The sequence below is a fragment of the Ursus arctos genome, unplaced genomic scaffold (assembly GCF_023065955.2).
Source record: "Ursus arctos isolate Adak ecotype North America unplaced genomic scaffold, UrsArc2.0 scaffold_28, whole genome shotgun sequence".
Classification (NCBI taxonomy): domain Eukaryota; kingdom Metazoa; phylum Chordata; class Mammalia; order Carnivora; family Ursidae; genus Ursus; species Ursus arctos.
Window position 1 is genome coordinate 23,591,594 of NW_026622963.1, and position 72,089 is coordinate 23,663,682.

Consider the following 72,089-nt stretch of genomic DNA (forward strand, 5'->3'; position numbering starts at 1 on the left):
TTCTGTGTGTAGTTCATGATCTTTGTAGAAGATCAGCAAATTTTTACCTTACCCTAATGCTAGAGCACGATTTGGAAGGATCTCTCATTTTGAATAGGAATATTCCAGAAGAACCTGAAGAATCACAGAAAATAAGATTCACAGTGTCTCATACAAGTGCCTAGTCCCATTAACCCCCTTACAGGAACTCCTGAGGACTCTCATCAGCTTGGATCAGCTCTCTTGGGGTGGTCTGGAGTATTTTTTTTCAATTCAATTTTTTCAATATTCTCTCCAAAGCAGAATCTCTAAGTCTGGGACCAAGAAACTAAAATTAAAATAAAAATTCAGATTTAAAAGGCATAGCTAGCCCATATATATGTATATACACTGTTGATCATTGGTGAGCTTAGAAAGATCATCATTTTCAAATTGATATACAAATGACTAAGGTTTAATCAGAAGGATTTTGACTGATTAACCCTGAGAGTAGTAGCACTCAAATTTTACTGCATATCCGGGATCATGTTAAAAGTCTAACTGTTAAACCCCATACCTAAACATTTAGTTGGTCTCGGTAAAAGCCCAATAATCCATTTTTATAATTTTTAACCTTCATGAATGTAGAAGCTGGTGGTCTGGGGACACCACTTTGCACCATTCCCTAAGTCTATCCTGGACACATGTACTTACTTCAACTGTAAATGCAATGCTAAGAGAGCCTGCTCCTTGCAAAAAGGGTCTTTCCATTCTCCTTTTGGTGTCTGTCTATGCAAGAATCGAATGAGGATAGTATCACACGGGCCGAAGGATGGGGAAGCCAGTTTGGCTGAGGAGAGAATTCATTTCACGATTAAGAAACTGAATCAACTAATGGATACCCAAAGCCTTTGTTTTTTTTTTAAGATTTTTTATTTTATTTATTTGACAGAGACAGCCAGCGAGAGAGGGAACACAAGCAGGGGGAGTGGGAGAGGAAGAAGCAGGCTCCTAGCACGGGAGCACGATGTGGGGCTCGATCCCAGAATGCCAGGATCATGCCCTGAGCCGAAGGCAGACGCTCAACGACTGCACCAACCAGGCGCCCCACCCAAAGCCTTTTTTGAACATATCTTGTCTGTTTACATTCCTGACTGGAAGGAAAGGACGTACAGTAGAACAATGAACACAATTTCCTGTTTCTGCTTTTCTCTTTTGCTAAATGAGAGCTTTACTGAAGTTATGTCCGTTTTTCCTTCACCATTGTATCTCAAATGTTCTGGGCTTATGAATTTAAAATTTAAGACCATACATTTCAGATGCATAAGAGGCTCTCTGTAGATCGACTAAGATTAAACTGTGCGAGGAATAGGAACACCTCTGAGAGGCAAGAGTGGGCTTAAGAAATAGCCTGTGGATGAACTAGCTATTTTGCATTTAGATCATTCCTATTCGGAAGGGCTGGAGATAAATGCATTTGTGGTAGTACATGATATTAAGAAAAATTATCCAATATTTGAAAAAAGGAGAAAATACTCTTGAATATCATGTGGAAGGCAGACCAGGGCAGCACAGGACGTTGTAAAAAATATCACGTCTATGAGAAGAAGAATATGTGTCTAGTGGGAACCCAAGTGCTGGACTGTAGTAGAAACCTTTAACTTAATTTAATTAACTGATTAATCAGCGGATTTATTGATGGTCTCATCTTCTTCAGGTACATTATTCCTTCCTTCTGGGAGGGAGGGACTGCATGTCCCTCAATTCTAATGATGGGGTTCTTGGTGTAGATGTAAGCGACAGAGCTCTTTGGCTTCAGTCAACCGAGCCAGGGAAAAGCACTCACTTACAGCGGCACGAAGAAGTCACTAAATAGAGTCTTCTTCGGGATTTTTTAAAAATAAAATTTAAGAGGAAATCAGGCAATCCCTTGTAGAGTTGGAAGTTGTCAGATGTCAAACGCAGTGTATGTCAGTTTTCCAGTATTCATTTGTGACAGAAAAAAAAAATTATTAGAGAGATCGTATTCCATTACCTATTCTTTGGAATTGAGACTATGCTTTATTGAGAAAATGACTCTGAGAATGTAGTTAATTCTTTGAGTCTAAAGGGAGTTAAAAGAGGGAACATGTGCCATGATAACAAGGTCAGGTTTGGGTCAGAAGAACTGGGTGTGTACCATGCATCAGGACCTACTATTTAAGAGAACGTGGACAGATACCTTTAGAGCCCTGCCTCTGTGTCCTCATCTATATAATAAGGAAAATCACTTTACTTAGGGTTTGTTATGAGGTTCAAATAGTGGAAGAGCTCCATGAAATGAAATGCTTGCTATAAATATGATGAATGAGAATATGGAATGAATAGAGTGAGGGAAGATATTCTTTGGCATGTTCTGTCCCAGAATAATTCTTTTGACACAGTTACCATTGACTCGGAGCATATAATGTGACAGGCACCCAACCATCCATTTTATGTGTAATTATTTACTTCATTTAATGTCACTCTCATCCTGTACCCTGGATCTTGTTATCCAAAATCTAAAGGTAAAAATCAGTGTGTCCGGTATAATTAGCCCCAAATATTTTCAAACCATGCATCATGGGGAGGTGATGGAGCCAAGTATCCTAAACAGGGAATGGAGGGCCAGGCCACTGGCTCACTGTGTGGCCAGGGTATATCTCTGGACTCCTCAGAGGCTCAGTTAATTCACCTGTAAAATGGGAAGTTAACAGCTCAGTGTTTCCCAACGTGATTTCCAGCAAAGTTTAGTTCTTTAGAATATTAGTGGGTATTTTTTTTCACTAATAGTGATAAGTTGTCATACTAGGGCAGCACTGCCTTTAAACCACCCAAACAGGACTTTTCAGAGCCTTTAGTGGGTTGGGCCTTGTGAGTCTCTAAGAAGCAAGATACAGCATACATGTACTTATTCATCTGACCTACATTACTGAGCAGGGAGCTTACACCAGGCACTATTCTAGGTACTGGAGACATACTAGTAAGCACAGGATGTGAGTCCCTCTGTCAAAAGTTTTCATTCTAGTGAGGAAACACACATAGACAGTAAAAAAAAAAAAAAAAAAAAAAAAAAAAAGAATCTGAAGCCTAAAGAATTTGAGTAATCTGAGCAAAGTCACCCCCTAATATTTGCACCTAGCATCGATACCAAATGCATGATCCATAAAAGATGTTGATAAAATTGGACTCATCGACATTAAAAATTTCTGCTCTACGAGAAGCCCTGTGAAATGGCTGAAAAGATACAGACTGAGAGAAAATATTTTCAAATCACACATGCAATGAAAGACTTACATTGAGATACATGAAAGAAGCCTCAAAACTCAACAATCAATAAAACAAACAATCCAATTAGAAAAACGCACAAAAACAAAAACAAACAAACAAAAAGAAAAATGCACAAAAGACTTGAACGGAGAATTCATTGAAGGGGAGATGCAGGTGGCAAATAAGCCCAGCAAAGCTGCTGAACATCGTTAACCATTAGGGAGATGCAAAGTCAAACCACAGGAGACTATATGATGCACTTATTGGAAAGACTAAAATAAAAAAAAATAATAACACCAAATGCTGGTGAAAATGTGGACAAACTGCATCCCTTGTACATTGCTGATGGGAATGTAAAACGGTACAGCCGTTCTGGAAAAAGGCTTGTCAGTTTCTTAAAAAAGGAAGCATGTGTTCACCATACAACTCAGCCCAAGTGCAATTTATTGCACTTTGCGCATTTACCCCAGAGAAGTGAGAATTTATGCCACGTAAAACCTGTGTGTGTATATTCATAGCAGCTTTCTTCATAATAGCCCAAACCTGGAAACAACTCAAATGTTCTTCAGCACGGGTCAAACACACTGACACATGCAGACCGCAGAACGAGAAACATGAACAAGTTCTTGATACAGGCACCAACATGAGTGAATCACAAGGGAATTACGGAGTGAACACAGCCGGTCCCAAAAGGTTCCTTACTGCATAATTCTGTTTGTATCACATTTTTGAAATGAAAAACTTTAGAGATGTGAAGAAGGGATTAGTGGTTGCGGTTGTCAGGGTGTAGAGAGCAGGGAGGGAAAACGAGGGGACTCCCTACAAAAGGCAGCATAGACGATGTTTGTGCTTGAACTGTTCCAGACTTTGACTGTGGTCTTATGTATGCACACGTTAGCAGATGTTGCATCAGACGGACACATACACACAAATGAGTATATATAAAAATGGTGAAATCTGAATATGGTCAGTGGGTTGTATTGGTATCAACTTGTTGTATCAGTTTCTTGGCTATGATATTTTACCATAATGTGTAAGATCTTACCAGTGGGGGAAACTGAGTGAAGGGTACAGAGGATCTCTATTATTTCTGCGTAACTACAGGCCAACATCCAATTCTCTGAAAAGAGAAAGTTTTAAAAAATGAGTTTACACTGTGGCATGAACACTGTGTCCACATCGGGGACCCCTGGTCATTTGGTGAGTGATAGTGGGCATTTTACTTAACCATTCATGATGACAGTTTCGTCGTCTGGAAAATGGGAGTAACCCCAGTATGTGGCCCACAGAGGTGTTGATTCAGTAGTGACAATACATGTAAAGCACTGAGTATAGAGCCTAGCACAGACTCAGCAACCAATAAATGTTCTCTATTGTGTGGAACTACTATTAATAATAAAAGTGAATTTAAACAGACCTAATACAAAATTGTTATTTTATTAAAGTTCAAATAATGGACAAACTGATTATTCTTCCCTCCAATTTCCTTTAAAGAGCTCTTAAACAGGGGCACCTGGGTGGTTCAGTTGGTTAAGTGTCTGCCTTTGGCTCAGGCCATGATTCCAGGGTTCTGGGATCAAGTCCCTCATCGGGCTCCCTGCTCAGCAGGGAGCCTGTTTCTCCCTCTGCTTGCTGCTCCCCTTGCTTGTGCTCTCTCTCTCTCTAACAAATAAATAAATAAAATCTTAAAAAAAAAAAAAAAGAGCTCTTGAGCATTATCAATACTGAGTTCCTTCCCCCCACCCCCGAGAGATTCTAGTTTAATTGGTCTGGGTTGGGACACCACCAATCGGCTTTTTTTTTTTTTAAGGGCTTCCCAGGTGCATTCTAATGTTCGGCCTTGGATAAGTGGAGAAGTCACTACTTTACGCAGTGGTTACCTTTGATTCTGTCTGTTTAAAAGTTTCAAGTTGAATGAGTCCAGAGCCTGATGACATTACGCGTCTTGCTATCCCTGCTGGCGAAGGGCACTGTTTCTCAGAAGAATGCCCACCTAAATTATTGCAAGCCCCCTGAATATATGCAGCTTTGATGCATGTGCGGTCATTCCTAATCCATTGCCTACCCCACAGTCAGAAGGAGGGAGCATTTTCCCAGGAGAGCGTGGGCATACCTCAAGGAAGAGGTGGCCACCAGAGCATTGATAGGGACACGCAGCTCTGCTAACACTGGGCAGACAGGAATTGAGAACATGGAGAGGAGAATTTCTTCCTCTAGTCACCTGTGAATGACAATCGCGGGCCTCTCTTCTAGAGCAAATTATGCTTTTCAATTCAGACCATTCAAAGGCAGACAAAAGACATGGGAAATATTCTAATCAATACTGCTTGGCGGTTTTCAGCAGAAAGATTTAAAAAGAAGAAAACCTCTGTTTTTCAGTTTTTCAATACTTTATGTGTTCTAACAAAACAGGGGATAATACTATAAATTCAAAGAGGTTCCTTTTTTTTTTTTTGGTTTGTTTTGCTTTCTTTTGGCAAAAAATTGCATGAAATTAATATAAGGACAATCTAACTTATTTACTTGTTTCAAATAGGCTCTCTTCTGAGCAGCCACCACAATCCACCCCGCACCCCCACCCCCATCCCCACGCACCCTCGCTCTAGCTGCAAGCCAGAAGCCATCGTCCTCGGAAGAGCTGGAGAATGTCCTCCTCACGCCTTGAACCTGGCCTGGCCCTCAGACTTGCTGTGACCCCATGGCTGGTGACAGCCCCTGGCCTAGTAGCTGAGGAGTTGAGAAGATTCTGACTTTGCTGGACTTGAAATCCAGCTGTCCGCAAGGATTGCTGGAGGGAGGCCACATGGAAAGGACCTAAAGAGGCGCTAACACCTAGAGGGAGAGGCCACGTGGTCTGGAGAACCCGTTCTGGCTGATGGTCATTGCCAAGGCCCAGGTGGGTGCTGGAGGCCTGTTTGGAGAACTTAGAGCTCAGTCCAGCGCCAGCTGGATGCCCCCCCCCTCTTTTTTAAAAAAAAGATTATTTATTTGAGAAAGAGAGAGAGCACATGAGCGGAGGTGGGGGATTGGCTGAGGGAGAGGGAGAAGCAGACTCCCCGCTGCACAGGGAGCCTGATGTGGGACTTAACCCCAGGACCCTGAGATCGTGACGTGAGCCAAAGGCAGACGCTTAACCCACTGAGCCACCCAGGTGCCCCTCAATGCTGATGAGGGAGCAGAAGGCAAGCTGAGGACAAAGCATTAGCAGACACCCTGCAACCTTCCCCTACCCCACGCTCCTGGGTGGGACAGGTGTGACATTCTTCCAGGAAGCCCCCAACCATCTTAATGTGAATGCCTTGCTAGGGGGAAAAACAACCTTCACTTGACATTGGCAAGGCCTCTGGTATCCTGTGAGTCTTCTTTAACATATGAAAGTGCTTTCTCAACCTTTTTCCTTACCTCCCCTAACCCCATAGCGTATAATCAGCCACCCCTCACAACCCGGGGCAGCAGCTCTTCCTGCCCATGGGTCCTGTCCCCGTGCTTTAATACGCCACCTTTTTGCACCAAAGACGTCTCAAGAATTCCTTCTTGGTCACCGGCTCTGGACCTCACCTCATTCATATCCCACAACCGCATCAAATGTTCCCTTCTGAGGGGTCCCTGTGAATGGTGTGGGGGCGCAGAGCAGCCCAGGCCAATCACAGAAGCATGAGAAATAAGTAGTCATACTGGTATCATGGCACCTAATTTTGAGGTGAAAAACAGGCCATCTTCCGGATTTTAGGAAGAGCTGATACAATTTGGCTGGAACCACGGTCACACATATTTTAGTCAATGCTGTCTCCAAGAATTCTGTTGCTTTTTCTCTTAAGAAACATGGTTCTTGAAAATTATCAACTTAAAACATAGAAACAGACTACCACCACCACCACGAACAGTAACAAAGTCGTCTACTGGGGACTTTGAGCGTCCAGCCTGAGAAGGGAATCAGTCATTGTGTTACAGAATCAAGGGGACGCAGCTCACAGATACGACCTGGGCAGAACGGCCTGAGTGTTTAAATTGTGGTTTCAACTCCGGTTTGCTGTGCCTGAGACAAGCGGTTCCCAGTCTCCGTGCCCCCGCTTCTCCAGCCCAGCTCCTAAACCCCGATGACACATCTAATCCTTCAATACAGTTTTTGCTAAATTGCATTAATGTCTATTTATCAGGAGATCAATTTGAAAAAATGCTGAGCTCTATTCATTAGGCTGAAGACCTATGGTAAAAAGGTGTTTTTGGAGAGAAGCAGCACGAAGGAAGGGACCACACCAGTTCCTCAAACAGATTAGATGCCAATAATATAAAGCTGAGAGGAAGCAAACTTATCTTGAGCTCCAAAATGGTTAGGATATGAACAGTGAAGTTAATACTCATATTTCTGATGCCGGGGCTCAAACTGAGCCCCGTGGATTATTCTAGGCCATTAATAACCACAAACTGCTTGGGATAACCATGGCAACAACCAGTAGCTAGGTACAGTACAATCACCCTGATTACCATAGAATTAGCACAAAACAAATGTTTATTCTTTTCCTAAATAGATGTATTATTATGATGATAACAGCTTTCTATTTATCCCACGTTTTCCCCTCAACCACTCCTGCTCCGAACAATGGGAAGACACATCTTCGCCTGACATTTGTTTCTGATTTCTTTTCCCAAGAACCAAGGAGAGTGTAGGGGGAATGGGTGGTAGCTGACCTTTCCTTTCCCCTCCCTCAATCTGATACACCAGAAAACAGAACACACACATTGATTCATTGATCAGTCTCTGGGTGCCAGGAGGGGGAGGCTAACCTTTAAAATTGTGCTTTGAAGCTTCAGATTGAAATGACCAACCCGAATTGCTTATTAATTGAAATCCCGTACTTTTGATTTCTCTGGTATCCACGGAGCAGAGCCCCGCATGCCATTTGTTCCTGGCATCTCTGGTCTACGGGGAAGGAGACGCACCAAAGCCCAGGACGTGGTACCTGCCTCTCTGCTCTGCTGCGGTTATGCATCTGCCAAAGATACAGTCAGCCAGCCCGGGCGCGGTGTGGGCCACTCAGTGGAGACTGAAGTCTAGCTGCAGCCACTCTGCTTGCTAGCCTTGTGAGCCCCGCGACAGCTAACACTCAGCTGTCCCCCAGCCCCCTTTCATAGTACCCAGCACCAGGCTTCCACGGCGATTGAAGCAATTAGCTGCCGTGTGGCTGATGTACCCCGCAGAGGACTGGTGGCTCGTCTGACACATCTGGGCACTGAAAGTAATTGAAACAGCTGCTTCCGCCCATATGGCAGCAAAAGCTGGTCGTGCAGAGTCTGCTGCCTGGGCTGCACCAACCTCGGGCAAATTAGCCGTCATTAATGCCCAGATCTGACCAGCATACTCAGAGCCGCTAATCAAGACAGCTGGGTGGGGAGGGGGGAGAGACGAGGAGGAGAGATTCCTTTTAAGATTTCTAAATGGCATCCTGGGTTTAAAAAAAAAAAAAAAATCCAAAGCATAAACCCAAATCACAGTCTTCCTCTTCCTGAGCCCCTTTCATGACCCCCGCCACCCCCCATCCACCCCCCATCCACCAGACCAGGAAGGCCTGCCTGTTGGTGCTCTTCGTCAGGATATTGCTAAAATAGCTGTGCGACTTTCTGGAAGTGTCGCACCGCTCTATGCAAGCCTGGCATCCTGCAGCTATAAATAGCTCGGCTCCTGGAGAGCAGGAATGGGCATACTGTGCCGTCTTGATGCTCTGGCTCTGAGACAGAGAGAATCAACGGTGAGCAAGGCTCTGCTCCCCCAAGGGGAGCTGCTCCGATCCAGAAGGAAGAGCACAGGCAGCTTTCCTTCCCCTATGGAAGGTGAGACACGGGTTCTTCGGAGGGATGGAGTTTCTGTTATCTGGACCTCCAAGGGATGGGTCTTCCTCCATAGGGAATTTTTCGGCTAGGAGTTAGTTCTTGCAAATGAGCCTCGGTGACAGGGGAGAGGTCAGGGGCCACGTGACAGGTAGAGGGGAGCTCGTCACTGAAGCGGAGATTTATATGACAGCACCAGTCTGCGGCTTCAAAGCAGTGTGTTGACTCAACTTCCACAACGTGGGAGAGGGGCAGGCAGCTGTCTCATTTACACCCTACAACTGATGTCATTATTCAGATGGCTTGTCATTATGCCTGACAACACCCCCGCGCGATAAATAGGTGGTTCGCGGTGCATCTGGGGGCGGCAGTGGGGGGTGAGCCCAGCCGAGCGGATGTGTAATCCCAGAGGTCTGAGAGCAGGACGGGTGTCTGCCTGGGGTGTGTCACTAACCCCTGAGGCCGGAGAGAACGGTGCAGACGCGCGCGATTTCAGTTCTTTGAGAAATGGAAATTTCTATAATGAAGTATATTTGAATAAGGAAATAGAGCTGCTATTAGATTCATCCTCAGGTACCCTGGTTCCTGATTTCATCGCCAGTTCTGTAGGGAAATACCTTCCCGGTGACAGCGACTCTCGTCTCTGCCTTACAGGTCACCCATTTGCCTTCCCGGTGTCAGATGGCCCCCAGTCCCTACATTACAGAACGTTTGCACTTCCTCCCCATGGTTCACCTGTGCTAAGCTGGCCTGGGTGAGGACTGGCATGAAAGGAGGACTAAATAAGCCCTGCGATGTGGGGGCGGTGACTTAGTTCATTGCAGAAATGACCCGAATGAGTTGACAGAATTACTTTTACCAATCTTGATGTCGCTGTGATGACCACTGTCTTCTGGGATTTTTATTTAGGGGCTGAAGGAGGGAGGAAAATCACCTCTTGTAAATGTAGCAAGATAGCAGTTTGTCAGAATAGCTACTTAAAAAACATGGTTAGATGGTAGGAAAAAGCTCTCTGACAGAGCGTGGCGGAACCTGTCCCATCCTAGTTACTATTACGTGGGGCTAATATTTTCTTAATGCAGAGATCAGTTGTGCAAGGAATGGTCTCCTTTAGTACTTTTTCCTCCCTCAGATGTTCCTTTAAGTGGATTCAAGAGCACAACATGTCCTCTCTGTTAGTACGTTTTTTAGGTTTTGCCCTCACTTCGAATTTATTCCTTTCTGGCTGAGTTGCTTTACTGGCCAGTTGCGGAACTTACTACTATTTAACAATAGCACTTACAGTAAATAACAGTTGGGGACACTGATTAACTTATTTATCTGACCAACACTTACCAAGGGCCTGTTGTGTGCTGGGCACTCTTGTGCTGTGCGGGGCGAATCTTTGTGAACAAATCCTGGGCTTCACGGAGGCTGCAATCTAGTGAAGGGAGATAGATTAGCAATAAATAAGTAAAATCCACAGTGTGCCCAGAGGTGGTCAGTGTTAGGTCAGAAAAAGAATAAAGCAAGGAGGAGAAAAAGCAGTTGTGGGCACGTCAGCCATGGCTCCTTGAGACGTAGACATCTTAGCAAAAAGCTGAGGGAACAGAGGGCGGAAATCATGTGACTCCGGCGAGGACGCTTCTTCCGGTGGGAGGAGCAGGTAGAAAGGCCTGTTTAGTGGGTTGGCGATTCCTAGCCAGGGGCCCAGGGTGCGCAGAGGGCAGGGGGTGTCAAAGAAAAAGTCAGACAGTAGCTAAAGTGGTAAGGACAGATTTTAATCTGTGAGATAGTATGGTGATAGGGAAGAAAGCCCACCATAAACAGAACCCAACTTCGTTTTGTACCGAGGGCATGGGCGTTTTAAAGGGAAAATAGGGACTAGAAGGGGGTGCATGGGGGTCTCAGATTAATGAAGTAAAGAATTACAGAAAGGGAGAAGTGGGGTTGGTCCCTGTGAAACCCACCTGAGATTTATTTATGGGCGCTTATCAAAGTTAGCCTCCCCATCCCCCACTGCCCCCCAAGAGATGCTGGAAGACAGGGGACCTATCCCGGGGTGCTGACTGGAACACACAGTTTTTTCCCCTGACAGTCTTGAGTTTTCTCAGGCAGGTACTTTAAGGGGACTAGGGTCATCCTAGGCATGTGGCCTTGAGCTGGTAGAAGCTGTTAGCATTTGTTCAAATCTTTATAATAGGCCAAGGTTGAGGCCAAGTTGAGAGCTCCCAGGGAGCTGGCTAGGGTTTGGTCAATGATAGAATCTTGCTTGGGGGTGGGGGGAGGGTGGGGAGAGTTGTAAGAATTGAAGCCAGCAAGAAAGAGGTGATGATGGTGGGGTCTCCACGTTTTTGTAGATGGAAAAACCACTGGAGTTTTGACCAGGAGTGCTATGTTCTAGTACTTCAATGGAAGGTGGTGACTGCTTTCAGAATTGTCTGCAAGAGACAAGGGAAGAAGCAGGAGACCAGACAGGAGGTGACTGCAATGATCCAGGCAAGGGGCATATGCCTGGGACCAGGTGGTCATGGGGCAGGAGATGACAGGAGCTGGATCTGTGTCCATGCTGAGGGTAGCACCAAAGGATCAGCTGACGATTCTGATGTAAGATGTGAAGAGAAGAGTCAGGAATCATTTGAAGACGTTTGGCTGCATTTTACTGAATCCTTGCTCTCGCCAGACTCCATGTGAAGCATTTTGCATGCGTTACCTCACTCATGGAATCATCCAACATCAGCCTGCATTAGGTGTAAAGATCTTCCCTTCGACAGCGTTGAAGTAACTTGCCGAGGTCATATCAGGGAATCAGCCAAGGTGGGAACCTGGGACCGGGTGACCTGAGTGCCAAAGAACTTCATCCCTGCTCTGCTTTGAAGAGCCAAGGAGAGCACAGAACTGAGAACTAATTCTCAGTCTCGCGTGACTCCTCAGTCCTTATCTGCTGTTAGCCATCACCTCCCCTGTTTCAACAGCAGCTTCCCAATGAGTGAGAACAGGGATGGAACAATCTTTATGCTACGCTTTAGTCTGCAGACCTTTTATTGCAGTGATGCTTCTAGTTACAAACAACAGAACATAACTTGCTTCAGTGGTTCTTTTTCTTTTTAAAAATGATTTTATTTGTTTATTTGAGAAAGAGAAAGACAGAGACAGAGCATAAGCACGGGGAGGGGCAGAGGGAGAGGGAGAAGCAGATTCTCCACTAAGCAGGGAACCTGACCTGGGGCTCGATCTTAGGACCCTGAAATCATGATGTGAGCCAAAGGTAGATGCTTAACCCACTGAGCCACCCAGACGCCCCTCAGTGGTTCTTTATTTATTCGTAACAGTGAGATCCCAATCCCCTAGTATGTTCTTAATTTTTCTCCATTTCCCCCATTCATCGTGCCATCTTCCATTTCCTTAAATATTCTTCATGGGATAAAATTCCTGATCTAATCATGATAGCATGACTTCATCATGGAACAGATGTTTCTTCACATTATCTGGCTAGGCACTGGGAAGACTCAGCTCTTTGAAATTCATTTTCTAGTATATCCCCATGGATCTTAGGTGATATCATTTGGAGTTATATTCTAGAATTCCTCAGATGTTTTTATTATTATTTTACTGTTATTTTTTATTATGTTATGTTAGTCACCATACAGTACATCATTAGTTTTTTATGTAGTGTTCCATGATTCATCGTTTGTTTATAACACTCAGTGTTTTTTACAACATGTGTCCTCCTCAATACCCATCACCGGCTAACCCATCCCCCCACTCCCCTCCCCTCTGAAACCCTCAGTTTGTTTGCTGGAGTCCAAATGGTGGATTTATCTCCTCAGGGAGTTACCTCACTGTACACTAAGAGCCCATGTTCCGGAGTTAAATTGCCCGCAGTTGAATCCTAGCTTTGCACTTCTTGGCTGTGTGCTCTTGGGTAAGTTACTTCACCTCTCTGTGCTTATGTCTCCTCTTTTCTGAAATGGCGATAAATAGTATCGATATTAGGGAGTCGTTGTGAGGACTAAATGAATTAACATGTGTAAGGTTTGCAGAACGAGATATTGGCAAATGCTTAATAGATATTAGCCACTTAAAAAATAGATAAATATTAGTCCTTTAAAATCATAGTAATTTGTTATAATATGATAATTATGACCATTATCATCATCACCGTCATTATCATGTAACAATCCTGGATAGAAAGCACTCACCAAGTTGGGATTGCATTGAAGACACTCAACCGGAGATCAGTAATATTGAGGTTACCTGCCTCAACAGTTTAGATGTATTTTCTACCCAGATACAGGAACACCATTTACATCTATATCTTAAGCAATTACTAAAAGAATATGCTTTTCAATTACGGACTTACAAACAACTCAGAGACCATGACTCATTGTGACTTAGAGTTAATTACTGTCGGTTCTAACCAAGAATCATGAAGCACAATCCACTGCTAACATTTATGGGCCTAGGGAAGGAGCACAAGCTGGAGACCCACACACCATATATGTAAATATTTAAGGCTATCACACCCTGGACAGTGTAGCCCATCTCAGAGAATGAGTGCTGCCTTCCAGTCTCTGGGTGGCATATAGGATCATTGGAATTGCAATTTAAACTTTCTTTCTGCTCTGCAAACTAATAGTCTATTTGCCTTCTGTCCCTGAAACCTTGGATGGCAGATCCATGGAATATGTACCTCATGGAAGGGAAGAAACAGGGTAATGGTTTCTGACCGCTCTTCTGGTAGGAGCCTTTGTATTAACAGGTCCACAAAGCCCAACATCATATCCTGAGACACAGATCTCAAAAAGAGAGCGTTTTTATGCACACCCCAGAAGAGTCTTATCTAGTTGACCTTTCTAGAAATGCACTGCAGATGGCCTTTGGGAAAAACAGCAAAGGGCTCTCTTCAACCCACCCACTGGGCCTTATCCTCCCCTTATCTCTACTATTAGGCTCCTAGTATGGCTCTGTTTAAGAATGAGGGCCAGAAAGACATAGAGGGCAGAACATATCATAGCTGGGGAAAAAGGCAGACCTGAAAACCCCCCTCAACTTTCAGAGGTCTTCTACTTTCCCTGCTCTTCTGCCTACCTCCATCTTAACGATGGGCAACATTCTAACTAAACAACATGCTTGGGGCACCTGGGTGGCTCAGTAGTTTAAGCGTCTGCCTTCGGCTTAGGTCATGATCCCAGAGTCTTGGGATAGAGCCCCTCAATGGGCTCCCTGCTCAGCAGGAGGCCTGCTTCTCCCTCTCCTCCTGGCTCATGCTCCCTCTTGCTACCTCTGTCTCTCTCTCTCAAATAAATTAATAAAATCTTTAAAAAAATAAAACAAAACAATGTGCTTCCCTATTCCTTCTCCAAGGTAGACTTTTGTTTTCCTCCCTTGGTAATGTTGATTCAGAGTTTTAATTAAGTTATCTTTATAGCAGAGGCAGGCACTAACTGTCCCTTCACACAGAACACACTACAGAGTCCAAGAGTGAAGAAAGACCTAATATTGTATGTGAGAAAATGACTTGCAATCAGTTACCAAACCCCATCCCATTGGCTAAGAACAGCTTCAGCTCACCTGCTCCTTTACGGTCTTTGTGGATAAAACCTCTTCACCAGCCAGCTTTGGGAGGCAGGGAATCACCCTTCAGTGCGACATAATTTTCTGTGTGTGTGTGTGTGTGTGTGTGTGTAATGATGGAGCTTCTCTGTTCATCAGCTTTTCTGGTGCGGTGCAATATGGGGGTGGAGTGAGTTACAAGCAATGATATTCTCTCCTTTTTAGTTTAATACTTGAGAAAAATGAATAAGCACCTCAACATTGTTAAAGAGGCTGACAAATTAGTTTTTCTCTCTGTGTTTCTGCTGCTATCTCTGGCTCCTAGTCTTTCATGGCATTGTGATAAGCCCGAGGAGGAAATCAATTCATAGCGTAAAAAGACATAGTTCAGTTATTTCCTTTCCAGCCCTATGCATCTCTCCCGTCTGTTGTGGTGACTATGGAAGATGCTCTTTATGGACACTTAGAAGGCGAGAGTCAGCGTCTCAATCACAAAGAACCTGACGTGCAGCCCTGTATTCAGTATTATTCTGCAAATTTCCTCCACGAGAGCTGATAAGTAAGCAGTAGAGTTTGAAAATGAAATCCACTCTTCTCTTCAGATGCAAACTTTGTCTTAGTCGCTGACAAAACAGAATCGATCTTTTAATTATTCTGAGATGAAATGCTAATAAAGATTGTATGTTTTGGTAAATTTCTTCACTTCTTTCCTGGTGTATTTTTATAGCCTAAGAGGACAAGAGCTTACAGATATTTTTACTTAACAGAAAATACTCACTTTTTCATTGACTAAAAGATTTTAAACTCACATGTAGGAAACAGTGTTAAAAAAAAATGCAGTGAGGAAACCCTGGACTGGGAGTCTCTGAAGTATGATGTATCCTTACGTATTCTGTTTTCTCAGGTGTCAGGACAGAACTGTACTGCTTCTGTCCAAAGGCTGGCATGAGACATACAGGGCAGAAGATAGATCCACTGTGATCTTTTTCTGTTTATTTTTTTAGTGACTTATAAATTAATATCATACATATCAGAAATGACTAAATGATATTTCTGAGTTAATGAAGAGATAATTTAGACTGACTATATAAAAGTAATCATAGATCAATACTTTTTTGTATCTTAAAATGTTGTCTGTATTAATTTTTCTTCCCTTCTTCCCTCCCTCCCTCTCTCTCCCTTTCCCTTCCTTCTTCCTTCTTTCCTTCCTTCCTTCCTTCCTTCCTTCCTTCCTTCCTTCCTTCCTTCCTTCTCTTTCTTTCATTCTTTCATTCTTTCTTTCATCAGTGCTACATACCCCAAGGGCAGGTAGCATATAACTTAATATATTTCTTGAGTGAATTTGGACTAGAATAATGCTTGCTGAGAAATATTATTGGATGTGAGGGGAAGGAGACTAAAGCAATGCCAGCCATTTGCATATTGTCTCTCTGCTTCAACCCAGCCTTCTGTGATATTGAGAGGGAGACTAAAACCACATTTCTCCTTTGCCAGCTGCCCATGTTATAGGCTCTGCCAATAGGGGGCGATAGAAAGACATGGCCGGGCTAGAGGAGCAAGGATGGGCTGGATCTTGCTGGTTTGCCTCTTGTCCCTTTCGGTGCTGCTCCAACGACGTAGTTGCTTCTTAGCTTCACTTGCCACGGACAGAACCAGCCTCATTATGCCATGTTAAAGGTCGAGCCCCTCAGTTTATTTTCCAGAGTCCACTGAGGGCTTCAGAGGGAAGGGGGGTGGGGGATTGGGATAGACTGGTGATGGGTATTAAGGAGGGCACATATTGCATGGAGCACTGGGTGTTATAAGCAAATAATGAATCATGGAACTTTACATCAAAAACTAAGGATGTACTGTGTGGTGACTAACATAACATAATAAAAATTATTATTAAAAAAATGAATAAATTAAGAGCTCCCATTGGCATGATGAAATTTTCAGATGTGAAAATCAATCATTGATTTTGATTGTAAAAAGTATTTTTGAAGGTAAAGTGTCTGTATTGTTTCTACTGGTCAATTTAGGCTAGGCTGTGGGGCAGTGATAAGTAAACTCAAAATCTTAACGTCTAAAAACATAGGAGTTATTTTTTGGTCATTCAAAATTCACTCAGATCTAATGGTTGTCCAAGGCAGCTCCCTTCCAAGTGGTGACTCAGGGATCCAATATGCTTGCATCTTATAACTATGCCACTTGGGACATAGGGTTTCCAGGAAAGATAATACAGAGGGCCATGTGCTAACTGTTAAATACTTCATCTGGGAAATGACACGCAGAGCTTACAGCTCGCTATGTGTACCATGTGTTTCTGTGCATGTACCCATGCGTGCAACAGCAATTTTGTAAGAGCTCAAAACTGGAAACAAACTGTCAAAATAGTAAAATGGATGAGTTAATTTTGGGATTTATGTTATACTACTCAGTCAAGAAAACGAATCAACTGCAGAGAAATACAGCACTAACGAATCTCACTAACATAATGAGGAGTGAAAGAAGCCAGATACAAAAAAGCATAAACTATCTGATTTGATGTATATAAAGTTTAGAAATGAGAAAAACTAAACGGCATTAGATGTCAGAGTAATTGAAGATAATTGTTACATTTGGGAAGGAGAGGGGCTATAGGGGGCTTCTGATGTTCAGTTATATTCTGAGTGGTGGTTACACAGGTGTTCACTTTATACTAATTAATTATTATACCATATATTTGTTTTATTCACTTTAATGCATTTCATTATCTTTCAAAATTATAATGATTAAAAATATTCAAACCTACAAATTGTATTAAAAAACAAATAAATAAAGGTTGAACCCCTCAAGCAGTATTCTCTCAGTGGAGTTGTGAGCCTGAGCCCCATGGAGCTCCTCCTCTGGCTGATTTGGGGGAATGATAAAATGGTCTTGTAGGGTACTAATGAAATAGTTGCCTCTAACCTTTCTGTTGTAGTCTCCGCTTACAGCACTGTTTGAAGGGCCATGCCAACTTCACTGAAGGCAGGAGTCACTTTGAGCAGGACAACAGGTCTACCCCCAGGTCCTCCCAAACTAATTATATTCTGGATTGGTGCGGGGTTCTGTGCAGAAGAGAAGAAAGGACCACTCTACAAGCTTGCAATACTGTATATTTAATCATGTGGCAAAATACAACCTAATGAAACTGAGGAACTCAGGAAATTGCTTTTCTACAGACCTGTCTGTGCCAGGCTGGCTGCCTAAAATTTACCAGGGGATCTTTAAAAAATGCAGGTTATTATGGACATTTTTGGTCGCTGATCCAACTGATACTTCCCCACGGCACCTCTCGGTAATAAGGCAGCCAGATATGTCAGATGAGACTGGATGCTGCCCAAATCCAGGACGGAGAATCTTAATTGGTTACAAATTATGTTAATTCTATTTCCATAACCAGGTAATTCAGGGGTGATTTAGGAATGGAGTTGTGATGGGATTCTGGCCAAAGGGGAGTCAGGGTAAATCAAATGGGGAAACTAAGAACCAAGGAACGTGGCCCAGTTATGGTCATGTAGTGTAAAGATAGGAGCTGCGGTAACCATTGTGCAACTGTGAGGGGACAGCCTGAGGTTGTCCCATTGAGAAAAAGGCAACACACTGAAAATGGTAGTGAGGAAAGTGCTGGGGTCTTTCACCATGCTGCTGAGCTCCTTTGTTAATTGACATGGAATTGCTCTCCTGAGTTACTTGTGTGAGATAATAACCCATCTTAAACTATTTTATTTTAATTTAATTTTATTTTTGAAGATTTTTATTTATTTGAGAGAGAGAGAAAGAGAGAGAGGGAGCGCATGTGCCCGAGCACAGGTGGGGGGAGGGGCAACGGGAGAGGGAGAAGCAGACTCCCCACTGATCGGGAAGCCCAATGACTCAGGGCTCAGTCCCAAGACCCAGAGGTCATGACCTGAGCTGAAGGCCAATACTTAACTGACTGAGCCACACAGGCGCCCCTTCTTTAAACCATTTTAAGATGGGTCATCTTTCACTTTCATTAATAGCCCCTTAACTGAGTCACAGATTTCTTTGTGCAAATCCAGATTCAATAGGTGTGGGGTATTGTGGTCTCAGGAGCGTGTGGTTTCAGAAGGTTTCCCTGGGTTTCTGGTGGGCAGTTGGGGGCCAGTTCCCATGATAAGTTTTGTTAATTTGGATGAAATCCAGGAAGAGTGACTTCTGTATCCTTGGCTTGAGGAATCTCACTTGAATCACAGATTGGCATGGTTCCTTCTCTTCTTTAACCTAAATCTGTCCCTGGCATTATGGTTAAATTCACAGCAGTGTCAGATGTGGGCAGTTTACAAGGGGCTCCAAACCCAACAGCCTTAGTCCAACCAAGAGAACACATAGAGGGTGTGCTTTGTTCTGCCCTTCTCATCCCATCCTACTTCTCTGTGCTTCTACTCCAGCATTTTGAGGGTTGGACCCCTGAGGACCATGCCCCTTACTCAGAAACTACGCCTATCTCCTTTTTTGAAATTTGTATATCTTCCTAATGCAACTCATTCTTACACAGATACAGATACCCTTATATAAATGGTACTCTTGAGAACTTAAATGCATACTGTACATCCTGATGGAACAGACATAATTATACCATAGATCTCATGGCCTGAGATTCAGCTGGGTCACAATTTGCAAATGGGCCTCAACTGCCCATGTAAGTCTTTGGTAGAATTGTGTAAAAAGTCAGCCATTCTTGAACTGGGCCACCTCCCATGGCATCTTCTATAATCTGCTTCTCTGCCCTAAATAGTTCCCTCTTGCTCAAACCTCTGGCTCTATGTCTTTGTTCTAATTATCTCAACAACTACCTTTGGCTTTGGCCATCCTACCAGCCACTCTGGCACTCTTCTTGTCCCTGATTCTGATATTCCGCAATTGACTTCAGCAGCACTTTTTTTTTTGTCATGCTGGAAATTAGGTGATATTACATTTTATTTTTTCTTAGAGGATGTATTTAGTTGGAGGACAAATTGCAAGAGTTGAAACTCTGTCCTAGAGCTTAGGACATTTCCAAATGCATACTGCTTTTAGACTTTTGCATGAGTCCAACAATTCTTAGGTAAGGATTTATGCTTCTCGGACCATTGATTAAAAATGTGGGTTATATTTAGAGTTTTGGAGCATTTTTATAGCAGTTTCAAATTAAACTTTTAGAGAGAGATGGGATTTTGATAAAAACCAGTGGTGTTTTTCCCCATTCATCAAAGCATAAGCAGGGTATCAGAGATGGCCTGAGAGTCGCCCAAGGTCACACAGCTTGACGAGGGCAGAGTGAGCATGAGAGCTCAAGTCTTCTCATTCCTGCAATCTCTCCTGTTTCCAGCTCACCTCCTGGGATCGCCAGCATCTAGAACGCCATATTGAGGCTCCACCAGACCATTCCTCTGGTAATGAGACAACCCAGGGCTAATCAGGCCAAACAAATGTCAAGTTTCCAAATCTAGTTTGCCTGACAGTGATCTGGGGCATTGCTGCTTTAGGTGGGAGGAAATGAGTTGTAAGTTAGAAGAGAGACAAGAATAATTCAAACTTGAAGAAACTATGCTTAGGTTTAATAGTAAAGTGAATCTTCATGCACTTGGGTGGTGTCTTAAGTAAATTCTCATTTGTAGGTTCATTTTTCAGTTTAAAATTTTTCAAAAAATTAAAGTAAATCATTCTTTGATGCTGATAACATGTTGCCCCGCACCCCCATTTCTTGTCCCTTGTTAATTTGTTTGCTAAGACCGCACATTTCCCCTTCACTTAATAATTTTGCTTTGCTTTTCTGGCTATATATTTTGGATCGAATAGTAGACAAGCAACTATATCTTGGTAGGCCAAATAGTGATGTAAATACTATTTTAACATCTTTTTTTTTCTAAGCTAATATTATATGTAAAAAATGTCTAATAACATTCCGTAACGAAAGAGAGGGGCTTGCCTATTGAGGTAGCTTGTATACACGTGTGTATACAACATGTAGCCAATGGAGAAAAATGTGTTTGTTTTTTTTTTTTAAGATTTTACTTATTTATTTGACAGAGAGAGAGAGACAGAGAGAGAGAGCACAAGCAGGGGGAGTGGCAGGCAGAGGGAAAGGGATAAGCAGGTTCCACATTGAGCGGAGAGCCCAAACATGGGGCTTGATCCCAGGACTCTGGGATCATGCCCTGAACCAAAGGCAGACACTTAACCAACTGAGCCGCCCAGGCACCCCAATGCTGTTTTTTTAAAAATCCATCCATCCATCTACCTACACAACTTTTTTTCTTTTTTTTAAAGAGAGAGCCGGGGGTGGAGGGGGGGTTAGGAAGGAGCAGAGGGAGAGGGAGAGAGAGAATCTTAAGCAGCCTCCATGACCACATGCCCAGTATGGAGCTGGACCCAGGGCTTGATCTCACAGCCCTGAGATCATGACCTGAGCCGAAATCAAGAATCAGAGGGTAACTGACTGAGCCCCCAGGAGCCCCCTCACACAGCTCCTTTAACCCTCTTTTTGTCTTTCTGCTCTGCTATTCTTGGCAAGTTGGCTTTCATCTCTGGGTGTACAGCCCAATGGTTACAGCAGGAATGCTGCTACAACTTAGGTATTGCATCTGCATTCCAGACATAAGAAGATAAAGTCTTTTCCTTAAGCTTCACTTATGACACATTGCTTATATCTCATTGATCAGATGTAGGCCCCACGGCTATCACTAGACTCATCACTGGCCAACGGGAAAGAGATTCTAGTCTAGATTCCAGTCTAGATCACAGTAGGCATTGAAGAAGAGATCTGCTCTCCTTGAGTTCAAGAGGTTTCCATGACTACATGAACAAAATAATTCCCTCTCCCTCTTTCTCTCTCTCTCTTTTTTTTTTTTTTTTACAAAGAATTGGAGGAATAGTATGGGTCATGCAAACTGCAAAGTTACAGGAACCAGTCTACACAACAGCACTCTTACTTCTGATCCCAATTTCAAGTTTGGGGGTGTCCCCAAACCACTCTCAAGCTCACTAATTCACTAGAAAAAGCCATAAAACTTAGTGGGAACCTTATACTCATGGTTATGATTTATTTCAAGGGAAAAATACAGATTGAAAATAGCCAAGGAAAGAAGCGAATAAGTCAGAGTCCAGGGAAATACCAGATGTGTAGCTTCCATTATCTTCCGTCTATGGAGACAGGACGTAGGATTGATGTCTCCTGGGATTGATGTACACCAATGGGCATAAGTACTGTCAGTCAGGGAATCTCACCTGAATCCTGGAGTCCAGAGTTTAATCAGGCCTCCATGATGTAGGCATGAATGGCTGCCCATGTAGCTGATTTCAGTCCCCAGACTCCAGTCCCTCTGGGTATGACCCAAAGCCTCCTCTCTAAATCACATTGTTTTGTCTTTCTAGTGCAGTTAGCCCCACCGTGAGTCACATTGTTAGACTATCCTGTGTGAAGCAAGGTCTCTAAGAAAACAACTCCCATCAGGCATGACATTCCAGGGTCAGAGAGATTACTTCTCAGAAGCCAAGGGCAAAGGCCAGACCTCTCTTTGGGCAAGGCTAAATTCTTGACTACACAAGTAGACAAAAGACAGTATTGGTCACAAACTCTATTTTGGCTAAAACATGCAGGAACTCTGGGCGAAATGATGAAACTAAATGAGGAATTTTTTTCAAAGACATCTGGGTTTTGAAGATTTAGGGATTTAAAAATCACAGGGTTATGTCCATTTTCTATGCAAAAATTTTAAGACTGTCTTACCGAATACACATTGCTAGAGGTAAAGATATAATTTGAAAGAAAATTTAGGGTCAGACATGTTTGGAAAACACTGGACTCTAACAAAGTTAAGCAAGTTTTTATATCACTGGATTCTTCATGGTCTTTAATATGCTAATATTATAGTTACAAAACTTTTGGTCTTAGGACACCGTACATTCTTAAAAATTATCGACAGCTTCAAAGGGCTTTCCTTTGAGTGGACTTTATCTGTTGATATTTACTATGATAGAAATCAATCTGAACATTTTAATATTAACTATTAACTCATTTAAAAACAGAATAATAATAAACTCCTTAATGTTAACATAAATAATTAATTTTTATGAAAGTAACTGTTTTCCAAAATTTAAAAAAAATTAAACAAGAACATTCACATTGCTTTACCCTTAAAAACTTAGTGTTTGGCCTTACAAAAGTCAGCCAGATTCTCAGTACTAATTCTGCATTTAGTTAGTTTGATATATGGTTTCAGTTGAAATACATAAAGAAAATCTGGCCCTACATTTATCTGTAAGTTAGAAAAGAGTAGACTATTTTAATAGGCTTCAGACATAATTTTGGATATGGTACTGTGATAATATATCAGTGAAATTTTCAAATTCTGCTATATTAACATCTAGTCTTCTATCTTGTACTTCAAATGGTTCTTCCGCTCATGCGTGATTTTGTAACACCATGCATTGATTATTTGGAAAACACTGGATCACTAAGTTATGCAGATTGTCCCAATATTAACACATTTCAGTATACGATATCCAAAGTTTATACTTTTTATATCAACACCAATTTTATTGGAAGTCTTTAAATATTTGGAAGCTGTCAAGATCAAGATACAAGTTTTTCAAACTTCTCAGTTTTTCTAGAACACCTACATTTTATCACAAGCATCAAAATTAGAAAGAACACAATAGTAGTACGTAGTCAACAATTGTATATGTTATTGATAGTGATTATGACTGTGGAAGAGCAATGGTATTTGTATTAGCAGGTGTAAGTTATTTCTTTGCTTATGAATTGAAGTAGAAGAAATTATTCAGTATTACCTCTTTTTGGTTTTTGGGCTTCCCATCAGCAGTGTCCTCAAAGTCCATAATTCTAGGCATAGCATGACCAAGGCACTTGAAGCTTTTAGGAACCCTCTCCTCAAAGCTCGCTGCATGGTTTTCAAACCTATTCCCTATTTTAAGTTTTTCATTATAATAGCATTCCTCTTTCCCAAACCCAAATCTGTATTGTTTACCTATTGCTGTGTAATAAATCAGATCAAAATTTAGTATTTAGAACAACAAACATTTCCTCTCTCACAGTTTCTGTAAATCCAGGCACAGCTTTGTGAGGTCCTGACTCAAGTTCTCTCCTGAAACTTCAGTCAAACTCTTAGGACTGCAGTTACCTCAAGGTCTGGGGAGTGGGGAGGATTTACTTCCAGAAGTACTTATGTGGTCATTAGCAGGATTCGGATGTTAGAAGTCTCTCTCAGTTTCTTGCCGTGTGGTCCACATGGAAGGAGAACTCACAACATGGCATCTGGCTTCCTTCAGAGTGAGTGAGTGAGAGAGAGTGAGTGCCCAAGACAGAAGGTAGTCTGATTGTAACCTAACCTTAGAAGAGCCATTCTATCATTTTCCCATAATATATTTATTAGAAGGGGATTCCAAAAGAGGAGTTCTAGAAGCTGTGCTCACAGGGAGGAGCCTACAGAAAGGCATGAATCCCAGAAGGTGGGGTCATTGAAGGCCATCTTCAAATCTGTCCATCAGAAACATGAATGGAAAACATAAAGCACACTTGTTAATAACACATGAGTTGCAGGAGAAATCAAAATGAAAAAAAAACTGAAGGATTTAGAAATAAGAAACTAAGCAACAAGAATAGTTTTATAAAACAAAATCTGTAAATGTAACTATAGGAGTATTTTAGAGTGAAATATGAACATTAAATGCTTATTTTAGGAGACAAAAAAAGGCTAAAAATGAATAAGTCAACACAAGTCAGAGTTTCTTACATCAACAATAGACTTTTTGAAAAAATGGGAGGGGAAAATTAAAACTAAAATTCAAAAGATAAGATGAAATAGAAAACAAAGAAATGAATCACTAAAGGCATCAGGCTCAGATGGTTTTACAGGTAAGTTTACCAAAGCTTCAAGGAAAGATTTAATCTTTATATTTACAATAATTCAAAAACTAAATAAGAAGGAAACCTGTTCTATTCAACCCATTTTAAGAAGCCAGCATAATCTTACTATTAAGTATAGCCAAGTGTAATATATTCACTAATAGGTATAGAAGTATAAGTACTATATAAAATATTAACAAAAACAATTATTAATTAATATTAATTAATTATATAGCAAAAATAATATATCAAAAAACAGTAGAGTTTAACCCAGGGTTGAAAGGATGTTATAATAGTGGGATATTTATTAATGTAATTACTAAATTGTCAGATTAAGGAAAAACATATTAAAATCTCAATAGATTAAAAAACTAGATAAAATTCAACACTATGATAAAGTTTTTAGTCCACTATAAATGTAAAGGCACTTCTTTACTTGGTTAAATGGTTTCTACTGAGCTGAAAGGGGTTCAAGATGGTATTGTAGAAAGTTTCTGAACTTACGTCCTCCCACAGATGCATCAAATCTGTAGCTACATATGAATAATTCCCCACTGAAAAAGGTCCGAAAACTAGATGAACTTCTCTGCACAACAGAAGATAAAAGAAACGCTTTGAGGTGGGTAGGAGAGGCAGAGTCATAGTTTTGAGAAAATCCCCACCTCTAACGTGGCAACACAAAATAGGGAGGGATCTCAACAAACAGGCACTGCTCCTGGAGGAGCACAAGGTTGGTGCCTCACATTCAGCACCCAACCCCTAGGGTCTGGACCGGAGAGCTGAGCCCCCAGAACATCTGGCTTGGAAAACGCAATGGACCTGACATCTGGGGATTCCAAGGTATTATAGGACACTGAGATTCCCCTCTTGGAGGACTCACATGTGGTCTTGCTCTGGCCAAGACCCAGTGGAAAAAACAACAACAGTCTGAGCACCTAGGCTCTATCAGTCGCTGATGTGGGGGCATTGGCCAGAGTTGGGTGGGGGGACAGCCGAGACAGTCCCCAGAGATGGAGGTGCTAAAGACACCACTGTTGCTCTCCCGGTATAACCTGCTAGCACAAATCAGCAAGCTTGAACAAGGCACTCTCCCGCCACCTTGCTGAGATGGGTGGTGACAAGTGGTCATGGCGCTTGCTGACACCAGTAATTTGCTGCATTCCCAAGGTCTCTGGCTGGGGCCAGCAAGCATGAGCAATCGCAGACTTCCCCCACTCCTTAGCTAAAGTCTATGAGCACATTCCACCCAGGGGACACTGCCCTTGATCACTTTGTTCTGGTGGCCAGGAGGGCTAGTTTCCAGAGCTCCATGGGACTATAACAATCAGAAAGACAGTTCTTGGCAGGCTACTATCCCCCAGGCACTGCAGAGATAGCAGATTGAAACACAACTCTGCTGTTCCTGGAAAAGGGCCTATTTACTGAGTCTGGACCTCCAGCCTCAGGGAAAGGCTTCAGGTTTTCTACCTATCTAAAAGCTAAGGAGGTGCTCCCAGGAACCAAGCATAATCCTTGTGCATCCTCTTGGCCTTGGGACAGCTCAGGAAGACTTCCCAGAAAGGGGCTTATACATTCCTCTGGAGCCTTGAGTTTTGCAGTTGTCAGCCAGGGGACACCTCCTGTTCTGGTCTGGAGGCTCACAGGGATTATGAGTACGGCCCCACAATCTGCATATATTTGCATACTCTGAAAGCTCCTGCCTGAGGGTCTGGCTTCCAATCAGCCTGAAAGTAGGTGTTAAATGAGATTCCTCGGCTTGGATCCCCTTCTACCTGTTAGAATGGCTATTATCAAAAAGACAGGAAATAATAAGTGTTGATGAGGATGTGGAGAAAAGAGAACTCTTGTGCCTTCTGGGTGGGAATGTAAACTGGTGCAGCCAGTGTGGAAAACAGGATGGTGATTTTTGAAGAAAATTAAAAATAAAGCTACCCTATGATCCAGCAATTCTGTTACTGGGTAACTATTTGAAGAAAACAAAACACTAATTTGAAAAGATATACGCACCCCTATGTTTATGGTGTCATTACTTATAATAGTCAAGATGTGGAAACAACTTAGTGTCCATCAGCGAATGAATGGATAAAGAAGTAATGGGGTGTGTGTGTGTGTGTGTGTGTGTGTGTGTGTGTGTCTGTGATGGAATATTATTCAGCCATAGAAAAGAACGAAATCTTGTCACTTGCAACAACATGGATGGACCTTAAGGGTATTATGCTAAGATTATGCTAAGTGAAATAAGTTAGAGAAGGATAAATGTCACATGATTTCACTTATATGTGGAATCTAAGAAACAAAACAGACATAGCAAAACAAAACCCAGACTCATAGACACCAAGAAGAGATTAGTGGTTCGCCGAGGGGAGGAGGGTTAAGACGGGGGGAGGGAGTGAGGTAGGTGAAGGGTATTAAGGAGTACAAAATTCTAGCTATAAAATAAGTAAGTCATGGAGATGTAATGTACAGCATAGGGAATATAATCAGTAATATCATATGAGCTTTGTAAGATGACAGATTCCATAACTGGACTTATTGTCATGACCATTTTCAGCATGTATACAAATACCAAATTACTATGTTGTATATCTAAGCTAATATAATATTGTACATCAATCATACCTCAATTTAAAAAAAAGGATTCCAACAAAAAATAGTTTCTGTTAATACTACAAAATAAATAAAATATTTAAGACATCTATTTAAGGTTAAGAACAAGACAAGTTTATCTGCCATTAATGCGACTATTCAACATGTGTTGGGTATTCTAAATAATACAATAATACCAGAAAACATAAATTTTAATATTAGAAAGGAAGAATCAACACTCATAGACAATAAAATTTTTCTTTTTAAAAAAATGTTTTTAAAAGATTGTATTTATTTTTTTGAGAGAGAGACAGAGAGAAAGAGAGAGAGAATGAATGGGGGAAAGGCAGAGAGAGGGAGAAACGGACTCCCTGCTGAGCAAGGAGCCCAGTGTGGGGCTCGATCCCAGAACACCAGATCATGACCTGAGCTGAAGGCAGATGCTTAACTGACTGAGCCACCCAGGCACCCTGACAATAAAATTTTCTATATAAAAATACAAAACAATCTACATAAACTATTGGGATGAATGAGGAAGTCCAAGAAGTTTGTTAGCTGTAAAATCATCATAAAAATAGTAACACAAAATCAGACGTGTGCAATATCCCTAGAAAAACTAGTGAACTAGCACCATATGTAACAAAAGAAAATTCCAAATTTAAGAGAAATTATGTTCTTCTATGGTATGGTTTAGCTGTAGACATATTTGAATTCTACTGAACTAAGTTTATATAATAAAGTACATATCAGCTAAAATCCTACAAGGATATTTTTTGTTGTTAAATTGGACAGATTCTAAAATATTGCAGCAAATATACGAACAAGAGGTATCCCAGCAGCAGGCCCATGAATATATGAGAACACCGTCTACGACAGAAGTAGCATTGCAGATTAGCCGAAATGATGTAGCACTGGGACCACTGGATGTCCACGTGGCAACAGTAATTTGACATGATGACACTTTCAAATGGATTACAGATATAACTTTGAAAAAGAAAACTCCTGAACCTTCAGAAAATAAAGAACAATCTGTTCATGGGGTGCCTGAGTGGTGCAGTTGGTTAAGTGTCTGACTCTTGGTTTCAGCTCAGGTCATGATCTCAGGATGGTGGGATCGAGCCCCGTGTCGGGCTCTGTGTTCAGTGCAGAGTCTGTTCAAGATTCTCTCTCTGCTCTTTCTCTCCCCGCAACCCCCCTTGCTCTCTCCCTCTCTTTCTCTCTAAAATAAATAAATAAAAATTAAAAAAAGAATAATCTGTTCATAATGTTTGTATAGAAAAAAAATTCTTAGGCAAGATAAAAAATCACAAATAATAAGAATTAGGATAGTCTAACTCCCTGAAATTATAAACTTCAGTATAACAAAACCACTAATAAAAGTCAAAAGACAAAGATACAGACATAGTGAAGAAAAGGGCCATATGCACCCCAATGTTCATAGCAACCAAATTGTGGAAGGAGCCGAGATGCCCTTCAACAGATGACTGGATTAAGAAGATGTGGTCCATATATACAATGGAATATTACTCAGCCATGGGAAAGAATGATTTCTCAACATTTGCTGCAACATGGACGGGACTGGAGGAGTTAATGCTAAGGGAAATAAGTCAAGCAGAGAAAGACAATTATCATATGGTTTCACTCATTTATGGAACATAAGAAGTAGGAAGATTGGTAGGAGAAGAAAGGGAAGAATGAAGGGGGGGTAAACAGAAGGGGGAATGAACCATGAGAGACTATGGACTCTGGGAAACAAACTGAGGGCTTCAGAGGGGAGGGGGTAGGGGAATGGGATAGACTGGTGATGGGTAGTAAGGAGGGCACGTATTGCATGGTGCACTGGGTGTTATACGCAAGTAATGAATCATGGAACTTTACATCAAAAACTAAGGGTTACTGTATGGTGACCAACATAATATAATAAAAAATTATTATTAAAAAAAACAAAAAACAAGACAAAAAAAAAGGCAAGCCTCAGGTTGACGAAAAATGCAACATAAACACTAGTCAATGATTAATGTTCAGTTTATATGTGAAATATCTAGTATTAAGCAGGAACAAAAAACAAGTAATGAATATGAACAGATTGATCGCTGAGGAAGGAATCTGAATGGCTGATGATGGATGATATGATAAAATGCTCAAACTCCATTGAAAACAGGGTTGAAAGCTGTATATACTTCAGGAAAACTACTACCCATGGCACATGGGTAGGACGACAAAGATGTCCACGGAGCAGCGTTTATAGTGTTTATAGTTGTGGAAAATTACTTGAACATTTCTCCTAATGGATGGAATAATTTGCAGCAATCAAAACAAATAGACCACACATATATGTATGAACATCAGCTTCTTAAAAAAAAACACAACACAAAATAGTACATTAACACCTTAAATAAAACAATGTGGAAATTTCAAGATGTAGAAGGAAACATACAAGGAAGTAAATTTATTTCAATTAAAATACAAAACCAGTATTGTTTGTGGACTCAGATGTATTAAGTATGAAACAATACATGGGCATGATAAATGCCATGTTATCTGGGGGGCAGGGAAGGAGGAGTGGGGACAGGGCAGGGGCCTCTGCTGTGTTTTGACTTTGATGGAGGTGATAATGGTGTGGAGATGGTTGGAAGGTCAGTTGATATCAGTGGTTGAGCCGGGCATAGATCTGCCCATCACTAGGCGTCATCCATCTCAGAGGAGAGAGGGTGGGCCGTCCTAAGTCATCAGCCCCCATGGAGGGCTCAGATGCTGCTGCTGACTTGTTGACTGCCTCTTTCCTGGGACCTTCATCTAGATGTCCGGATGGGAGTCTATCTTGAAACAGCTCTTCCTACCCTCGCACGCATCATGAATCTAGGGTGAAACAACTTTGAATTCTCTGAGCTTCCATGGTGAGTCCCTCATTTCTTCTGGATCCCCCAAGACCAGACTTCTTCCCACACCAGTTTTCCATTGCCAAGGTATTGATTGATGTCTTAAGACTGTTTCCATGGTCAAAAAATATATTTTAGTATTCTTTTAGGGATTTTTTTTCTACACAATTCCTATTGTTAGCCTTAACAGGAGATTCCAGGAGACCTTTTCTGAGAGATCATCTATATGTTAGAACATGTCGATATCTAGATAAAAATTTAACTTCCACTGAGGTCTGATGGAGAGGTAAAGATTGAATGGGTGGGTAAGTGGGTTGGAGAGAATTGTTCCCATGCTCTTTCCTTGAGTGTCATTAAGGTGCTAATAGAAGAACAAAATCCCAAGGTTAGCTGGTATAGGGGTTGCCTCCCCATAACACACTTTTCTGTATCAATAATATACATGATAAAGAGATATGGCCAACCCCATATGACTTAGTTTTTCTGTTAGGCTCCTGGTATGCCTCCTCCATTCTAAGAGAATGTTCATGATTTAGTGTTATGGAGGAGAGCATGAGAAGGTGATAGTGTAGGTCAGGTATGGGCAAATTACTTCTTCGCAGAGTCAGATAGCAGATGCTTTATGTTTGTGGGCATGCTGTCCCACTCCCAACTATTTTCTGCCATTATTACATGAAAGAAGCTAAGGACAGTATGTAAAGAAATGGATGAGGCTGTACCCTAGTAAAACCTTATTTACAAAAACAAATTTGGCCTGTGAGCTGTCATCAGATAGAAACTAGTGAGAAGGTGAATCTAAAATCTTAACTTCCTTGAGTCCAGAGCTTGGGCCTTCTAATGAAGTATAGAAGATGGGAAGAAGCAAAGCCAAGCAAGGAACTTCAGGAGGGAAAATTTTTCAGAGTTGAAGAATGTAAAGAGCAAATGTAGGAATTAGCTTTTATTAGAAAAAAAAATAAAGAATATTAAAGAGAGAGAGAGAGAGAAAGAGCGAGCCCATCCCCAGCTGGCCGAAGGCTCAGGAAGAAAATTTTCTTTTCTTTTTTTTTTTTTAAGATTTTTATTTATTTATTTGACAGAGATAGAGACAGCCAGCGAGAGAGGGAACACAAGCAGGGGGAGTAGGAGAGGAAGAAGCAGGCTCAAAGCAGAGGAGCCTGATGTGGGGCTCGATCCCATAACGCCGGGATCACGCCCTGAGCCGAAGGCAGACGCTTAACCGCTGTGCCACCCAGGCGCCCCAGGAAGAAAATTTTCTGACAATTTTCTTTGGGTACTGTAGGGCATATGGTTTCTAGAGAGTCTCATTGAACTTTTGCAGGAAGAGACCCATGTAGTAATCAATCCAAAATTGTAAATGGAGTGGAGTAAAAGACAAAACTATACTTTTTGGTTAGGCAGTGTGGTCCCATCTGAAATGAAGCTCCAAATCATTCCTTTTCCCACTCAGACCAGGTTCTATTTTCTCAATGTGGTCTCTTCAGAAAGCAAAATCAATAATATATCTGTCTCAAAACCCCCAGCTGTGATACGTTCAAGGCCTATCTTGACTTTTAGGACAACAGCAATAGATGTCCAGATAAATGAGCAGTTCTGAATAAATGTGAGTATTAAACGGGCTGAGGGCAATTTCCAAAATGGTAAATCACCCCCGTGGATCAGAGAAGCCATGACGAGTGTCTACTCTAAGATTTGGTTTGCCAAAAAAACAACTTCAGAAGAGCAGCCAATTAGCTATGAAGCACAATTAAAATAAGAATTACAACTTGCTGAGTTTCTTCTCGTATGTGAGTAAGTTCAGCCAATACAGCATTTCAGTCCCAGGGTGACTTCAGAATTGCGAACTATGTAACAAACCCTAAAGTCATTGTGGGAAATTTCTTATGGCTATGTGTAGCAATGTGACCCAAAATAAGGCCTGGCAGAGGCAAGAAGAAGCAAGCAAAAGGGAAGGTTTTGAGGGAAGAGGGAGAGAGAGGGAGAGAGAAGGAGGGAGAAGGAGGGAAAGGAATGGAGAGGAAAAGAGGGGGAGGAGGACAGTAGAAGACAGAGAGGGAGGGAGAGGGAGAGAGCAGGCTGATGACCCTGCCTGAACTCTGGGATTCAGACATTCCTGAAACCAATTAATCTCCTGGAATTCTAGTTACATAAACTAATAAAAATTATTGAGGTATAGTTTACATGGCAATTTAAAAGAGATATTAAAAGTACAGTTTGCTATGTTTTAACACATGTATATATTCGTGTAACCCACCACCCCTTTCAAGATGTAAAACATTTCCATCACCCTATAAAGTTCTTTTGTGACCTCTTCGTGTCAGTTCCCATGCTTTACTAACCTAGAAGCAGCCATTAATCTGATTTCTATCTCTATAGATTAGTTTCGATGGTTCATGAATGTGGTATAATAGAATCATTGAATGGTTACTCTTTTGTGTTTTCTTCTTTCATTCAACATGGTTTTGAGGTCCATCTATATTATTGCATATAACAGGAGCTCTTTTTATTGCTGAGTTTCAGTTTATTGCATGAATATGCTGTAAATTGTTTATACATTCACTTGTTGATTGACATTGGGTTATTTCTGGATTTGGGCCATAGTGACCAAAGCTGATGTGAACATTCTAACATATGTGTACAATTTTTTTTAATAGACATGTATTTTAACATGGGGGGAAGGTAGTATAATAACGAGTAGTATAATTATTGTTTCCTGGGGTAAGTATAAATTAGATTTATTAGAAACTAACAGTTTTCAAAGGGGTTGTACCATTTTACACTCCTACTAGCAACGCATTTTTGTCCACGTGATCTAAATGCTTGCTAACATTTGGTTTTCTCAGGTATTTTAATTTTAGCCATTCTGTCTATAAACGCCCTTTGCCCTCCTCCCTCAATTTTTGTATTATGGTGAAATACACAGACCATGAAAGTTATCATCTTAACCGTTTTCAAGTGTACAGTTCAGTGGTATTCAATCCTAACACTGTGCAACTATCATCGCCATCCATTTCTATAACTCTTTCATCTGGTAAAACTGAAATTCTATACCCATGAAACAGCAACTGCCCATTCTCCCCTCCCCCCAGCCCTTGGCAACTACTGCTCTGCTTTCTATCTCTATCAATTTTACTACCCTAAGTACCGCATACAAGTGTGATCAGACAGTATCTATCTTTTTGTGACGAACTTACTTTACTTAGAATAATGTCCTTAGAATAATGTCCTTAACATGTATCCAAGTTGTAGCACATTGCAGAATGTCTTTCCTTTCTAAGCCTAAATAATATTCTGATCAATGTAAAAAGCACATTTAGCTTATCCATTCATCTGACAATAGACGTTGTTTTGCTTCCATGTTTTAGTTGCTGCAAGTAATGTCACTATGAACGTGTGCGTACAAATGCCTCTTCGAGGCTCTGCTTTCAGTTGTGAAGTGCAGTTGCTGGGTGGGCTGGTGATTCCATTCTATTCTTAATTCCATTCTTAATTTTTTTGAGGTACTGTCATACTGTTTTCCACAGTGGCTGCACCATTTTGTATTCCCACCAACAATGCACAAGGGTTCCAATTGCTCCACATTCTTGCAATACTTACTACTTTCGGTTTTTTGTTTTGTTTTGTTTTTAATAGTAGCCATCCTCATGGGTATGAGGTGGCACTTCACTGTAGTTGTGACCTGCATTTCCCTAAAGATCACTGATGTTGAGCATCTTTTCATGTACTTATTGGCCATTTGTACATCTTGTTTGAACAAATATCTGTTAAAGTACTTTGCCTGGTTTTGAATTGGGTTGTATGGTTTTGTTTTGTTGTTGTTGTCGTTGAGTTGTATGTGTTTTCTATATAGTCTACATATTAACCCTTTATCAGATATATGATTTGCAAATATTTTTTTCTCATTCTGTGGGTTACCTTTTTGCTCTGTTGATACTGTATTCTTTTTTTTTTTTAATTTTTAATTTATTTGACAGAGAGAGAGAGCACAAGCAGGGGGAGCGGCAGAGGGAGAGGGAGAAGCAGGCTCCCCATTGAGCAGGGACCTGATGAGGCTCGATCCCAGGACCCTAGGATCATGACCTGAGCTGAAGGCAGCCGCTTAACCGACTGAGCCACCCAGGCACCCCGATACTGTATTCTGATACACAAAATTTTTTAATTTTTACAGAGTCTAATTTATCTGTTTTTTCCTTTGTTGCCTCTGCCTTTGGTGTCAAATCCAAGAAATCATTGACAAATTCCATGTTGTAAAGTTTATGCCTTATTTATTTCTAAGAGTTTTACATTTTACAGTTAAGTCTTTGATTAATTTTGAGTTAATTTTTGTATATGGTGTTAGGTAAAGGTCCAAAATCTTTCTGTTTTGTTTTGTTTTGTATGTGGATATCCAGTTTTCTTAACATCATTTGTTGAAAAGATTCTCTTTCCTCCTCTCAATGGTCTTGGCACCCTTGCCAAAAATCATTTGACAATATATGCAAGGGCTTATTTTTGGGATCTCTAATCTATACCATTGATCTATATGTCTTTATTTATACCAGTACCACACTGTTTTGATTACAGCAGCTTTAAAGCAAGTTTTCAGGTGAGGAAGTGTGAGTCCTTTAGCTCTGTTCTTTTTCAAGATTGTTTTGACTGTCTGGGTTCTTTTGAGATCCCATATGAATTTAGGATGGGGTTTTCTATATTTGCAAAAATATCATTGGGATTTCGGTAGAGGCTGCATTGAATTTGTAGGCTGCTTTGGTTAGTATTGGCATCTTAACAATATTGAGTCTTTCAATCCATGAACATGGGATGTGTTCCTATTTATTTATGTCGTCTTCCATTTCTTTCAGCAGTGGAAGTTGCAGAAGTTTCAGTTTTGTAGCTTTTGTTGTACAAGTCTTTCACCTCTTTGGTTAAGTCAATCCCTAAGTATTTTATTCTTTTTGCACTATTGTAAATGGAATTATTTTTGTAATTTCTTTTTCAGATTGTTCACTGTTAGTGTATAGAAATGCAGCTGATTTTTGTGTGTTGGCTTTGTATTTTGCTACTTTGCTGAAGTCACTTATTAATTATAATAGCTTTTGTGTTGCATCATTAGGGTTTTCTGCATATAAGATCTTTTCCCATTTTTAAAACTTGGATTGTTTGCTTGGGTTTGCAGAAATTCTTTATCTATTCTGGATATGAGACTTTTGTAAGACACAAGAGTTGCAAATACTTTCTTTCAATATGTGACTTGACTAATCATTTTTTAAATAACACCTTTTGATCATTGGAAATTTTTAACTTTGATGTTGTCCCATGGTAATAGACTCATTCCTACCTATTATAAATGTAGGCTGCAAAAGGCTTATAATGAGAGCTTTCTCAGAAGAATCGTCAGCCAGGGGAAATCATTTAACTTAGAAATAACTTGAGTACCATGTTTTCTTCTGAAATGGCTTCTACAAAGGATTGCTTGTTATGGTGGTACAAAAGGCTTATACCCTGACCTCCATATGGGATAGAACCGAAGTGTCATTTCTGTCTGTGCCTCCACGTGGGATCAGGCAGAGTCTGGACTCCAGCTGACCCTGGTTCTTTGCTATGCGTCCTCTTCTGTCCTATCCTGCTTCCCTTACTTCCTTACGGATGTCTCTTATAGGCATTCACTCAATTAATGACTCACACAAGAGTCCAGCTCAGGCTCTGTCTTTAGGGAACTTAATCCAAGACACCAATTTATCAATTTTTCTTTTATACTTAGTTCTTCCTTTGTATCCTAAGAAATCTCTGCCTACCTCATGCTGTGCAGATATCCTTGTATTTTTGTCTTTAGGTGCTTTATACGTTTAGCATTTGCATTTAGCTATGTCATCTATTTCATATTAATTATTGGGCATAATATAATATAAGGGTTGATTTTTGTTTTATTTTTCACAAAAATATCTAGGCATTCCAGCACCTTTTTCTTGTCCAAATGAATTGTATTTGCATTATTATAAAAAAATCAGTTGACCATATGTCTGCACAACATTTATTCTTAGTTTTGCTTTAAATAGTTTGTCATGGTTTTCATTCAAATAAACTCAACATGGATTAAAGACCTAAATGTGAGACCTAAAACCATTAAGATCCTTAAAGACAGCACAGGCTGCTGTCTCTGACATTGGCCATAGCAACATTTTTTCTAGATAATGTCTCGTGAGACAAGGAAAATAAAGGCAAAAATAAGCTATTGGGACTACATCAAAATAAAAAGTTGCTACGCAGTGAAGGGCACAATCATCAAAACTAAAACTCAACCTACTGAATGGGAGAAGGTATTTGCAAATGAAATATCTGATAAAGGACTAGTGTTCAAAATATACAAAAAATTGATACAATTCAATATCCCCAAACCAAACAATCCAATTAAAAAATGGGCAGAAGATGTGAACAGACATTTCTCTACAGAAGATGTCCGGATGGCCAACAGACACATGAAAAGATGCTCAACATCACTCATCATCAGGGACATGCAAATCAAAACTACAATGAGATACCACCTCACCTGTCAGAATGTTTAAAATCAAAAACACAAGAAACAACAAATGTTAGTAAGGATGTGGAGAAAAAGGAACCCTCTTGCACTATTGGTGGGAATCCCATTTGGTGCAACCATCATGGAAAACACTATGGAATTTCCTCAAAAAGTTAAAAATAGAACCACCGTATGATCCAGTAATCACACTACTGGGTATTAACCCCCAAAATACAAAAACACGAATTCAAAGAGATACATGCACCCTTATGTTTATTGTATTATTTATAATAGCCGAACTGTGGAAGCAGCCCGACTGTCTGTCGACAGATGAATGGATAAAGAAGAAATAGTACATACATACATACAATGGAATGTTATTCAGCCATAAAAAATAATGAAATCTTTCTATTTGCAACAACATGGATACAGCTAGAGAGTCTAATGCTAAGCGAAATAAGTCAGCCAAATACCATAGACCAAATACCATAGATCAAATACCAAGAAAGACAGGTTCCATATGATCTCACTCATATGTGGAATTTTAGAAACAAAACAAATGAGCAAAGAAAAAAAAGAAGGAGAGAGACAAACCAAGAAACAGACTCTCAACTACAGAGAACAAACTGATAGCTACCAAAAGCAGGTGGGTGGGGGCGGATGGGAGAAATAGCGGATGGAGATTAAAGAGTACATTATCATGATGAAAAAAAATAAAATAAAATGCCAAAAAATAGAGATGCTTAAAGTGGTGAACAAGGAAAGACTGTAAGCCCTAGGGAAAAAAATCAACTGACCATATATTTGCACATTTATTTTTATTTTTGTTTCAAGTAGTTTCTCATCTTCTTCTACTTCTTAGAACTGAATGATCCTGGTTAATTTAGGGTCTTTTAGGTGGCTTTCCACCTAGGGTCGCCAGACTTAGCAAACAAAAAATAAAGGATTCAAGTTAAATTTAAATTTCAGATACACTAGAAATCATTTTTTAAATATAAATATATCCCATGCAATTTGGGCACATACATATATTGAAAAATTTCCTAATGTATATCTGAATTTAGAAATTGAATGTCCTGTATTTTATCTGACAACCCTATTTCCACCTGACTCCTTAGATTTTGATGCTACGCATCCCATCACCACCTTCTGTCTGGCCTTCTCCCACCTACCTGCAAGGTGAGACTTTCTGAACCTCCCACTCTGATGTATTCCATTCTTCCCATCTGGGAGGCTGGAATGGACAGTTCACACTCTTATCATATTCTTCAACTCTCTTGGCTGTCAGGTGCTGAAACAATTTGATTATTTTTTAAATAGTGTTCCACTTCTGAGGTGCAAATTCAATGTCATTGACCTGTCAGAACAGACAGAAAGGTGTTGTGACTTCCTAACTCAACCAGGTTGTAGGTTTAGGCCAATCCACTCCTATCTTCATACCTGAAACATCATGACTGGGCCTAGAGCTGCCACCTGTGACTGCTGCTGAACGGTGCCTAACTGGCTGGATTTGGGGACACTTAGTCTGTGATATGGGCAGCATGAGAACTAAATTGTGAGCCACTGGGAACACGCCTTCCCTACCATGCACATGAGCTCTGCGACTGTAGAGCCATGGAGTGGAAAAGCTGAAGATTCTCTCCACAGGGACAGTGACAGATGCAAAGTGAGGTGGGCAGGCTAGAGGGAAGAATCTAGGCCCATGGCCCATTCCCCAATAACTTTTTCCCTTACTGGGAGGCTGGAATTTCAAAGGTGCAGATGTTGTCTTTCTCATGGAACATTGCCTTGGCGTAAAACATGGCCCGAACCAAATGTGGAGCCCCTAAAAGGTAACCAGCCAAAGACTCGTAATGGCTTCTCAGTACCAGAGACAGCTTTCCCGCAAAGCTGATGAAGAAAGCTTGAGCTTCAGGGGCTCTATGAGCAGGTCCCTGTGAGCGCTGGGCGGTGCCAGGATTGAAGGCCTTTCCCATGAGGAACAAGCCAGCTTGCCATTGGAACTTTTGTTCTGTAAGCATTTCTAGCAAAATGCCTTAAGCTACCACAGAAAAATGGACCTGAATTTCCAAGTCTCAGAAACGTCGTGATTTCTTTTCTTATTCTAACTAAATATTTCCATTCATAACTAATGTATTTATAATTTCTTTTTCTTTCTTTCTTTCTTTCTTTCTTTCTTTCTTTCTTTCTTTCTTTCTTTCTTTCTTTTCTTTCTTCTTCTCTTCTCTTTCTTTCTCTCTTTCTTTTCTTCCTTCCCTCCTTCCTTCCTTTCTTTTTTTGTGTGCTCTTTAAGAGGGTCCCTCAAAATGTATGTGCTTCAAATTCCACAAAGTCTGAACTGTACCTTCTCGTGACTGTGGGGGCAAGGACAGGAGATGTGTAGATTTGGGTTCATGGCTCCAGGACATGGTGGAAAACCTTCTTTGTCTGGTTCATTCATCTGTCCCACAACCATCAGACCCCTGTCCAGTAGTCCATCTGGGACAACAGCTCCAAGACTGGGATTTATTTAGAATCTGCCTCTATCTCTCTCTGAAGAGACCATTCCCAAAACACCTCTTCCTACTCCACTTTGCTCAATTCATGCCCTTTGCCTTCCTGACACATTTATTTAACCATCTCAACTGCAATGATTTAATTCGCATGCATGTGAACCCGAATTACTTTGTTTCTGAAAGAGATATCCAGAAATAAGGCGGCATGGACTAGAGTTTTGTATAAAAAATAGGCAAAATGAAGATTTTTGTCTACTCCCTTTAATGTACTTATTGCAAAGGCTAGATTACTCTGAGCCTTTATTAGATGGAGAACAGAGCACCAATCTTTGATATGCAAAGATATGTAAAGTTATGTCCTACTTTATGAATATTTAACATATATTCTATACAAACTGTTATGTAAAATCTAAACTAAAAATTCTCTTGAGAAGTAAATTACTCTTATTCCAGAATAATATTTATCAGAGTCTCTAAAATGAGTTCCCTTAGTTCTTTAAAACATTTATTTTGATTTATCATAAATCTATTTCTGATCAATTTTTAGTTTTTCTTTTTTAAGATTTTTTTTTAAAGATTTTATTTATTTATTTGACAGAGAGAGAGAGACATCCAGCGAGAGAGGGAACACAAGCAGGGGGAGTGGGAGAGGAAGAAGCAGGCTCCTAGCGGAGGAGCCTGATGTGGGGCTCGATCCCACAACGCCGGGATCACGCCCCGAGCCAAAGGCAGATGCTCAACCGTTGTGCCACCCAGGCGCCCCTCTTTTTTAAGAATTTACTTAAGAGAGAGCGAGAGCACTAGTGGGTGGAGGGGCAGAGGGAGAGGGAGAAAGAAACTCCCCACTGAGCAGGGAGCCAGACTTGGGGCTTGATCCCAGGACCCTGGAATCATGACCTGAGCTGAAAGCAGACACTTAACTGACTGAGCCACACAGGTGCCTCTCTGATCAATTTTTAGTAACAGTTTTTGAATAAATTGTGATTATATTTACATTCTATCTTTTCTGAAAAGATTGGCTTATCATCACCAGGATTAGAAAATCATAATTTTTAACTTGTTCTGGCTAGAATTATTAGCTAGTTACAGAAATTTAGCAGCTTAGTTGTGGAAATTTTGCTGAATGTTTTTCTGTGATCCCATTTGTTTCAGTTGGGATCAATTGAAAAATCGTTCAGTTAATCTTATTATTAAAAATAATGATAATTATTTTAAACTGTGTTTCTTAGGAAACAAGACATTATGGACTATCATTATAATTTTCTCCTATGGTTAATTTTTTATCTTTATTAATATGGATCCTTTTTTATTCCACATTATAAAATGCATTTATATTTAGTTAAGTTCCCTATTATAGTCACATTTATGTATGAATATATTATATATGTATATAATATATTTAAATACATTATATAATTTGTCACAACAATATCATGTTATAAATAATGCAGAAAAATTTGTCTTCATATTAGAGGTTAAATATCTTAAAAGTGGATGAGACAGAATTGATACTTAGATTTCCAAATTCCAACTTAGTTTTTTTACTGACTTTGCTCTACCACCTCTTTTCCTTAATCCTTCTCTTCACCCTTCTGACCTCTTGGTATGTACATACTTAGTATGTACACAAAATTGTGCTAGAAATGTAATATAGGCATTGATTTCAATGAATTTATAATCTAGTTGGTAGGCAGAAGACATGCAAATATATGCAAATACATCCATATACACATATATACACACATCATTAAAGAATCACACCAATTGGCATATCAAGAGCTGTCTCAAGTTATGATTTATATATTAATTTTGAAAAATTACTTGGTGTTAGACACTGTGTAAAGGTCAAATGAAATCAAATGGTAAGAGTTCTTGCTGAAATTTAGAAGAGGTGGGGGCATTTGGGTTGATGAAAGAAAAAAACACACAAGTTTCATGAATTGGATTTTTAAGCAGAGTGGGACTAGACTAGGCAGAGAAAATTGACAGGTACTCGAGAGAGAAGTTTAGAGGCAGCAAAAAATGGGTGCCTTGGATAACAGTAAAGCTCTTTGTCTGGAGTAGAGCGATTTGGTAAAACAGTATGGATTTGGAAACAGAAATGGGACAGTGTGTGAGGATCTCATCTTCTAGGCTGACTCCATTTTCTTAAATATTGATAATGCTCAGAGTTCCACACTTGACTCTTTCATTGTTTATGCCGATAGTTCTTTGAGGATTTTGAGCTCTTTGAGACTTATATAATGAATTTCCTCCTATTTGTGCATATATGAGAATGCATAATTTCACAAGAATTTTAGAGGTCTCAGAGGTCCCTGAAGCCATCTGAGGATCTCTGGGGTTAAGGACTCTCCTTGGACAATCTAGCTAGCACTTAAAACTCTTTCCTGAATTCCGGATCTACATATTCAATTGCCTGGTGGACACCTACACTTCGATGATAATCTCAACATGTCCCGAATAAGACTCACAGTGCATCCTCAATGACCTTTCCTTGGTATTTCAGGGGATGGTAGAAACTTTCAGTAAACCTAGCAGGTGAATGGCATATAGCTAGACCATTGACACGACCATCCAAGCCAGAAATTCAAGAGACACTCAAGGCACTCACCTCCTCCTTTCTACTTCCAGTTAATCACTCAGACCATCCTTTTCTTGCATCCCAAAGACTCCTTCCCTAGTTAAGTGTCTTATTCTCACAGGGTTTTCCACAGCAGCCTTCTGACTGGGTTCTCTGCCTCCAATCTTGTCTATTCCAGTCTGTTGTCTATGTTGCTGAAAGAGTAACTAGAAACAGTAATAACAAATCTGATCCCATCATTCACCAGCTAAGAAGTCATCTATGGTTCTTCCATTGCTGTAAAGAATAAAATTCATTCCTTAGCATGATGTGGTTTGGCTCTGTCTTCTTTGTTGCCTCGGTACCATTTACATGCTCATCGGTAGCCCCACATTTTCCTGTTCTTTTCCTCCCTTGTCTGAAATGCCCAAGACTATGTCCGCATCTGCCCAATATCAAGTCACCCTCAGAGTTCTAGTGCTCTCATCAGGCCCTTGGGACTACTTACCTTCCATTCATCCCCTGCATTCTCATAGTGTTTTGATCTGAACTCTAGCAGGGCATTTTTCACATCAGGATATCCTGTTTTCTTGTCTGTCTCTCCCTAAGGTAACCTCTCTCCTTAACGTTGGCGTTTTCTTAGTTTCCAGTGCAAAATCCCAGAAAATGTGCATTGGATAAATACTTGGATCCAAGAATGAGTACGTTCGTTCTGTAGGTCAGTGATTTTCTACCTGTCCCCAAATGTCCCTGAGGACACATCAGTAATGCCATAGAGATGATGCAGCTTCTTTTAAACCATAAGAATGTAAATCACCCAAAGAAATCAAATTAACCCTTTGTTAATTCCCTTTCTAAGTGGTAATCCCTGTAAGATTTTATTTGCCAAAATGTTACACCCTAAAAAATGTTTCTGTAGACAATTAAGTTGTACTTTTGAACTCGGGACCAAAAAAATGATAATACTATTTTAACAAGAGTCCGTTGGCATAGTGAGAAATACACACTGGAAAAGCAAAAATATGATCTGGTCAGAAAGAAAGATGAACAAAAGGGGTTTTTTTGTTTGTTTTGCTTTGTTTTTTAAGTTCAATACCACATTAAATTTACCATTTTAACATTTCACTTAGGGCTTAGGAATAAGAGGTTTTAATTTTAACAGTAAGTACTGTGTTCGGCTCCCTATCTTGGCAAAGTTCAGCATTCTAGAAGTCGACAGTGCCACAAAGTCAATATTTTCAAATTGACTATAGGATCTGGGTGAAAGGAGAAAACCTCTTTTGAATGTGTTCTAAAAATGTAATCTCTCCCTTTAAGAAACTGAACATTCGTTGTCTTACCCAATAAATGCTTCAAAAAAGTAGGCTGGACTGAGTTTTAAATGAAATGCCATGGACATTTCACAGTCCTTCCTTCTGAAGTATGTAAAAGCGGAGTGGTCTTCCCCAGAAGGGAGGCTCTCTCTTACATTTCTGTGTTAAAAAATAAACAAAAATTCCCCATTGGATGATCATCTGAAAAGTCCCAGTCTATAGAAAACATATACTCTGACTTTTAAATGTCGACCAGCCTTGGAAATCTATATGACATAAACTTTTGCCAAAAAAATCAATCTTGAGTTACGATTTGATTAGCAGAAAATTGCTGTCACATTTGTTTCTACATTTGTCCACCTCATGTCCTTTTCATTCATAGGCTGGCTGATTCAAACCTTCCTTCAAAACTCCCCGAGAAAGTCGGTGACATTAAAATGTCCTTTGATGCTCTTTCACTAAGCAGTGAATATTAACAGTTATGGTGACCCTGTTCCCTAATGTGTCTCAGCAGGATCAATAGCAGTTAAGTGCCACTGTTTTACAATTAAGAAGGGGATCATTTTAAATTTAAAAGCTCACAGCTAATTTTCTTCTTGGCACTTAATGGCGTAATTCATTTTTGAAAAACCTCATTGGGAGAATGTAGGCTTTTTTTTTTTTTTTTTTTGGTGGCAGCCTAGGAAGGGGCTAGTTTTAGGACCTCCTGTTGACTCTGAGATGATTTGTAGCAGTCCTTTCATTAAGCTGCCAGTAAGGCATCCATAAAATGTTCTCCAAAATAAGGGACCCTGGTGCAGGGCATGGGCAATCATTGCAATTCTCCATCAAAACTATTCAAGGGCCACTTTCTTTGGAACTTTCTTCCTGAGTGCTGCTGTTTTCAGCCAGTCTTGCCTTTACATTCACGTTTTTTCCCCCTGAGTTTTGCATTTCTTTTTGGTGACCTCCTCCTGTTCCCTATTAGGAATCCTAGGCACATGACAGGTGGATTGGAGCAGTGCATACATTTTTCCAACATCTAATTGGCTAACATTATGCTGGAAATGTCATTCTGATCCTACCTCATTGACATTGCAGAGAGCCTTGGCTCTCTTTCTACACAAGGATGGCTTTCCTGGTTCCCAATTACAACAGTAACAGATGCATCGAGTTACGTATACAGTATATCCCTGGGGATAAGCACTCTCGATACAGATCCACTCTGGGGTAAGTCTCATGTCTGCTTACAGAATTTACATTATCTTGAGGCAAAGGAGGGATATTGTTTGTCATTTATATTTGCGGCTTGAAGCTTAGAAGAATATATCCATGCATTTGGTACTTTTGGGTTTTATTTTTTAATATGTCTAATTAAAAAATAGAAGATATCCACCAGTTTCCTCCTAAAATCTCATACTCCCTCTAATTTAAAAAGCAAGCGACTGAATATTGATTGTATGCAAGGCACTGTGCTCAGCCCTTTATACATCTTTTCTCTGATCCTCAGCCCACTTTGCAAGATAGACATTACTTTTCATAATTCACAAGTGAAGTCATTGACTCTCAGAGAGGTTAAGTTACAAGCTTATCATCACACAGCTTGTAAGTTATTGCAGATGGGACTGCAGAGTTGAACTGTCTCACTCTGAAATCCCCTCACCCTTGAATTATACAGTTGGCCATATCCATTGAAACTCCTTTGGATTCAAATATGTATCTTAGACTTAAACCCCAAAATAAACTCCCCAGAATGTATAGGCTTTTCAAAAACATTTCCAAGATATGAGTTATTAGAAAACAGGGACTAGCCAATATATATTGTCAGTTCTTCACATAAGATTTGATCCTTTAAAAACTTCTTTTGACTTTTGTTAGTTTATTAAGCATGTCTGTCACAGAAGATGAGCTAATACTAATTAAAGACTGTATGAAAGATCTCATTTCATTCACTTTCCTTCTGAATCTGATCATTTTCTCCATAAACATAAATTTTGGACTGAACACTAATGTTCCAGTAAGGAACCCCGAATAAACAGGGCCACATGCATATTAGATTATGGTTTGGAATAAATGGAATATTAGGACATCGAGGACTAATGTTTCCTGAAAATATGATTGATTTCTACTAGGAAAGTTTGTCTTTATTTCCCTTGCCCCTGTGTAAAAATAGTAACCATGGAAGAGGGACATTTATGGATATTACCACCTCTTGCAAGAAACTGGCTCTAATTAAAAAAATTAAAAAAAAATTTTCTTGAATACAAAAGTCATTCTTTCTTGCTCAGCTGTTTTCTTGCTTCATCCCCCTGCCTTTTAAAAGTTTTATTTATTTATTTATTTATTTATTATTTATTTATTTATTTATTCAAGCAATCACTACACCCCATGTTGGGCTTGAACTCAGGACCCGAGATCAAGAGTTGTAGGCTCTTCAGACTGAGGCACCCAGGTGCCCCGCCCCTTTTTTTGTCCTTTCCCCTTTTCATCCCTTCCTTCCTCTTCCCTCTCTCTCTGCTTCTCTCCCTTTCTCCTTCTTCTGCTTTTTAATTACCGCCCCCCCCACCCCGCAACGTATTAAAATCCAATACACTTCTTGAATTCACGTTTCCTCTTTTAACCAGACATCAGTGGCAGTGGCAGAAAAGGACTCCTGTCCCAGCCTCCTCAAAGGTAAGATACAGGCGTGTCATCTGTGCCTGCGTTGATTTAAACGAAATGTGAGACCTCGGGGATGCTGCCACCGGACCCAGTCGGTCCTGTAATCCAAGCCCTGAGTCCCCAGGACGAGGGGCCTGTGAGGCAGGTGAGCGGCTCGGTTCGGTTCGCACGCATGCGCCCGGGGCTGACATGCCACCGAACAACACAATTAGCCGCGGACATCAGGTGCTGCCTGCTTCCTGCCACGTTACACTTCTCACATTTCATGTAATGGTGTTTGTAAAGTGCTCCCCCTTTTCAATTAGCCAGCCTTGCTCCCTCTACTCGCCCATTCGTCTGTGCGCTTCCAGGGGACTCGGGGAGCCTGCGGCTGGGCTCGCACATGAAGCCACGGAGCGCGGCGTCCGTGCCCAGGAGTGGCAAAGCGGCTTCAAGCCTGTCATTAGGCATAATTTATTCCATATGCTGTTGATGAAGCCAAGCAGGGCTGCGATTTCTCTTTTGTATTTCTCTTTTGTTTATGTTTAAAGAAGAGGGAAAGCCTCTATCAATAAGCTCCGGCAACTTCATCGCTGCGTGTGTCCATTGGCTACTGGTGCGTCCTGGGCACGGAGGGATTTTGGAGTGGCTGAGCCTCTCGGGTTTTCTGCTTTGAAGTAGCTGCATGCTGCTGCTAGCCTGCTTTGTGCATTCAAAACCCCACTCGTTCTCATCCCTGCGATCAACAATACCTGCTTCATTTTTTTTTCTGCAGTAATTATCCTTTTATATTTACATAAAGGGGCTGCCCTCCGAGTGGGCATAAATGCTGACGAAGGTAGAGTTTCTGTGTGCCTGCCTGGATTGCATTAGCTGCTAATTACTTCGGAGTGCCCCCAATGCCTCTGGTCTCCACTAAAGCACGCTGTGTAATTTAAATTTACATTGTGTTATATTACATGGGGGTTATGACACAGCCACATGTATTTTGGCATTGGTTTAATTGTTTTCCCCCCTAATGGTGTTTACAGGAAGAGGGGTAGCGGTAGGTGTGGCAAGACCCCTAGGATCGAGGATTCAGGTCCTACCAGTCTTATTCCTGTTGAAAGTGTGCACTGTGTATGTCTCCCTGAGTAATTAGCAGCCTCCTTTCCATCCATTGCGGGAATTTCAGTTTGTGGTGAGAGTTAACTCATGCTTGTTCAATGAATGATTTACATTCATTTCTGCAGCAACCCTGTGAGCTGGTCACGTTATTCTCGTTTCACCAAAGGGAAAAGTGGTACTCTGCTTTGTGAAGCAAAACCACTCTAGATCATCACCTTAAGAGAGTGGGTGTGAGACCGGAAGGTGAGTCCCTTACACGTTTGTGCCCAACTCCCCACCCTAGGATTGGGGAATGCATTTGCAAAGCAAAGGGTCAATTTGGTGTGGAGTTGTTTGGCCTGGGGATATTCACATGAGCAGTGCAGATGAATCTTCACTAATATCGTTGAATTAACTGATCCTCACAAGTGTCTCACACAGCGGGTGAGAAGTGTTCCCACTCTGTCCTAGAGGGTCATTAGGTGGGTTCAGGCAGAGCAGACCATCTGGACTAGAAACTTTCAATCGGTCTTTTGTCTAACAAAATGTGTCCAATTTGCAAACGTGTTGTTATTCCGCGAACTTGATCATCAAAGAGCAGTGGTCTGAACTGGCTCTAGTATGGGGTACTTCTGCCTCCCGTGGAACCGCGGGACACATTCTCAGAGAGGGATGTTCACAGAGATCAAGAGGGAATAGTGTCTTTTCCGAGCTCATGCCTGTTCAGGGGGTAGCTTCTGCTCAAAAGCAGCGCTGGGTCTCTGCTGCCCCAAGCAGTCAACCACACTCAGAAAGCATTTGACAATCACCGGAGCAGAATTTCAGGTTGATTCTCTGAAGTTACCGAGGTTCGATAAAAAAGATGGGTTTTTTCATCCTTTTTCTGGATGTTCCGACGTGAAGCTGCCATATTATAAGCAAACTCATGAGCAGAGGGCTGTAGTAGATGGAAAGGCATGGATTCGAAAGCCATCTGCTCTTCTCTAGCTCCAGGGACAAAGGCCAGTTATTCATTTCACTGAGGTTTAGTTTTCTCATTTGGAAAGAGGAGATGATAAATATCTACCTTTTGGAAATGTGAGGACAAAATAAAATAGGCATCTAATCATCTCGGGTACATGATAATAACTCAAGGCAATGGATCAGCCTCTTTTTCTCTTTCTTCTTTTTCATTATCTTTTTCCTTTCTTACCTGTTTTTTATCTTAGGTTTACCACCACATTCCAAAGAAAATAGAAACTCTCTGATTTCTCCCTTGCTTGCACCCCTGACATTTCACTGGGCACCGACTATTATGTAATCTGCCTTTCTAGTGTCACTAATGCCCATGACATTGTGTCCATCCCCACGGCCAACATCATTTCTTATCTCCGCGTCCAGTCTCTTGACCCTCCAGCCATCTGTCCTAATGCTGCCAGAGTCACCCTTCTGAAATTCAGGCCAAGCCATGCCAGTCCATGTTATATCTTCAATGCTAAGGTATTTAACTCTTCCAAAAAGAAGCAGCCTCTATCTAATTGAAGTATAGCTTATACGCACTGTTACGTTGGTTTCGGGTCTACAATGCAGCGATTGGACACATCCATACATCATGGTGTGCTCCCCACAAGAAGCCAGCTTTGTCTGTTTGTTTTGCTTGTTTTTAATTTGTGTTTACTGATTGTTGCTCGAGTATACTTGGCCATGGAACACCTAGGAACAGTTCACGGGACGTTGTAGTGACAAGGGCAGCCATTTGGGAGTCATTCTTTAAAAAGCCCTATAAAGCTGCTCCCGGCTCTGTAGAAGAATGTCTCCATGTTCCATTATTCCTTCGTTGGTGACAGTAAAGAGAAGCAGATGCCCAGATCGTTGCCCACAGTTTCAATCTGAGGCTAACTTCCAGTGAGCGCTTATTCCATGCCAGGCACTGTGTTAAATATTTTGCATGCACTAACTTACTAAAGCTTCCCCCAAACCCGACTAGGAAATAATGATTATTTTCTAGGGTTGAAAAGAAATTATTATTTCGCTAAAAGAGTGGAGCCGAGATATCCACAGAAATTGGGTTGATGCCATTTTTAAGCAGGCAGACCTATTTTGGTGTTTTGTGTTTTATTTTATTTTATTTTTTAAAAGATTTTATTTATTTGACAGAGAGCGCGCAAGCAGGGGGAGCAGTAGCGGTAGAGGGAAGAAGCAGGCTTCCCACTGAGCAGGGAGCCTGATGCAGGGCTTGATCCCAGGACCCTGAGATCATGACCTGGGCCAGAGGCAGATGCTTAACTGACTGAGCTACCCAGGCACCCCAGTGTTTTATATTTTAGAAGCTTGGCCACGCCATGGCACTTGCCCATCCACGTGCCTTCCAAGGTGCACCTGCCCTGCTTTCACCAGGGAAGGGCTTCTGACACTCATCATCCAGAATATTTTGGAGACATTTAAGTGAAACACTAAAAAGGACCATATTTGTCCTCCTAACTCTGTCTTGTTCTATACCTGCTTGTGCCTCCAGCCACCTTGGAAATGAAAACAGTTATTTTCCCTGCTGTCTGAGATCCAGGCCAGAACTAAAATTTGTACCCCTTTTTTCTTAACGAGGGATTTCTGGTCAAAAATAATTTGCGTCCTTTAGTTTAATGACAGAGAGCTGGGGGGTGCAGTTCTGAGTTCGGTAGGAAGTAAAGTGAAACCACGTGGCCTGCAGGTTGGAGAAGGAGGCCAGAAACTCCTACTGGTGCGTGAGGAAAGACTGTTCAAGACAAGGCAGGGCTCCACCCATCCTGCCGCTTGGTGTCCCGGTTGTCCCATCACACCGTGTACACGGAGGGCCTCCCTCCCAGGCACAACTGCTCAACACGAGACCTCTCCTGTTTCTCCCTGACCAAGCTGAAAGAAGTGAGTTGTGCGATCTCAGACAAGTCACTTCTTTCTTCGAGATTCATGCAATGGGCTGCTCCAGTGACCTTGGCCTTCTCACTCTTGCCCTGGATCCTTGCCTTCACTGCCCCTTCTCTTGGGCTCTACCCTCTGAAATGCACTGCTGCACCTCGCTCAAGTCGGGCCTTCCCTGGGAGGCCACAGCTGCCCAGACCACGCTAATTCCGCACACCGCCTTCCCGCCCCCTTACTACCACCGCAACGCTCTGCCCCCCATTCCCCACTTCACCCTGTGCTCATTCCAAAGCATTTATCATTGTTAAGCCTAATTTACTTAAATACATTATTTTTAAAGCATTTTTAATATAAAATCATACAGTCAGTAGGGTTCCCATATACCTCCTTACCTCTGTCGCTTTCCCTGATAGTAACATCTTGCATTAGTGTGGTATATTTGTTATAATTGATGAGTCGATAGTGATACATTATTATTAACCAATGCCCATAGTTCACATTAGGGTTGACTCTGTGTCCTACAGTTCTATGTGTTTTGACAAATGTATCATGACATGTACCTACCATTGCAGTATCATACAGAAGAGTCTCACTGCCCTAAAAATACCCTTTGCTCTACCTTTTTGTCCATCCCTCCCTTATGTCAAACTCCTGGCAACCATTGATCTTTTTACTGTCTTTTTCCAGAATGCCGTAGAGCTGGAATTCATACAGTAAGTAGCCTTTTGCGATTGGATTCTATCACTTAGCAGTATGCATTTAAGGTTCCTCCATGTCTTTCTGTGGCTCGATAGCTCATTTCTTTTTATCACTGAATAACATTCCATTGTCTGGATGTACCACTGTTTATCCGTGTACCTACTAAATTATAACTTCATTGCTTCCAAGTTTTGGCAATTATGAGTAAGTTTCTATAAACATTCATGGGCAGGTTTTCTAGAGGACATGAGTTTTCAACTCAGTTGAGAAAATGCCTACGAGTACGAGGCACCTGGGTGGCTCAGTCGGTTTAGCGTCAAAGTCTTGGTTTCAGCTCAGGTCATGATCTCAGGGTCGTGAGATCGAGCCCCTCATTGGGCTTCACGTTCAGTGGGAAGTCTGCTGGAGGATTCTCTCCCTCTTCTTCTGCCCCTCTCCCTGCTCACACATGCTTTTTCTTTCTCTAGAATAAATAAATATATCTGAAAAAAAAAAAATACCTAGGAACATGATCACTGATTTGTATGGTAAGACTATGGGTAGCTTTGTAAGAAACAGCCAAAGTGTCTCCCAAAAATGGCTGTGCTAGCTTGCTTTTTGACTTTATTTTAATTGCATGTCTTATCAGCCGTTTTAGAAATGCCTGTTTTATACAGCCTCCTGAACAAAGCACGTTGCCAAACGAGGATTTTTGCCAGTCTAATAGGTGAGAAATTGTATTTCAGGGTAGCTTTAATTTACATTTCTTATTTTAGGAGTGAGTTTGGTATGTCTTTATATATTTAAGAGTCACTTGGTTTTCTATTTCCGTGAACTGGCAATTCATATCTCAGGCCCATATTTCATTCAGGTTTTTGGTTCTTTTTTTGTCTCTATTTCAACAGGGTTATATATACTAAGGAGGTAAATCTTTCATCAGTGGTATAAATTGCAAGTATTTCCCCAAGTATGACATTTGTCTTTTTTACTTTACTCTTGGTGTTTTTCCTTTATTATGTTAAATTTTCTTTATTAGAGTCAATTTGACAGTTCTTTCCCTTGTTATGTACCAATTTTGAATCATAGCTAGAAAATTTTCCCCTTCTGAGATTATAGAAGAATTTGTCCACTTCTTTTTAAAATCTCTGATCCATTTGGAGTGTATCGTGCTGTAAAGTGTGAAAGCAGATCGAATTTTATCATATTCCATATGGTGATCCATGATCCTAACGTCATTTATTAAAAAGCCTACTTTTTCCCACTGATTTTTGAGATGTCACTTTAATATCTGCCAAATTTCCACTTGGACTCTTTCTGTATTTTACATTTTATTCTATTCATCTGTTAATTTATGCATGCACCAAAAACACTGTTTCCTTTACAGATAATTTATAATATTTCAATATGTGGGAAAACATGTTTCCTCTGCAGAAGAAAATTTTCTTTCAATTTTTTGAGTTACAATTTACGTGCAAGAAAATTCATCCGTTTAAACTGACAATGCGCTGCATTTTGACAAAAATATCAAACTGTGAAAACCACTGCTGCAATCATGATGCCAATAATTTCCGACACAAGCAGTTTCCTGTTGCACCTTTGCAGTCGATTCCTTTCTCTGTTCCTGGGCAACCAGTGATCTGCTTTTTTGGTCAATGTAGATCGTTTGCATTTTTTATAATTTAATGTAAATGGAAACATGCTGTATTTACTCTTTTATATCTCATTTCTTTTACTCAGCATAATCATTTTAAGATGTATAATGTGTGTCAGTGGCTTGTTCTTTTTTATTCTATGTAGAATTTCATATAATGCATAAGCTGTATTTTCTTTATCCATTTACCTGTTGAGGCGTATCTGTGTTACTTCCAGTCTCCTTGGCTCTTCAAGATAAAACTGCTATGCATGTTTCTATGTAAATGTTTGCGTAGTCATATGCTTTCCTTCTCATTAGATACAGGCTTGGGAGTAGAAGTATTTTCTTAGATAAATACTTAGAAATTGGTGTATGTTGAATTTTTTAAGAAACTGCAAAGAAGATTCCAAAGTAAGTGTACCACTTTACATTCCACCAGTCTCGCTCTTCCGTATCTTTATCAGCACTTGGTGTTGGCAGTCTTTTTAATTTGGACTTTTATAATGGATATATATATTGCTACTTTTGGTGATATATCTACTTTTGTGAAGGGTCTGTTCAAATTTTTTCCTTTTTAAAAAATTGTTTCTTTTTTAATATTATCGAATCAAATGAGTTCTTTGTATATTCTGGGTAGAAGTTCTTCATCAGATATATGTATTACAAACATTTTTCTACCATTCTGTGTCTTGTTTCCTTTTTTTAAGATTTTTTTAAAAATTTATTTGCCAGATAGAGAGAGAGAGAGAGAGAGAGAACGTACAAGCAGGGGGAGCGGCAGGCAGAGGGAGAAGCAGGCTCCCCACTGAGCAAGGAGCCCAATGTGGGACTTGATCCCAGGACCCTGGGATCATGGCCTGAGCTGAAGGCAGACACTTAACTGACTGAGCCGCCCGGGTGTCCCTGTTTTGTATTTTCTTAAAGAAACACAAATACTTTTTATTTCAAAATGGCCATATTTATCATTTTTAATGGTTTTTCTGTTAAGAGATCTTTGCCTACCCCAAAGTTGCAAAGGTTCCCCTCCCTTTTATTCTTTTACCTTTGACAGTTCATCTATGGTCCATTTCCAGTAAATGCTGTGTTGTGTGATATAAGCGTAAAGGTCACTCTCCTTCCCCCATAGAGATGTCCAGTTGTTTCAGTGTGATTTGTTGTAAACAATTCATTCCCCATTGTCAAGTATCAACTGTGTGAGTCTTCTTCTAAATTCTTTATTCTGTTCTTTTTATCTGATTGTTTTTTCACCAATACCACACAGTCTTGAAATCCAGTAGTGTAAATTTTACATCTTGATTCTTCTTTTTAAAATACAGCTCTTTAGTTGGTTTGAACTTCCATATAAATTTTAGAACCGGTACATCAAAGTTTGAACTCTTTTTCTCAGAGAAAGGAAAATCTGGTAGAATTGATTAGGATTAGATTGAATATTTAGACCACTTTGGAGGAAAATCTTGAATTTTTTAATTAAGGAAAATAATATATCTCTGCATTCATTTAGGTTTTTTTTTAAATATTCCTTAATATTTTACAGTTTTCAGTGTAAATGACATACACATCCTTTTAAAATTTTCCTAATTATTTTATTTTTTAAGTTCAATTTATTTACCCTAAAAAAACCCAAATAGTTCATGAGTTTATTTCACCCTATTCCCCACCTCTGGCAACCATCAATTTTTTTTCTGTACCTGTGAACTTAGGTTTTAGATTTCACATATAAGAGAGATCATATGTTAATTGTCTTTCTCTGTCTGACTTATTTCACTTAGTGAAATGCCCTAGAAATTTATACATGCTGTCACAAATGGTAAGATTTTATTTCTTTTTATGGCTGTATAATATTCCATTGTGTGGCTCTTCATGAAGATGACCCCAAAAGCAAAGAAGGAAGACCCTGCCCCTCCCCAAACTGAAGGCCAAGAAAAAGTGGTGCTGAAATGTGTCCACGGCCACACAAAAAATAGATCTGCACATCACCTCCCTTCCCATAGCCCAAGACACTGCATCTCCAAAGGCAGCCCAAATATTCTCAAAAGAGCATGGCCCCAGGAGAAACAAACTTGACCCCTGCCATCAAGGTCCCCCTGACTACTGAGTCAGCCATGAAGAAGACAGAAGACAACAACACACTTGTGTTCATTGTGGGTGTCAAGGCCAACAACACCGGATGGAACAGGCTGTAAAGAAGCACTGTGACATTGCTATAGCCAAGGTCAACAACCTGATTGGGCCCGATGGACAGAAGAAGGCATATATTTGACTGACTCCTGACTATGATGCTTTGGAGGTTGCCAACAAAGTTGGGATCTTCTAAACTGTGTCGAGCTGGCTAAATCTAAATATAAACTTTTTCACCATAAAAAATTCCATTGTGTGTATATGTGTGTGCTTCTCTATGTATAAATCATACAGCATGTGTATACACACAAATACACAAATATATAAACACACACACATATATATAAATGCATATTCACACATACACAAATACATAAATGCACAGATATATATACCACATTTTCTTTATTTATCCATCAATGGACACTTAGGTTGTTTCCATATCTTGGCTATTGTAAATAATGTTGCAATGGAAATGGGAGCACAGATATCTTTTCAAATTTGTGTTTCCATTTTCTTTGGATACATACCCAGTAGTGGAATTGCCGGATCAGATGGTAGTTCTATTTTTAGTTTTTTGGGGGGAACTCCATGCTGTTTTCCAGAGTGGATTCACCAATTTATATTCCCAGAAACAGTGCATGGGGTTCCTTTTTCTCCACATCCTTGCCAACACTTGTCATATCTAGTCTTTTTGATAATAGCCATTCTAACAGATGTGAGGTGATAACTCATTGTAAATTTGATTTGCATTTCCATGATTATTAATGAAGTAGAGCATCTTTTCATGTGTCTATCGGCCATCTGTATGCCTTCTTTAGAAAAATGTCTATTCAGTTTTTCTGCCCATTTTTTTCATCGGATTGTTTTTTTGCTGTTCAATTGTATGGGGTTTTTACGTATTTTGGATATTAGTCCCTTATCAGAGATATGATTTGCTAAGATTTTCTCTTATTCAGTAGGTTGCCTTTTCATTTTGTGGCCAGTTTTCTTTGTTGTCCATAACCTTTATAGTTTGATGTAGTCTTACTTGTTTGTTTTTGGTTTTCTTGCTTTTGCTTTTGGTGTCAGATTAAAAAATCATCAAGACCTATGTTCATGAACTTAATGACTAAGTGTTCTTCTAGGAGTTTTATGGTTTCAGGTGTTACATTAAAGCCTTTAATCTATTTTGAGTTAATTTTTGTGTATGATATAATATAATGACCCAGTTCCATTTTTTTTGCCTGCCATTGTGAATTTTTCTGAACACCATTCATTGAAGAGAATGTCCTTTCCCCATTTTATATTCTTAGATCCTTTGGTATAAACTAATTGACCATATATGTGTGGGTTTATTTCTGGGCTTCCTCTTCTGTTCCATTAATCTATGTGGCTGTTTTTATTCCAATATCACGCTGTTTTAATTACTATAGCTTTGTAATAGAACTTGAAATCAAAGATCATGATGACTTCTGCTTTGTTCTTCTTTCTGAAGAATATTTGGCTGTTTCCACACAAATTTTAGGATTTTTGTTCTCTCTCTGTAAAAAAATCATTGGAATTTTGACAAGGATTGCATGGAATTTGCATATTGCTTTGGGTAGTATGAACATCTTAATAGTATTAATTCTTCCAGTCTATGAGCATGAAATATCTTTCCATTTTTGGTGTCTTTTTCAATTTCTTTCCTTAATGTCTTATAGTTCTCAATATATGGGTCTGGGGCTTCTTGGTTAAATTAATCCCTACGTATTTTATTTTATTTTTTGATGCATTTGTAAAGGGGATTGTTTTCTTAATTACTCTCTCTGATAATTCATTCTTAGTGTATAGAAATGCAGCAGATTTTTTTGCTTGATTTTGTGTCCTACAACTTTACTAAATTTGTTTTTTAGTTCTAATAGTTTTTTTGATGGGGTCTTTAGATATATATATATATATATATATATATATATATATATATATATATATAATGCAATGTATTCTTCTTCCTTTTATTTTAACTTGGATGCCTTTTCTTTTTCTTGCCTAATTGCTGTGGCTAGGTCTTCCAATACTATATGTTGAATAAAAGTAGTAAGAGTGGATATCTTTGTCTTTTTCTGATATTAGAGGAAAAGCTTTCAGCTTCTCACCATTGAGTATGATGTTAGCTGTGGGCTTTTTATCTATGACTTTTATTATTTTAAGATATGTCCCTTCTATATCTACTTTGTTGAGAGTTCTTATCATAAATGGATGTTAAATTTTTTCAAATGCTTTTTCTGCATCTATTGATACGGTCATATGATTTTTATCCTTCATTTTGTTAATGTGGTTTATCATGTTAACTGATTTGGGGATGTTGAACCATCCCTGCATCCCTGGAATAAATTCCACTTGATCATGATATATGATTTTTTAAAAGATTTTATTTATTTATTGGAGAGAGAGAACACATGAGAACAAGAACACAAGGAGGGAGGAAGGGCAGAGGGAGAGCGAGAGGGAGAAGCAGATTCCCTGCTGAGCAGGTAGCCTGACTCAACGCTTGATCCCAGGACCCTGGGCTCATGACATGAGCTTAAGGCAGATGCTTAACAGACTGAGCCACCCAGGCGCCCTGAAAGTAGACTTTATTTTTTATAAAGTTTTAGGTTGGCAGAAAAACTGAGCAGGATATACAATTTCCAAATACCCCTTGCCCCCATATGTACCTAATGTCCTCCCCTTCAACATCCTTCATCAGGGAAGTACATTTGTTACAATCGTTGTACTTGTCGTTATCAGCCAAAGTCTATCAGTCTCTATTTCATTTTTTTTCCTGATCTGATCTTTGTAATTTTCTTCCTTCTACTAATTTTATACTTCACTTGTTCTTCTTTTTCTAGTTCCTTGAAGTGTAAAGTTAGGTTGTTTATTTGAGACTTTTGTTGATTTTTGAGGTAGAAATTTATTGGTATGAACTTCCTTCTTAGAACTGCTTTTGCTGTATCATAAATTTTGGTATGTATATCTCTACTTTCATTTGTCTACTTTCATTTTGATTTCTCTTTTGGTTTCTTGTTCAGTAGCATGTTGTTTAATCTCCACATATTTGTGAATTTTCATTTTGTATTTTTTATGCTACCGTAAATGGTCTGTTTCAGTTTCTAATTGTTTGGTTTCAGTATTCAAAAATACATTTGATTTTTGTATATTTACCATGAATCTGAGACCTTTCTAAATTCACTTTTTTAGTTCTAAGAGTTGTTTTGTAAATGTTTTAGGTCTTTTTAATGTAAGAAATCATGCCATCTTTAAATAGAGAGAATTTTGTTTCTCCATTTCTGATGTTTATATTTTTCCTATCTCTTCTTTTTACCTTTTTCACAAGACTTTGAACCTTTAGTATCAGGCTTAATAAAAATGGCCAGTGTGGGAATGCTTATTTTATTCTTCCCACTACATTAAAACATTAAATATTTCACCTTTAAACATGACATTATTGTAAGTCATTTGTAGATGATGTTTATTACATTGAGGAACATGTTTTACATTAAAAATTTATGAACGTGTCAATCGTTAATTTGTGTTGAGTTCTGTGAAATACTTTTTCTATATATATATCAAAATTATCATTTTTTCTCATATTCTGTAAATATAACAAATTATGACGTTAATTAGAGGCTCAAACACTTCATTCCAGCAGACCAGCTTTATTACACATACAGGATAAAGCACAGTAGAAGAAGCAGAAAGACACGTTGATAGGGGTCCAGGAATTTCAGGCACAGGCTCTCTGCCCTCACACTCCTGTGTTGCACCAAAGCACTTTGCCTCTAAGCCTTGCACCAAGACTGGCATTATTTGAAGCACTTCTGTAATAGGAAGCCCCAAAGTCTGCTCATGGTCACATATATTCCCACTATGTGACCAGCTTTAATCTTTGAGCCCTTACATTTTCCCCCAACCCAGCTAGGCTCCACTGAAATCTGGTGCAATTTATAAATCTAATTATTAATAAGCAACGTGGGCAAGCCAAGAAAGTCTCTGAAATGCTGTAGGTACAGACAGTTACAGAGCATCATTGATCTTTAATTAATAGATCCCATAGCATTGGCTTAGAATCAGTAGCTCTGAGATAAATCTGTGGTCAATCCAGACTAACTGAAATTAACCAATGCTATGTTATTTCATGAATTAGTTTTTGATTATGAAAACAATCTTGCATACCTGGATAAGCCCTTTTATTATCCATTTTATATATAAATTTGGATTCAGTCAGTAATCATTTGTTACAGTTTTTGCATCCATGATCGTGGGTGATTTTATCCACTTGTCAGATTTTAGTGCCAGGGTTATGCTGACCTCATAAAAAAATTGGGAAGTATTCCCACTTCCTTCGTTTTCTAAAGATTTTGCGTAATTAATATTGGTTATATCTATCTTGATTGTTTGACAGAACTTACCACTAAAACACATGGGTCAGAAGTTTTCTTGGTGGCAAAGTTTTGATAACAAGCTTATTTTATTTAATAGGTATTGCACTACTCAGATTTTCAGTTTCATCGTGTGTCATTTTTCCTATTGTATCTTTCTTTTTTTTTTTTTTGTATCTTTCAATGAATTTTTTCACTTCATGTAAATGGTAAAGTTTGTGTTGATGATGTGGTTGTTATCTTATTTTATTGTTCTTCTAATGTCTGCTGATTCTGTATTAATAATATTTCCTTCACTCCTAATATTGGTCATATGTTTTCTTTTTTTCCTTGTTCAGTCTAGTTAAGGATGTATCAATTGGTTTACCTTTAAAGAACTAATTTTTGCTTTTCTTAATTTATCAACACAAGGGACTTTATGCTGTAGACTTCATGTGAAGTGCATCAACAGAATAACATGCCCCACATAACTATATATATATTAAGCATTATACTTAATCATTATACTATATGAAATATATGTCTTGCATTAAGGTCGTGCATTTTACAAATATGAAGAGGAAAATATTAAGTCACTTATATTTATTCAGATATTTACTGTTTGTGATTCATATCATTTCTTCTGAAGATCTGAGTTTCACTCTGGTACCATTTCTCTTCAACCTAAAGAAATTTATCCACCTTTTTTGGTAGTAAGGTGTGTTGCTTCGAAGTTCTTTTAATCTTGTTTTATTAAAAAATGGTTTTTTTAAAGGATAATTTCATTACATGTAGAATTCTGAGTTAGGGTTTTGTTTTTATTTTTGTTTTTCCTCTTGGCATCTTATCTGTAGTTTTGTCGTTTTCAAACTCATTATTTCTGAGGAAGAGTACATGTCACTGAAATTGTCGTGCACTTGCCATAAAGTGTCATTTTTCTCTGGCTGCTTTCCAGATGGTATCTTTGTTTTTGGTTTTACCATTTGATACTGATGTGCGTTGGTATGCTTTTCACCACATTTGTCATCTTTGGAACTTATTTCCTGAGATTCTTGAGTCTGTAAATTTACACCATTCACCAAAGTTGAGCAACTTTGGCGATTATTTCTTTTAATATCATTCTCCTGTTCCCTTTCTCCCCATCTTTCCTTCTTCAACTCAAACTGCATGAATTTTAGATAAAATTAATCTTGATCTATATCTGTCTGAGGCTCAGTTTATTACTTTAGAGCTTTCTTCTCTTTCTTCAGATTGTATCTTTTCTATTGATTTATCTTTAGGTCGATTGATTTTCTTCTCCATTACCTCCATTCTGCTATTAAGCCCATTCTGTGATTTTTATACCTCAGATATTACATCTTTCTGGCCTTCAATATCAATGTGGATCTTTATATTTTCCATTTCTTTTTCTGTTGAGTTTCCCAACTTCTCATTATTATGAGTGTATTTTCCTTTATCTCATTGAGCATTTTTTTATCGTCTTCAGGACGTTGTGAATATCGTATTCTGGAGATTTATACGTACATATAAAATAATACACACACACATTTCTCACAAGAGTTTCATTGCTTTTGTTTTAACATGTAATCAGATTATTTAGACACAAAGTGCTGATTTTTTGCCTCGTCTATAATTGCCAGCAACTCAGACCTCAGCTCAATTAGTTTAGCCCTAGCTGTGTTGTTTGGAGTCTGCCCTACACATTAATTGTTCTGTGGTCTTCCTGAGGTCTGGGCAGAGTTCACGCACACAGGACCTGGGGCTCTCCTTCTCAGCCTTTCCTCTTCCCAGACTCCCCCTCATCTTACAGCAGTCATGGTGCCTTGGTTTCTGTCTTTTTCAGGTCAGAGATCTGGTGGGTGCTTTTCCAGAGCTCTGCTGTCCTGCATCACACCGTGACCATGGTCTTCATGAAAGCCAAAACCCTAAAGATGGAAAACTCATCCTGTGCTGTTCCTTCTTCCAAGTTTTATCTTTTTTTCCCCCTAAGATTTATTTATTTTAAGAGAGAGAGGGAGAGAGAGAGAGAGTGAGCGGCAGGGGGTGGGGGGGATGGCAGAGGAAGAGGGAGAGGACCTCAAGCAGAGGCCCTACTGAGCATGGATCCCAATGTGGGGCTCGATCCCAGGACCCCAAAATCATGACCTGAGTGGAACCTGAGCCGAAATCAAGAGTCGGCCACTTAACCTACTGAGCCACCCAGGCGCCCCTCTTCTTCCAAGTTTTAAACCCCTTCCAAAATATGCCTGCTGTTTTTTTACTCTCCAGAATCACCTGGTGGTTGCTTTTTTGTGCTTTCCGCAGACTTTATATTTTATCTATGGCAGGGTAGGTCTGCTGGGAACTTACTCTGATATATAATGAAAGCAGGGTCCTTTGGAAGGATTTTTAAAAACTCTTTATACCTTATAAAAATAATTTATGTTCATTACATACGAAAAGAGAAAACACAGTAAAAAGTAAGTATAACTTGTGACTCCAATATCTCAAAATAACAACAACATTTTAGCATCTACTTTACATTTTACCTGTCTCTCTCTCTATGTGTATATAAAACACATAAAAACATATTTTTAAACAAATATGGGATTTAATTACATATTTTCTCAACTTCTTAACATTTTTGACTATTCTTTATAGTCAATAAATACATACTATCATAATATATATGGTAAAGTACTGATCTTTGATATACCATGTATATTTTTCCCTATTGCAAATTACACGGGAGTAAACATCTTCATGTGGGCAAACTAATGAAGTTTAAGAGCGCTTGAAGAGAAAATTTTCCTAACATACAAATGTGATCACGTTTGAATGGGTAAGTAAAAGAATTGGAAAAATAAACTTCTGCCAATTATATAAAAGGTTAATACATTTAGTCTTCAAATCACTTAATCAATATGAACATCTTTAAAACCTATTAACTAGCCAAAGAACATGAACACAGATTAGTAAAGTCATTGGTAACAAACGCAGTGGTGAAGTATTCCATCTCAGAATAAAGAAATATGAATAAAAATGGAATTATTGCGCCAATTAATTTGGCAATTAAAATAAAAATCCGCATTTTGAGGAAGTGTAATCAGACAAGCACTCTCATCAATGACAGGGATGCAAAACTTTTTTTTTGTAAAAACCTAATATATACATGAAGTTAGCCCCTAGAAACAGGGATAAGATAAGGAGGTTTGTTCCCTCCAGTCTAACTCAACACTCTTAGACAGTAAAACAAGAAAAGCAAAAGAAAGATGATATTTATATACTAAGAAGAGAGAAGAAAAGAATCTTTGCAGATTATCTGATGTCTACTTAGAAAAATGAAACCATATTTAATACAATAACAGAAATAAAAAGAGCAACATTCATGTCATTATACATTTTTTCCAAACCAAATAGAAAGTGCACCAAGACTAAACCTTAAGGGCGCCTGGGTGGCTCAGTCGTTAAGCGTCTGCCTTCGGCTCAGGGCGTGATCCCGGTGTTGCGGGATCGAGTCCCACATCGGGCTCCTCCGCTGGGAGCCTGCTTCTTCCTCTCCCACTCCCCTGCTGTGTTCCCTCTCTCGCTGGCTGTCTCTCTGTCACATAAATAAATAAAATCTTTAAAAAAAAAAAAAAAAGACTAAACCTTAATGTAAATTACAGACTGTGGGTGATTATGACATGTCAAGGTGGGTTCAGCAATTGTAACAAATGTACCAGTGTGGTGGGGGCTTTTGATAGTGGAGGAGGCCATGTGTCTTTTGGGACATGGGTTGTATGGGAAATCTCTGTACCTTTGTCTCAATTTTACTGTGAACCTAAAACTCCTCTAAAAATGTGAAGTCTTAAAAAAAAGAGAGAGTTTTGTAGCTCTGTATACATTAAACACATTAACAGCCGTTCTATATAGTAACAATGGCCAGTAAGGAAATGTGGAGAACAGTTCTATCGATGTTAATAATCAAAACAATAAGGTACCTATAAATAAAACTAAAAAAAAATGTTCAAGACCTAGGTGTGAATATAATATTAACCATTTACTAAATAGTTAAAAAGTGGATATATATTCCATGTTTTGGGATAGAAAAACTGCAACTACTACTAGTAATAATAATAATAATAATACTATTTATTAGGCATTAAGTGCTGATATATAACTCATTTTTCCTCATCATATAGATGTCTTAGATGAATATGTCCATATAGTCTTTTAATAATAGAATTTACAAACAATCTAAAGAGCAATCAATAGCAGAATTCTTTAATAAATAATGACACATCAGAATCATGAATTCTCTATAGCAGTCTAACAGTATTAGGGAGATATGGACATTATAAACCAAAGCATATCTTAAAATAAAATAAATAAAATAAACACATTTCAGAGATAAGAGTGTAGTAGCATCCCATTTAAGAAATAATTATAAACTAAACTAACTTTCCTTCACCCTCTCAAATATTAATGCTTATATGTACATATTAAGCTTGTAAATTTGGTTGCAGTTTCTTCCATAGGCAGAGAGTACTCTGGAAGGTTGCCATGTTAACCTTCCTCGGTTGGCCAAGACACTCAGCTCAGTTTCTAAACTTGCTGATCCCACTGGACAAAACAAACATCTCTGTGGCTCATCAGGTAGAAACGGTAACTAAAAGAAGCGGCGTGCAAAATGTTACGTTTATTACAGTTCCAAACATTTCTTTTGCATTATTTAGTTTTCTGATAATTAGAGCAACTTTGCAGAATATGCCACGTCTTTACTTTGAAAAGATATTCTTTTTTTTTTTTTTTTTTTTGGTTAGCTCTAGGGAGACTATACAGCTGTTTTTGTTTTGTTTTGTTTGTTTTTGTTTTTTTAAAGATTTTATTTATTTATTTGACAGAGAGAGAGACAGCCAGCGAGAGAGGGACACAAGCAGGGGGAGTGGGAGAGGAAGAAGCAGGCTCCCAGCAGAGCAGGGAGCCCGATGTAGGGCTTGATCCCAGGACCTGGGGATCACGCCCTGAGCCAAAGGCAGATGCTTAATGACTGAGCCACCCAGGCGCCCCTATACAGCTGTTTTAACAATTGACTCAGGAGTGGTCTGATATTCTAGTTTCCAGCCTTTTGCCTGATGGATGACCCCCCCTTTCTGAAGATTGACTCATAGTTTAGAGAACCAATTGCTTCAACTTTAAAGTGATACATTATTTTGAGGGAAATAAATCTTATTTACAGATACTTGTTTTCCTTTTAAAATAGTTTGGCATATTAACGAACCCTTAAAATAAATGTTTCAGTCTTTTTCTTTGTGTACCCAATTATGAGCACTTTCAAATAACTAGTTAAAATTGTACTGAAATAGATACTGAAGGTGTATATTCTTCTTGCATTTTAGTTCTTTGAGCTCAAATATAGCTCTCAAATGAACCGCCTTAGTGCTTTTGGGCAAGTTACTCAATATCTTGGGACCTCTTTTATCAACTTCTTTTATCCCTTTCAGAAAGTACAAACATTTAATAACACAGCTAACTTCTCTTCTATCTCAAAATTATAGATTGCAAGTGACTAAGTGGGAAATTATTTATTTTTTAAAGGTTTTGTGACATATTAATACAATACAAATGGCACCAATGTTTGCATGTATCTCAGATACTTTATCTGCTATACACATGAAGAGAGTTTAAACCTCATTAACATACGAGAAGTCAAGGGCCGAAAATAGGCCTTAAGCGATTGCTTGGATACCAATCAGCTCTCACATATTTCAACTCTCTTACATATATCAACCAGGTAGTATCGTTGATAAAATGTAGACTAATCAGCTGCATAAGAGTGTGACAGCATCACACACAGGAATGATTAATTCATTATATTTTATACATAAAGATGAATTCTTTCTTCAACTCAATGTTCAAATGAGGCATTCTAAAAAGAGCTCCTTGAAAGGAATTGAGAGCTAAAGATGCACATGGATCGAAAGTACAATGCTGAGATATTCCATAATTTTCATGGTCTTACTGGATGGATCTAACTTACAGAGAGACTAGGCCTTCCAATGTAAAGTCTCTGATTATGGCTGCTGTAGTTTTCAGAGCCAGTGAGTCGAGAGAGAGTGTGCACTTTGCTCCAAAAGCCCAGGTTTTTGTTGAATTCCTAATCAATGTATTAAGTGTATTAGCACAGAAAATTGATTATGCATTTATTAAGTGGAGATGGGTGAGGGATGCCAACCATTGCTTGTCACGTAGGACATTTCAATCTAGAGGCTTAGGATGTATGTTTCAAGGGGATTGCAAGATGAAATAAGAGGACACCATCCAGGTGTTATTAATGACAAAGAATTAATGAAGCCTTGTAGATAAATATATGAGATTATATATATCTCAAGATAGTTCAAAAAGGAGGTGAGGAAAAAAAGTTGAAGTGAAAGCCTAACTGAAATTAAGTGGGACCATCACTTTCAGTAAGTCTGATTTTATCTCTGTGATCTTTCAAGAGAAGGATTCATCATCACCAGAAAAGAGGAACAAAGTAAGGGTGAGGCAAGGATCCACATACGTGCCAGCAACAAATCCCTTCATAGATCTAAACATAGAACGGGGGTGGTGACAGCAAACACATCTGAAAACTGGATGTCCTAGGGGTCTCTCCGTGTTTGAACAAGTACTGTTTGAATCAAAATGTCTAACAAATTCTTGAAATCACCTCTGTTGGAAACAATTGTTCTTCTTATTTTTGTTTTGCTTTGTTTCTCTTGACTCATATTAATTGTTTTTTTTTTTTTTGTTGTTGTTGTTGTTATGATCCAGACTGGATTTTTGTTGTTGTGATTTGTTTGTTTTGATTCTTTTAAAAGATTTCATTTATTTATTTGAGAGAGAAAGAAAACTTGTGAGAGAGAGAGCACACAAGCAGGGGGAGAAGCAGGCTACCCTACCCGCTAAGCAGGGAGCCTAATGTGGGGCTTGATCCCAGGACCCTGGGATCATAACCTGAGCCAAAGGTGGATGCTTAACTGACTGAGCCTCCCAGGAGCCTCCTTTTTTTTGAAATCATGATGAGAATAGTTTTGAAGAAGTGACACTTGTCACTTCTGGATGGTTGAAAAGGGCAGGATTTCTGCAGCAGGAATAAGATATTCCACTTGTGTCTTTACTTAGTGGGCAGTTACAAACTGGGTCTATCAAGCCCCACCATAGTTAGAGATATGTCTTTTCCTGCATGGTGTCAGAGGCTCCTCTTTGAACATTCAGTTGGGTACGAACATTCAGTTGGGTACTATCAGCACTTGCCTGTGAAGAATGTACCCAAGGTTGGGGAAGGAACAACTGGAAGGATTAGAGTGAATAGGGACCAATACTCCCATAGAAAGATTAGTGGTTGCCAGGGACCAGAGGGAAGAGGGAGAGGGAGTAACTGTTAGTGGGCATGGTTTTTAGTTGATAGAAATGTTCTAAAGTTAGATGTGGTGAGCGTTGCACAAGTATGAGTTAAACCATTGAACTGTACTCTTTAAAATGATAAGTTTTATGATATGCGATTGATATCTCAATAAAGCTGTATTTTTAAAAAAAAGCGCTGTGTGATTAAAAAATAAAGCTAGAGTGGTTTTATTAATATGAGAAAAAGTGGATTTCAGTGTAAAGAATATAAAAACCAGTGATTTCATAATGATAAAGCTGTCAATTAATGAAGAGGACATAACATTACTAGACAAATCTTTATCTAGTAACAGGGCTTCAAAGTATGTGAAGAAAAACTGTTAGAACTAGAGAAGTAGAAAAATGTACAACTATAGTCAGAGATTTCAGTCCCTACTTTCAGTAACTTGTACATGTAGATAAAACATTAGTAACAATATTAAAAATCTGAACAGCAAAATCAACTAAATAGAACTAATTAATATTTACGGAGTACTTTACACAATAACAGCAGAATGCACAATTTTGAACTACACATGGAACAATTAGCAAGATAGATAATATTCTGGACCATAAAACAAGTCTCAGATTTAAAAGGATTCATGTCATAACATGTAGGTTTTCTGAACATAATTGGATTAAATGAGAACTCAAGATAAATGAAAGATAACAGAAAGATAAATGAAAAAAAAACTCAAATTTTTGGAAACTAAATAGTACACTTCTAAAGAAGAAATTAAAAAGGAAATTAGAAAATATTATTATCAGAATGAAAATGAAAACAGCAAATATACATATTTGTGGGTTGGTGCTAAAGAAATACTTAGAAAAAAATTTCTAGCCCTGAACACATTTATTAGAAAAAAAGAGAAGGATCTCAAATCAATAACATTAGCTTTAACCTTAAGAAACTAGAAAAATAGGGACACCTGGATGGCTTAAGCTTCGGACTTGATTTTGGCTCAGATCATGATCTCAGGGTCTTGAGATTGAGCCCTCCACTGGGCTCCATGCTGAACATGGAACCTGCTTAAAATTTTCTCTCTCCCTCTACCCAGCATTCCCCACTCCCAGCTCATTCTCTCGCTAAACAAAAGCAAAACAAAACAAAACACTAAAAAAAAAAATCATATGAAACACAAAGAAGCAGAAGAAAGAAAACAATGTGGATGAGAATAGAAACCAATGAAATAGAGTAGAAATCAATATAGAAAAAATAAGTGTAATCAAAAACTGGTTCAATTAATCTCTACCTAGACGTACCAGGAAAATAGCAAGAAGACACAAATAGCTTTATTAGAAATGAGAGAGGTGACAGATACTATGGAGCTTACAGACACTATGGAGCTTACAGATAAAAAAAGAATGATAAGAAAATGTTATGATAACTTTATATCAATAAACTAAAGATTTGATGAAATAGACCAATTTTTGAAATACACACAAAAAAACCGAATCTCCTGAGATCTGTTAAGTAAATTGAGTTTGTAGTAAAACAGAAAAACAAAAACACTTCCTCAAAAAAACAACTCCAGGATCAGGTGACTTAAAAAATTTTGTAAAGTCTAACAAACTTTTAGAGAAGGAATAATAGCAATTCTACAAAAATTTCTCTAGAATATGAAAGAGGAGGGAACACTTACCAACTTGTCTGATGAGGTCAGTATAACCCTGATTTCAAATCTACACAAAGATATTATAAATAAATAACAAACTAACTTAGTAACTAAATAAATAAAACCCAAAATGAGAACTAGGGGGAAAAATTGTCACAGAAACATGGATACAAAGATTCAGAGCACAACATTAATTAATTTTATTTAATTTGTGTATATCAAATAAAAAGGATAATATATTATGATAAGGGGTTTATTTCAGGCATGCAACTTTGTTTTAACTTTCAAAACTCAATTAATGTAATTCACCATATTAACAAACTAATATGAAGAACATTTCAGCTGATGCAGAAAAGTATTTAACAAAATCTGACATTTATTGTTGCTAAAATTCTCTCAACAAACTCCAAGTAAGATGAACTCAATTAAGGGGGAAATTTGTAGGTGTAATTCTTACATTAAAAAACAAGAAAAGATCTCAAATCAACAAACTAACTTTACAATTTAAGGAATTAGAAAAAGAAGAGCAAAATAAACCCAAAGCTAGCATAAGAAAGGAAATAACAAGTATTGAGGCAGATATACTTGAAATAGAAAATAGAAAAATAAAAGAGAAAATCAATGAAATCATAATTTGGTTCTTTGAAAAGATCAACAAAATTGACAAACTTTACCTAGAGAAAAGAAAAAGAGAGAAGATTCAAATACTAAAATCAAAAATGAAAGTGGTATCATTGTTCCTGATTCTAGAGAATTTAAAAAAAATAGAAGAGTACTAAAAATAAGTTATATGCCAGGGTGCCTGGGTGGCACAGTGGTTAAGCGTCTGTCTTTGGCTCAGGGCGTGATCCCGGCATTGTGGGATCGAGCCCCACATCAGGTTCCTCCGCTATGAGCCTGCTTCTTCCTCTCCCACTCCCCCTGCTTGTGTTCCCTGTCTCGCTGGCTGTCTCTGTCTCTGTCGAATAAATAAATAAAAAATCTTTAAAAAAATAATAAGTTATATGCCAACAAATTGAAAAGTCTAGATGAAATGGACAAATTCCTGAAAACACAAAACTGACCAAGATTAAATCAGGAAGTAAGAGAAAATATGATTAGACCTCTCACTAGTAAGGAGACTAACCAGTAATGAAAAATCTCCCAACAACAACAAAAAAGCCCTGGACCTGATGGTTTCACTAGTGAATTCTACCAAACATTTATTTATTTTTATCTTCTTAAGATTTTATTTATTTATTTGAGAGAGCGAGAGGTAGAGAGAGAGAGAGAAAGGGAGAGAGAACAAAAGCACAAGCTGGGGAGGGGGACAGATGGAGAGGGAGAAACAGACTTCCAACTGAGCAGGGAGCCTGACACTGGGGGCTCAATCTCAGGACCCCAGGATCATGATCTAAGCTGAGGCAGACGCTTAACCGACTGAGCCACCTAGGCAACCCTCTACTAAACATTTAAAGAACTAACACCAATCTTTCTCAAAGTTTTCCAAACAATCGAAGAAGAGAGGACATTTCCTAACTCATTCTATGTGGCTACTGTTACCTTAATATCAAAACCAGACGCAGATATTACAAGAAAAACAAAACTGTAGCCCAATATCCTTTATGAACCTTGATGTAGAAATCCTCACCAAAATACTAGCAAACAGAATTTAACAGCATATTAAAGATATTATATGCCATGACTATGTGAGATTTATTTCTGAAATGAAAGGATGGCCCAATATATAAAAATTGTTTACTAGAATGAAGGAAAAAAAAAAAAAAACAAGGACACATGATCATCTCAATTAAGGCAGAAAAAGTATTTGACAAATTTCAACATTCTTTCATGGTTGAGGGAAAAAAAAGCCTCAACAGGTAATAGTAATATTAGTAATAGAAATAATCAACCTCAACATAATAAAAGCAATATATGAAAAACCCACAGGAACATTGTATTCAATAGTAAAAAAAAAAAAAAAAATTGCTCTTCCTATAAGATCAGGAAAAAGGCAAGAATACTTGTTTTCACGTCACTTATCCAACATAATACCGAAAAAGGCAAGAAAAAGAAATAAAGCACCCAAATTGTAATGGAAAAAATAAAATTATTTCTGTTAGTAGGTGATAGGATCTTATATGGAGAACACTCTAAAGATACTCCCTCCACCCTGTTAGGACTAATAAATAAATTCAGTCAAAGTAACAGGATATAAATTCAACATATAAAATTCAGCTGCATTTCTATGCACTAACATTGAACAATCTGAAATGGAAATTATGAAAACAATTCCATTTACAGTAGCATTAAAAAGAAAGTATTCTGAATTGAATCCTGTATCAGAATAAGGACATTAGTAGAAAAGTTAATAAATTTGAGTAAGTGTAGTATAGTTAATTTTATTGTATCAGTGTTATTTTATGAGTTTCCACTTCCACAATTATACTGTGGTTGTGTAAAATGTCAATATTAGAAGAAGCTAGATGTAGGTTATACGAAAACTATTCTTTTGCAATTTTTCTGTAAATTTAAAATATTTTCAAAATAAAAAGGTTGAAAAGACAAAAAATAGAGAATAAAATACTTAGGAATTAACCAAGGTGGTAAAACACTTGGTTTTTACAGTGAAAACTACAAAACTTTGCTGAAAAAAATACAGACATCAATAAATGGAAATACATCCCATGTCCGTGGATTGGAAAACAATATTGTTACGATGCCAAAGTTATCCAAAGCAATCTACAGATTCACATCAACCCCTGTCAAAATCCCAATGTTTTTTACAGAAATAGAAAAATGGTCTTAAAATTAAAGTAGAATATTAATGAACCCAGAATAGCCAATAGAATTTTGAAAAAGAAGAACAAAGCTGGAAGACTAATACTTTCTGATTTCAAGTTATTACAAAGCTACAGTAATCGAAACAGTGTGGTACTAGCATAAAGACAAACATACAGACCAAAGGAACAGAATAGAAAGCCCAGAAATAAACCCATGCATGTATGGTCACATTATTTTTGAAAAGGGTGCCAAGACCATGCAAAGGGAAAGAGACAGCTTTTTCAACAAATGGTGCTGAGAAAATTGGATATCCACACACTAAACAATTAAGTTGGGTCTTCAACACTGTAAACAAAAATTAACTCAAAATGGATCAAAGACCTAAATATAAGACCTAAATTTATAAAGATCGTAGAAGAAAAACATAGGACATATGCTTCAGGGGAGTGGATTTGGCAATGATTTCTTGGATATGACACTAAAAGTACAGGAAACAAAAGAATGAAACAATAAATTGGACTTTCTGAGAATTTAAAAAGATTGTGCATTGAAAAACTATCAAAGACAAAAAGACAATGGAATGGAAGGAACTATTTGCAAATAATATATCTAATAAAGGGTTAATATTCAGAATATATTAAAAAAGTCCTACAACTAAACAATAAAAAGCATACAACCCAATTAAAAAATGGGCAAAGGACCTTAATAGACAATGACAATTGTCTCCAAATGACCAATAAGCATGTGAAAAGATATTCAACATCATAAATCATTAGGGAAATGCAAGCCAAAATCACATGAAATATCAACTCACACCCATGAGGATGATTACTATAAAAAAATACCCAGAAAATAATATTTGTTGCAAGTATATGTAGGCATTGAAATCTTTGTGTAAGATTGGTGGATTCCATGAATCCATTGAATTACCATGTGATCTAAATTTTCCACTTCTGGGTGTATATTTATAAGAATTAAAAGCAGGATCTAGAAGCAGCATTATTCACAATAGCTAAATGTAGAAGCAACACAATTATATATGTAATTATATGTATAATTATATATATATTTATATAATATATAATTTATATAATAATTATAATCTATAATATATTTATATATAATATATCGATAATATAATACATTATTATATCATCATATTAATTAAAATTAAAATTAATTAAAATGTAAATTATTATATTATTACATTAATTAAAATAATATAATAAATATAATAATTTATATATTATATATAATATATACAATTTGTATATAATTTGTATATATAATTTACATATATAATTGTGTTGCTTCTACATATATTATATATATATATATATATATATGTATATATAATGGACTATTATTCAGTCTTAAAAAGGAAGAAAATTCTAACATATGCTACATGGATGAATCTTAGGGATATTTTGCTAACTTAAAAATATAGAAACAGAAAATAGAATGATGGTACCAGGGGCTGGTAGGAGTGGAGAATGGGGAGTCATAGTTTAATGGGTATAGAGTTTCCATTTTATAAGATGAAATGGTTTATGGAGGTGGATGGTGGTGATGGTTGCGTAACTTTATTAATGTATTAAATACCACTGAACTATATGTATATTTAAAATAGTTAAGGTGCCAAATTTTATGTGTATTTATCAGAATAAAAGAATTGGAAAAAGCTATGAACAAAATTAAGCTGAGTTGATATATTGAAAAATCCTGGAACTTCTACCAAATACATATGTATCTTTTAAGGATTTTATTAGTGCTTTGATGTAGATAATATTATTTAATTTTATGTAGGAAGGGAAGAATGAAGGGGGGTAAACAGAAGGGGGAATGAATCACGAGAGACTATGGACTCTGGGAAACAAACTGAGGGCTTCAGAGGCGAGGGGGCTGGGGGATTGGGATAGCCCAGTGATGGGTACTAAGGAGGGCACATATTGCATGGAGCACTGGGTGTTATACGCAAATAATGAATCATGGAACACTACATCAAAAACTAAGGATGTACTGTATGGTGACTAACATAACATAATAAAAAATTAACATAAAATAAAATAAAAAATAAAAAGCTGTCTTCCAGGTTAAAAAAAACCCAAAGTATTAAAATGACTATTGAGAAAAGTATGAAAAAAGATT